Here is a 72,089-nt window from a genome sequence, read left to right on the forward strand (position 1 = left end):
AACGTAAGAAATAGGAAGATCGGTAGGAGAAGGGAGGGAAGAATGAAGGGGGTATAAACAGAAGGGGGAATGAACCATGAGAGACTGTGGACTCTGGGAAACAAACTGAGGGCTTCAGAGGGGGAGGGGTGGGGGAATGGGATAGGCCGGTGATGGGTATTAAGGAGGGCACGTATTGCATGCTGCACTGCGTGTTATATGCAAATAATGAATCATGGAACTTTACATCAGAAACTAAGGATATACTGTATGGTGACTAACATAATAAAAAATTATTATATAAAAAAAAAGAATGCTGTGCTATTTAAGGTGATCTAATTGCAAATTCTGTCAGGAGGGCCTGCCTTTGAATGGTCTTCCAGATGTAGATACAAATAAGACAAAATACTTTTTCCCAGATACCCTAGGATGAGCAACCTGCAAAGGTGAGCAGCAGCAAGTCTTGGAATGGAGAACTGGTCGTCCAACCTGAACAGTGAAGCAAGCTGTCATGGGAAATAGAATTTTCACCTGGAATGTCTACCGATCTTGTAAGCCACGAGTCACACAACAAGGAACAGGATGAAGAGAATCAATTAGCTTTTCTTAAGTTAAAGCATGTACTATCAAGGGTTTGTGTCAACTTTACTTTGCATGAGAGCTCCTTCCTCACTGGATAGTTTCCTGACATGCTTCCTCCTTTGCTTCAGGCCTCAAATGTCACCTCCTCACTGAAGCTCTTCCTGACTCCATTTAAAATTGCAACCCCCTGCCAGCAGAGCCTCCCTTCTCCTTCGCTGCTCTTTTTCCCATAGCACGTATCACTATCTAATATATCTCATTATCTCCTTTATCATAGGTCTCCTCCCACTCTAACATTAGATCCAGATGGGCAAGGATTTGTATCATTTTCTTCATTGCCTTATCCCCAGTACCTAGAATGGTACCTGTAACTCAGTATTTGGTTTCTAGATATTTTTTAAAAAGATATAAAAAGTATCTATTCCTCTAGGCCATACAGGCTAGTGGAGTAAATGTTTAATAAAACCAATAAAATAAGCAGGGTGATGAGGGTGATACGATGGCAAATAAAAGGGGTGGTCAGAGAAGGTCTCTTGGAAGTGGTTTCATTTGAACTGTGGTGTAAAGGATGAAAGGGCCACTTAGATAAAGATGGTAGAAGAGCATTCAAAGGCAACTTCAAACATAATGTCCCGAAGACAGAAAAAGTTGGCTTAAGAATGGAAAATGAAACAACTATACACCAATGAACTGGACAACCTAGAAGAAATGGAAAAATTCTTAGAGACATGCAACTTATCAAGACTGAATAAGGAAGAAATAGATAATCTGAAGAGACCAGCTGCTAGTAAGATTGATTTAGTAATTAAACATCTAAAAAGAAAAGCCCAGGACCAGATGGCTTCGCTGGTGCATTTTACCAAACATTTAAAGAAGAATTAACACCAATCCTTCTCAAACTCTTCCAAAAAGTTAAAGAGGGAATAGTCCCAAACTCATTTTATGAGGCTAGCATTACCCTGATAACAAAACCATAAAAGGACACTAGACAAGAAAACTACAGACCAATATCTCTAATGAATATAGATGTAAAAATTCTCCATAAAAGAGTAGCAAACTGTATTCAACAGCACAGTAAAAGGATCATTCATCATGATCAAGTGGGTTTTATCCCTGGGATGCAAGGATAGTTCAACATGTAAATCAGTGTGATATATCATAGAATAAGAGAAAAGTATCATAGGATGATCTCAATAGTGACAGAAAAAGCATTTGACAAAATTCAACATCCACTCGTGATAAAAACACTGAACAGATGAGGCATAGATGAAACACATCTCAATATAATTAAGGCCATATATAATAAGCCCATAGCTAACATCATACTCAATGCTGAAAGATTAAAAGCTTTTCCCCTAAGATCAGGAATAAGCCAAATGTACCCCTCTCACCACTTCTGTTAAACATAGCAATGGAAGTCCTAGCTAGAGCAATCAGGCAAGAAAAAGAAATAGAAAGCACCAGAATTAGAGAAGAAAAGGTAAAATTGTCTCTATTTGTAGATGGTTTGATTTTATATGTAGAAAATCCTAAAGACTCAATAAAAAAACTGTTGGATCTAATTAATGGACTCAGTAAAGTTGCAGGATACAAAATTAACATGCAAAAATTAATAATGTTTCTAACTATAAATTTTCTGAAAAAGTAATAAAGAAATTTATCCCATTTACCATTACATCAAACCAATAGTATATTTAGGAATAAATTTAACTAGGGAAGTGGAAGATCTTTACACTGAAAACTACAAGACATTGATGAAATAAATGGGGGGGGGGCCTGGGTGGCACAGTTGGTTAAGCATCTGAATCTTGGTTTCAGCTCAGGTCATGGTCTCAGGGTCGTGAGATGGAGCCCTATGTCAGGCACTATGCTCAGTGTGGAGTCTGCCTAAAAAAGACTCTCCCTCTATCTCTCTTAAATGAATAAATAAATCTTGGAAAGAAGGAAGGAAGGGAGGAAGGAAAAAAAAAAAAAAGAAAAAAGAAATGAAAAGAAAGGAAAGGAAGGAAGGAAAAAAAAAAAAAAGAAAAAAGAAATGAAAAGAATGGAAAGGAAAATTGTTTCAAACAGGGATGTAGAGAGAAAGCCAAACAAAGGGCGTTGAGGCTTTCTGACTAATGACTGAAGTCAAGTCCCTTAGGTACAAATGAAATTACAGAAGAATTTAGGGTGGTGCACCACGGGTCTACGTTATAACTTCAGGTGTCTACACTTACTTTCAATAAAAGTAATCCATGGATTCAATGAAGATTCCAAAGGCATTATTTTACAGAAGCAGAAAAAAACACTCCTAAAATTTATATGGAACCACAAAAGACCCTGAGCAGCCAAAGAAATCCTGAAAACAAAGCAAAGGGCATCACACTTCTTATTTCAAGCTATACTATAAAGCTATCATCATCAAAACAATATGGTACTGGCATAAAAATAGACATATAGACTAGAACTGAGAGCCCAGAAATAAACCCAAGCATATATAGTGAACTAATATTTAACAAAGGAGCTAAGATTACTCATTGAAGAAAAGACAGTGTCTTCAACAAATGGTACTGGAATAACTGGATATTCACTATTAAAATACTAAACTGGGGGACACCTCAGTGGCTCAATTGGTTAAGTATCTGACTCTGAATTTCGGCTCAGGTCATGATCTCAAAACAAATAAATAAATAAATATTAAAAATAAAAATAAAACTGAAATTGGACCTATTTCTTACGTCACTCACAAAAAATAACTCAAAGTAATGACTTAAATGCAAGATTTAACCCCTAGAAAAATACATATGAACAAAGTTCCTTGATATGGGTCTGGTAATGATTTTTGGGATATGACACCTAAAGCGCAAGAAACAAAATCAAAAATAAACAAGTGGAATTACATCAAAATAAAAAGCTTCTTCACAGCAAAGGAAGCCATCAATAAACTGGAAAGACAACCTACGGAATGGGAAAAAAATATTTTTAAACCATATATCTGATAAGGGGTTAATATCCAAAACCTATGAAGAACTCCTACAGCTTAGTGGAAAAAAAACCAAATAAGTCAATTTAAAAATGGAGAAAGAACCAGAATAGACATTTCCACAAAGAAGATAGATGAAAGACCAACAGGTACATGAAAAGATGCTCTACAGCGCTAGTTATTAGGAAAATGCAAATTAAAACCACAACGAGATATCACCTCTTGCCAGTTAGAATGGCCATTATCAAAAAGATAAGAGATAACAAATGCTAGCATGAATGTGCACCGTTGGTGGGGTTGTAAATTGGTATAGCCACGATGGAAACCAGTATGAAGGATTCCCCCCAAAATTAAAATAGAGCTAACATCTGATCCAGCAATTCTGCTCTGGGAATATATCCAAAGGTAACAACAATAACAAAAATATATCTGCACCCCCCATCTTCATAGCAGCATTATTTACAATAACCAAGACAGGGGAACAACCCAAGTGTCCATCGATGGATGAATGGATAAAGAAGTTATGGTACATATTTACAGTGGAATAAATGAGCCATAAAAAACAACAACAACAAGGAATTCCTACCATTTGTACACCATGGGTGGACCCTGAAGACATTATGCTAAGTGAAATAAGTCAAACACTCTATCATCTCACTTACATATGGAATCACTTTTTAAAATGTCACCAAAAAAGAGATCAGACTTGTAGTTACCAGAGGCGGGGGGAGGAGGAGGAGAGATTGGAGGAAGGTGGTCAAATGGTACAATCTTCCAATTAGAAGATAAATAAGTACTAGGGATATAGTGTGCAGCATAATGACTACAGCTAACATTGCTGTATGATACATAGGAAAGTCATTAAGAGAGCAAATCCCAAGATTTCTCATCACAAAGAGAACATTTGCTTCCCTTTATTCTTCTTTCTTTCCTTTTATTATACATATATGAGAAGATGGATCTAAGATGAACCTATCACGGTAAATCATTTCACGATATATGTAAACGAGACCATCATGCTGTACGCCTTAAACTTACACAGTGATATATGTTAATTATTTCTCAATCAAACTGGAAAAAATACATAAACCTAATTTAGTTTTCCTTAGGATGAAAAGCTGGGGGAAAAAAGAAAAGAAAGTGATCCAAGGACCCTGGAGGGCTGTGATCTGGAGAAGGGGGGGTTAAAGTTGGAAAGATGGACGGGAGCCGAATCCTGGAAGGCTTTCTTTGCCTATCCCCATTAGCAATCATAGTGTGGGTGACCCAAGTAGCCTTCCGCACCTGCTTTGAACACATTTCTTAGGCTCTCTGAGCTCCTTATTATTCAGGATTCTCAGCAGAAATGAACTCCCCTCCAAACATGTACACACGCATACACACATGCACACACACACCAGCAACAGTTTCAAACATGTTCTGTTGCTTTATGTCCTTGCTCGCATTTATCACTACCAGACATTTTCTTTTGTATATTGTCAGCCCCACTCCCCCTTCCAGAATGCAAGCCCTATGAGGGCAAGCACCTTTTCTGTCTTATTCACCAGTATTCTGAATGTCTAGAACCATGCTTAGTACATGATAGGTGCTCAAAATTACCTGATGAGTTTCTTCAGTCACTGTCCCTGGGAAGCAAACCTGAGACAGAGATTTGTGCTTTGAAAGTTTACAAAGAGTAGTCTTGGGAAAAACACATGTAATAGGGTAAAAGGAGCAGAGCTGGCCAGACGCAGCTGAGATAGAATGGCCCCTTCAGAGATGCTCCCAACGGAGACACAATAGGGCTCAGCCTTGTAGTTCCACACAGACCAGTCACTGCAAGCAGGCTGTCCCCAGGGAGCAGGTAGGCAATAATTTGAGGTAAGGCAGCTCCTTTCAGCCAGAACAAGTCCTGAAGAAGTCTTGGGCTGTGATCCATCAGCAGCTAACACTCAGGGTGACTGGGGAATTGAGACCTCAATTCTTAAAGGGGATATTCAGGCAGCGTATCATGGTACCCACCGCAATCGATGAAGGAACGATGAATGAATGCATTCTTTACCACCTAAACTTAAGTTAAAGCATTTCTAATCTAGTGGACCATGTCCAATACAGTCTTATCAACCCTGTCATGTGGTATACCCCTCTACACTCATTTCAACAATATTTTATGTAAAACACACATATATAACCTTAAAGATATCATATCCTAGATTTTTTTTGGTGGGGGGAGGGGCAGAGAGAGAGAGAGACAACCGTAACAGCCTCCGTACTGACGTGTGGCTCCATCTCACGACCCTGAGATCATGATCTGAGCCAAAATCAAGAGTAGGATACTTAACCAACTGAGCCACCCAGGTGCCCCTCTATCCTAGATTTTTTAAATCTGTTTTTATGTCACAAAATTTTTAGTCTGTTTCTGTTACCTTATTTCATCATAGTTCTTGAAAATAAAGATATTTCTTCTAGAGGCATGTCACAAACATTTACGTGATGATTTTAGAGTCAGGAAATTGAAGCTGTTTAAGGTTTTATCTCGTCAACAGAGCAAGTCATATTAGAGCTAATGAACTCTCCAGGTTTGTTCTGTTTGGTGTCTCCTTATCACCTGGTTATTTCCTGCCTTTGGCCATAACGAAAATTCAAGTGATCCTCCAGTTCCTTTGCTTTCTCTTAGAAACGGATTTGTAAAGATTTTATAATGTTTTTTCTGGTATGCTGAATTGTTGAAAGAAATAATAGTAATACTAAAGTGGGCCAAGTCATCTTCTGGAAAGTATGGCAGGTAGATAGGGAGGTGATAATAAAACAGTCATTTTACTAGAAATGTCCAGGTCTCAGGGAACTAGATCTGGGCAAACAGCTTTGTCTCATGTTTTAGAGAGTTGTTTCCATGCCCACGCTAATTGAAGAATTTAAGACTAAAATGACCCAGCATAATAGTTCTTTTTCTTTTAAACCATCCTTTTAAAAATACCCATATGTAGCAGAGTAGCTGGAAAGCACAAGGAATTATTTTCATGCTCAAGTTGGGAAATCAGTCTGCCTACCATACAAATATGTCTGACATCCTCCTCCACCAGCACCAAAAGGTGCCCAAGACTGGGTTTCCGACTGGACAGAGACCCTGATGTCATTCAAACATGGAATCAGGAAGATGAGAATCACCTGAGCAAGTTACAGGTAAACAGGAAGAGGGCAGTCCTGAGTAAATGCCCTTAGTATGAGGTTTATTTTCCTGAACTATCTGGGCCATGGTACAAGAGCAGCCTGCCCTGATCTTAAACAACAAGAAACAGAGGGGACATGGTGAAATTGACCACCTAGATTTGTAAATTGGGGCATCCACTTCACAAAACAGTATGGAGAGTCCTCAAAAAATAGAAACAGAATGACCGTATGATGCAGCAATTTCCCCACTGGATATATCTCCAACAGAGATGAAATCTCTATCTTGAAGAGACATCTGTACCCCTACGTTCATTTCAGAATCGTTTCCAACAGCCGAAACATGGGAGCAACCTAAGTGCCCATTGACAGATGAATGGATAAAGTATGGCATATACACAATGAAATATTATTCGGCCTTAAAAATCCTGCCACGTACAACAGCCTGAATGAAAACTGTTGGCATTATATTAAGTGAAATAAGTCAGACAAAAGACAAACACTGTATGATCTCACTTATACAGGGAATCTAAGGAAAACAAAGTCATAGAAACAAAGAACAGATGCGTGGTTGCCAGGGGTGGGAAAATGAGTGAAGATGGTCAAAGAGTACCAACTTCCAGTTACAAGAAAAATAAGTTCCGGGGATGTAATGTACCACGTTGTGACTATAGTTAACAATGATGTATTGCATACACAATTTGAAAGTTGCTAAGAGAGTAGATTTTAAAAGGTTTTATCACACACACAAAAATTGTAACTATCAGAGGTGATAGATGTGTTAACTATCCTTTATTGCGGTAATCATTTTGCAATATATACATAATAAAATCGTATGTTGTACATCTTAAACTTACAATGTTGTATCTCAATAAAGCTGGATAAATAAATAAGACTGACCCCCTTAAAATGACTAAGAATAATATGATCAATATTATGAACTGTAGTGACTAGCGGTGGGAGAGGAAATGGCTTACTTATGGCATAAGGAATGTGTTTTTGCCAAATCTACTTTTACTCCGTGGGCAGACATGCACACCAGCTGGCCTGGGTCACAACACAGCACCCTAACAATCTCAGACCAGCTCCCACTTCAGCAATGATCAACTTCATCACGCTCGCCCATCAGTATGCCTGGATATGCACTGAAATGAACCTCGTCCACAATCATTATTAGTAGTTTGCTAAAGTTAGAGGTAAGAGGGAAAGAAAGAAAATGTGATGCAGGAAGGAGGAGGAAGAAATTGGGGGAGTTTTGATGAGTTTAATGACATACAACTTGGAAGCAAAAAGCACTCCCAGTTCTGACCCTACATATAATGGGACTTCTTCCAGACAAGCTTCTTTAGAGAGAGGAAGAAGGTTACCACATGCATTGTATGTGTATAAGGTCCTGGGAAAACTCACTACTCTCTAGAGTACTTTTCAATTCACTGAATAATGTCAGAAGTACCATATTCTGGGCTTTGTGCCTTTGGGATGGTGGTTAAAGAATGGAGAAGTCAGGAAACAGTGAAATTTTTTTTTCTCCCTTACAATTGTCTAGGACCCATCCTGCCTCTCTTTGGTTGCAGGCTGATTTTATGGGTATGTGTTGGCTTCTGAAACAAACAAACAAACACCTTACTGATAAGCTGATACATGTTCACATTCTGCAAGTGAAGAATGACGTGGTGGGAAAAGCCAGAGGCACCAGATGACATGCTCAGGTTATTTAATGGGATAGAGACAAAGCTGGGTCTAGAATGAGGGTCTCCTGACGCTAAGGATGTCACCCACTTTGATCCTTCTGCAATGTTCTATTTCCATAGGGCTGATTTCTGTAGATACGTGAGGGACATAAGATGACAGAACATCAAACTTAGTGCAGTATTTAAATGATTCTCAGTGGTTTGAATCATGGATGCTCAACTTGGTAGAAGTTGGAGGTGGTGTGAAAAAAAACAATAGCACAATGTTATCTCTGGACATTCTACATTTTGTATGTATTACAAACTAGAGAACTGGACAACATCTTGCGGACTGGTGACAGTACAGAGAATCCAAATTTTTTTTCTTAGTAGGTATAAGGAAAATAAATGATCCAACTTCCTCTCTCCTCACCCAAGGACGTATTAGAATCTTCAGGGGGGCATGTTTGGGGTGTTTATTGGAAGCGAGTATGGGTTCAAAACACCAGGCTAACACTTAGTTCTGTCTGATACAGCTAAGGTCATAGGTGGAATGCTCTTAAGTTTCACTTTATTGAGCAAATATTTAACCTCTTTATTTGTAACAGCACATAAAGTGTGTACTGAGAGAGAGAGAGAGAGAGAGAGAGCACAATGAAAAACTATTTCCCCTGCTCAGAAAACAATGAGAAACATTTAGCTTTTCTAAGGAAAATCCGTAGCATCATTTCTCTGTGTGAGGGGTTACAATAATTTTACTAGGACCATTATAGAATAAAATCTGAAGTTCTTACATGGACTTTAGGGTTTGCATTCTGGCTCTTTTTCCTTGCCACCCTCCTTGCTCATTCTGCCCCAGCCATGCTCACGTTCTTTCTACTGCTTGAACGTTTCAAACTCCTACTTGTTCTCAAGCCTTTGCATTTGATGTTCTGTTCTCCTCTTCCCCAGATCTTTGAATTGTCTCCTAAGCTAGGTGTTGGCTTATATAACATTTTCTCAAAGAGGCCTTTCCTGACCAGCTAATCTAACGTGGAGTGCTCCACTCATTTCTCTACTTCCTTTTCTTCAAGATTTTACTACCATGTGAAATATGTATTTGTTGTGTTTGTTGATTACCCTCCCAGTAAGCTTCATGAGGACAGGGACTTGATTTTTATGTCATTGCTATCTTCCCAATCCCAGCATAGTACCAGGCCTATAGTAGCTACTTATTAAAAATGTGTTGAATAACTGATTCACTAATTCAGTTGACATGGGAGTAACTCCCACTCCTTACTCACAAAATATATAGTACAGACCATAGGGATCATAGATATCAGAAGTATTTAATAATAAAATTAGAAAGGAAAGCATCTACTCAGAGTCTTCTCTTTCAGGCTAACACACATTCTCCAAGCCCACTAAAACCCTATGGGATGGGTAGTTCTACTATTCATTCCATTTTACAAATGAGAAAACCGAAGTAGGAGAACTAAAGAAACTTACTCAAAGTTATTTACTTACTAGATGGTGAAGCCCAGATTTGAACCCAGGCAGTATGATTGCTTTTAAGAACCATCTGTTCTTTAAATATTTTGAGGAACCTCCATCTTGTTGTCCACAGTGGCTGCACCAGTTTGCATTCCACCAACAAGCACGAGGGTTCCTTTTTCTCCATGTCCTCACCAACACTTATTATTTCTTGTCTCTTTGGTTCTAGACATTATGACAGATGCAAGGTAACATATCTCATTGTGGTTTTGGTTTGCATTTCCCTGACGATTAGTAACGTTGAACATCTTTTCATGTGTCTGTTGGCCATTGATAGGTCTTCTTTGGAGAGATGTCTGTTCATGTTCTCTGCCCCTTTTTAATTGGATTATTTGTGGGGGGGTTGGGGTATTAAGTTATAGAAGTTCTTTATATATTTTAAATACTTATCAGATATATCATTTGCAGATATCTCTTCCATTTAGTAGGTTGCCTTCTCATCTTGTTGATAGCTTCCTTCACGGAGGAAAAGCTTGTTGTCTTGGTGTAGTCTCAATGGTTTAATTTTGCTTTTGTTTGCCTTGCCTGAGGAGACATATCTAGAAAAATGTTTCTACAGTCAATGTCAAAGAAATTACTGCCTATATTTTCTTCTAGGATTTTTATGGTTTCAAGGCCTCACATTTAGGTCTTTAATCCATTCTGAGTTTGTTTTTGTGTAGGGTGTAAGAAAGTGGTCCAGTTTCATTGTTTGCATGTCGCTGTTTCGTTTTCCCAGCACCATTTGTAAGATGCATGGATAAAGAAGAAAATGAATAGATACACACATACACATACACACACACACACACAATGGAGTATTATTCAGCCATAAAAGAGAATGAAATCTTGCCATTTGCAACAACATGGATGGAGCTAGACAGTATAATGATAAGTGAAATAAGTCAGACAGAGAAAGACAAATACCACAGGATTTCACTCATATGTGGAACTAGGAAAGGAAAGAGAGAGAGAGAGAATGAATGAGCAAGGAAGGAAGGAAGGAAGGGAGGGAGGTAGAGAGAGAAAGAAAGGCAGAAAGGGCAAGCTAGGATGGATGGATGGATGGATGGATGGAAGGAAGGAAGGAAGGAAGGAAGGAAGGAAGGAAGGAAGGAAGGAGGCAGGAGGGAGGGAGAAAAGACAGACAAAAAAACCAGACTCTGAAACAGAGAGAACTGATGGTTGAGGGGGGTGGGGGGGGATATGGGTGAAATAGATAAAAGGAGTGAAGAGCACACTTCCCACCATGAGTTCTGCGTAGCCTACAGAATTGCTGAATATTGCACCCATGAAACTACTATAACACCATATGTTAATTACACATCAATAAAAAGAACTAGTTCTACCCCATGTCCTTATTTGCGCTTCAGTTTCAGTGCTCCTTTAACTTACCCCACTTCTAAAAACAACTGGAGCTTCGTTTGCCCTACTCCAAAGAGTAGACTTTATAGAAAATACTCTAAATCATTCCAGGGGATATCACTCTTTTCTACTCCTTAATGCCAGAAAAACAGAAATATTGCATCTGGGCTGCCTGAAATTGGGGATCATCTGAGCTTGATCACGGAAGCCAAATATTTTTTAAACTTTTGTTTGCCACTGCCGCAATTGCCTCATTTTGTAGTGATCCGGGTCCCTGGGTAAACAAACTCCTTAGGAGGCAAGGAAAAGGACTTGCTGTAAAAGCACAACGAGAATAAAAACAAACAAACAGAATCTAGCTTTTGTTTCTGAACTTGAAGTTTCTGTTTTGATAATGCAAACCAAGCAATCAACTTTACAGTCCTCTGAAAAATCCTTGCAGGTAAAGGCCCCACACTCTTCAAACTTCCAAATCTTTCTTCAGGACTTGGTTATTCCCCTGCCTGGTAAGGAGGTTATTTTCAGAGTGGGCGAAGGAGTCAAGAGATAGGTCATTTGTTTCCTCTTCTTATTAAAGAGTCTGTTACGATCGTGGCTGTGAAACTTTTTTTTTTTTTTTAAGATTTTATTTATTTGAAAGAGAGAGACAGCCAGTGAAAGAGGGAACACAAGCAGGGGGAGTGGGAGAGGAAGAAGCAGGCTCCCAGCCGAGCAGGGAGCCTGATGCAGGGCTTGATCCCAGGACCCTGGGATCATGCCCTGGGCGGAAGGCAGACGTTTAACGACTGAGCCACCCAGGCGCCCCATGAAACATTTTTGAATCCAGATCTTCTACCAGTCTTCTAGAAACGCCAGGTTATGGGTGGGTGGTACATTCATTAAGCTTCCCACTGGAGAAATGAAGCTGTTTCAAAGTCCCTTCAGAGGGAGTTACTCTTCTAAGTGCTGGATTGAAGGTCTGGGAGATTGGATTTTGTGTTTCTCAGAGCAAATAAAAATAAAATTTCAGTCTCCTAACAAAAAGAAATCCTTGAACCACATATCGTTCCCCTTTAAGCAGGCAGTCTGTGTGAAATGTTTTATTGTAAAATAAATCAATAAATGCCTTGAGGCAACCCAAGTAGTGTATATGCTTACAGAATTCCCTCTAGCTTCGAAACCTTTTTTTATATAAATATAATTATCTTTAAAAATCAAACAAAAAGAATCTCTGGTGTACTATTAAACACAGCAACAAGTCCAAAATAAATAACTGAAAGGATGGCCTAATTTCAATAGTCCGTAGAATGAGATAGTGGCTCAAATTCATTTCTAACCAGGATGGTTTTTGTTAACCCACAAAACCCTGGTTAATCTCAGTGGAAATCTCTTTTTAAGTTGGCAAGTCTAATGTGCATGAAGTTTAACTTGAAGATGTTAGTTAAAGACTCTTGGATATAGAGTTGTCTATGTAAGTATTATCATCATATCCCTGCCCACAGATTTGTTCAGACAAACAGGGCTTTTAGATTTGGTCAGATGTAGAGGGAAGGGGTAGAAGGGAGAAAGGAGGAAGAAAGGGAAGAGAGTGGAAATAAATAGAAGAAAGGTGCCCTGTGCAAATGTTTTGGGCTTAAGGGTATAAGGAAACACATACCATACACTTTAGAAGACTATATGTACAGCCTTGTCTATTTCTTTCAGACTGGAAATATCTTCACCATCTTCAAAGTAGTATCCAATTAGTTCTCAAGCTGTTTGGGACTGTCCTTGAATTTTCTAGTAGCTCAGAGCCTTGGCCACAGCAAGTGGCTAAAAGCCTAGATAATTGATCCTATTCTCATTGCCTGAATGAAGTTAATAAAGTCTCTTACTCTAGATCCAGGCAAGCGTTACTACCATTAAAATGCAAACCAGTGTCTGCAACTTGTAATCCACAAAACATTTAGACCCATGTGATATGAATCAATTTTCTAGGGGGGATAAAGTTGCATGATCCATTAAGTTTCAAAATCTTGGGTTTCAACAAAATGCAAATCCAATCACATGACTCTTCATGAAGGAGACATTTATGCCAAGTTTTCCAAATGTTTTTGGGTGGAGAATGTCCATTCTGTCCCATGGAATGCACGTTAGGCCAGATTAGTCTAGACCAGTTCCTACTTCACCTCTTTCATTGAACAAGGTCTATTCTTTTTCAGGGATAACCAGAAGGCTACAAAATGAGAAGACTCACTTTATTTTACTTAAAATCAGATGATTGGAGGAGAAGCAAACGTCTATTTTTTAAATTATTTTAACGTTTTGATAACCGCCCCCCCAAGTTCCAGAAGCTGAAATCATCCACACTGTAGCAGAAAAACCAGACCCTAGAAAGGTATCATGGCATAATATCAGAATAAACTGAGGCTCCAATCTGACCTTACTGACTGTTTACTACATGGCCCCGGCAAGGTCTGATCATCTCTGAGCTTCAAACTTGCCTCTTTAATGTGAGGGTAATGATGCAAATTTCACAACATTTTACGAGGTTTAAATGAAATAGCACGTGGAAAAGCACCTTTCCCAGAGTTGGCCTTGGAGTTGATATACCATTAAAGCAAATCATTTTCCCCCCTCAGCAAACATTCTGCTCTTGAAGCCCAAAGTGAACACTGTAGGAAAACTGATGAAGTAAATAAACTTTATCCTTTAGCTAAAAAAAAAAAAAAAAAAAAACCCAACAACAACAACAACAACAAAAAACAACTTTGAAAAACCCTCTTTGGCATTCCGGTCTGGGTGGAGCAGATACATGGGTTTGATCCCGCTCACAAATGATGAAGCTCCTATGCTGTTCCTCCTGAGACTTCCTTCTGGAAAGGCCTCCTGTCAAGAAACATGGAGATCAATCTTGTCCCAAAGGTCAACATGTTTGTCACCTCCTGTCTAGACTCTTGCAATGCTCGCAACCTGGACCTCCCACAGGGAGCTGTCCAGTGACAGCAGATGACCCAGACATGACAGCACGCCTGCTGGTTAGGTCAGCCCACGGCAAGCACAGACACCCAGGCAGACTCTCAGCCTTGGCTGCTGTTCTATGTCAAGCCCAATTTACGAGCCAGGCTCTCGAATTAAATCAAGAGGCAGTGATGAGCCTGGCTTACTGGAAGACTGTTCTGTCCTATACAGCAGATAACCTGTTGGACATGGTTCTCGGTTCAAATAACTGACCCCACGTGGGTTTCTGGTGAATGGTGTATATTTGCCAGAGCCAAGAGGAATTTGCATGCAGTTCTGCTCCCCCAGACCAGAGACTGAGGTCCAGAACATCTCAAAGGATTAAAGAAGTAAACTGAGCACCAAGAAGTTAAAAAAAAAAAGAGAAGAAAAGAAAATGAGAAAACCAGAAGTAGCTAAAATTAGCGTTCTTGCCCCCATCCCAGCTCTTTCCGCAAGTCACTGTCTTGAATTGCTTAGAATTCAAAATACACTCCCACAAATCCAGAAGGTGCTACACAGAGACAATTTTCCAGTAGGGGTGGTATCACCAACGTTCTCAATCAGCTCCTTTTAGATCTGGTCTGTTCATTTATTTTTTTATTCAAATTCAATTAATTAACACATATTAGTTTCAGAGGTAGATATCAGTGATTCATCAGTCTTATATAATACCCAGTGCTCATTATATCATGTGCCCTTCTTAATGTCCACCACCCAGTTACCCCATTCCCCCACCCCCTCCCCTCCAACAACCCTCAGTTTGTTTCCTAGAGTTAAAATGTCTCTTACAGTTTGTCTCCCTCTCTGATTTCATCTTGTTTAATTTTTTTCCCTCTCTTCCCCTATGATCCTCTGTTTTGTTCTTAAATTCCACATAGGATTGAGATCATATGATACCTGTCTTTCTCTGATTGACTTATTTCGCTTAGCATAATACCCTCTAGTTCTATCCACATCGTTGCAAAGGGCAAGATTTCATTTTTTTGATGGCTGAGTAGTATTCCTGTGTGTGTGTGTGTGTGTGTGTGTGTGTGTATACACACACATACATACCACAACTTCTTCATCCATTCATCTGTCAATGGACATCTGGGCTCCTCACACCAGTCATAATGGCTAAAATTAACAAGTCAGGAAATGACAGATATTGGCGAGGATGTGGGAAAAGGGAGCCCTCTTACACTGTTAGTGGGAATGCAAACTGGTGCAGCCACTGTGAAAAACATACAGAGGTTCCTCCAAGAGTTGAAAATAGAGCTACCCTACTACCCAGCAATTGCACTACTGGGTATTTACCCCAAAGATGCAAACGTAGTGATCTGAAGGGGCACCTGCACCCCAATGTTTATAGCACCAATGTCTACAATAGTCTATTCATTAAAAAAGACACTGGGAAAAAGCTGTGAGAAAGGGCAATCGTGTAACATAACCCTGCCCTGCAGGAGACTCTCCACTTAGGCACCCAGCCTCAGCCTGTGGGGGCAAAGTGGGTATCTTGGAAAAGAAAACTGGTCCTTTCCAGGATCCAACCTCTATCAGCTTGACCAAGAATTAAACGAACTGACCGTTGCATGGGCTTTAGGAATCAGGAGGCTGATTTTTTTTTATCACTTATACATTTGCCAGAAATATATTTACTTTTATTTACATGCACGTGGCTGTGAGCAACAGCAACAACAGAAAAGAAAGTATGTGAAAGGTAAGAGAGAGAACGCAGTAGAATCAGGAAGAGGAGATGAAGGAGGAGTAGAACACCTTCTCCCTGAAAGCCAGGAATAAGAGTGGATAAGCAGGAGGCGGGGGGAGAGTGCCTAACTCTAGACCAGATTACCCCAGTCTGCCACACTGTCTCAGTCAGCATGGACAAATGAGAAAACATGGCTGACCAGAGCTTATCCTCCAAACACAATCTGCACAGAATGCCTAGGGTGCTCAGAGGCCATGGCAGTGACCATCTTAAAGAGATTTTTGTAAACAAAAGCACCCCCAGCGCTTCCTTAATTCAACAACTTCTGATAATCCTTTACCTTTACGTTTTTCCTCTTCTTCTCATGAAATACCCTTCCTCAACTCAGGACCAGATGGAACATTCCACATTACAATCTGTGGGACTATCTGAGATTCCAACCAAAGCTATGCAGTCTCTATGGGAACAGACAATTTTGCTTTGAGGTAGTCCGGGCACACATTTCCCAAGTCAGGATTATTCACAAGAACTTGCACTTTAGTGCCCAGGCTATCTTCTGCCTCTGGGTCCTCCTTGGATAAAACTCAAAAGGATTAGGAGGTTTCTACATCGTTCTCTTTCCGAGCAGTCTGTCATTCCTGGTGCATCACCCTCACTTTCCGAAAATGGCACAAAATCCAGCCAGACTCTTCCAAGAAGGAATTATGTCACTCTTTAATCCTATGCTGCTTCTTAAGTAACCCAAACAAGCTCTTTTCCCAGTGAAGAAGGAATGCACCCTGGTTCTCTTTAGAGGCCAGGAAGAGGACTGTGGGTCTCCTGGCTGGATTGTTCATTGGTACAATCACAGAAACAAACAAGAGTGACTTCTCATGTTTTTCTGAATGAACATTTTGTACTGAGTGACACCCTCTCATTATGACCTCTAAACTGTTGTCTATTCAATATTTCTGCTTCTTCCAACATTCCCTTCTCCTGTGGGTCTCATTCGTTTCTGACTGCTGGATCGTTCTAAGGCAGAGCACCTGGACCACAGACATTAGGAAGAATACAAGAGAAAAATAAAGAGTAACAAACCAGTTGGGCAATCATCTTAAGTGACCAAAGAGCGGATCGGGCTATACAGGCAAGTACAAATTACATGCATACCATGTCTCAGTCCTAGACCTCTACCCTCTGGTCCATCACACTTCAGTAAGCCTTCAGGGCATTAAGGAAGAAGAATCACTTCCTTCCTAAGAAATTGGATTTTCAGAAAATCTCTTTCTTTTTCTCTTCATTTGTGCGGGAGGCAGGGGGCTCTATCTCAGATACAAGAATGATAAGATCTAAGTTCCCCAAGTCAGAGCACTATGGAATTGCATACAGACTGAAAAAAAAAAAAAATCCGTACTTGGGGGGGAAAAAAAAGACAACTTTGTTCCTGAAAGAATTCAAGATACAACTGACAGAAGCTGGACCAAATTATCAACATTGAAGGGATAACCACACAAAAATAAATAGATAGAATGATTCTTCCCCATGTAGACTGAAGCATGGAAGTATATTAAGAAGAAATCGTAAATAAATGGAAAAAAGGAAAGTTTGCACCAGAGGCATCAATGTCTAGGCAGGATATAAACTTAATTTTTGTTGTTCTCTTTTGAAGGCAAATTATTGTATTTTAAAAAAATAATAACTCAATAAACATTTATTGAATACCTAACATATATAAAACCCACAAAAAAATTAATGAAATATACTTCCTAGATACAGGAATTTGATAGGAAGAGTTGAGGAGATTCGACAAAATATAAACTTAGATTGTAATACTTATACATGTAGCTTTCCATTGGCTATTCAAAATATGTCCAGGAGTTACACAGAGGAAATGCTCATTCTTCTGTAATGTGGGAGAAAATGGAGGTTAATAGAAGCTCAATGATCTGCACCAAGATCATACAGGAGTAATAAGGTAAAACCCAGGTTCAAACTAAGTCGTCTGACACCAAATCTGCTACAATTCAAAGTAAAATACTACAAGTGCCAAAAGGGGGGTGTGTACAGAGTGTTTTGGCATTCTTTCTTATTGAGGAGATCAGAGAAGATCTCATGGAGGTATTTGATCTGAACTGTGAAAGGGAGTTTTGACAAACAAAGGGGACATCAAGAAGGCTATAAACTGAAGGAAATCATTTAAAAAGAGCAAAAGGTAAGGAGGCAGAAAGTAGTGCACATTTAAGAAATGGCGAGCAGTCCAGTTTGGCTGGAGCACAGGTTATGTAAAGGAGAGCAGTGGGAGATACGGCTGGAAATTTGGGTTGGAACCAGGTCATGGAGTGCCTTGAATGCCTCGCAAAGGAATATGAACACTTTTGGCCAGCAGTGGAGAATTACTGAAGGTTTTCAAACAGAGAAATGATATAATCAGAATAGAGCTTTCGAAAAGATTAATCTGGCAGGAAGATGTAGAATATTTTGGAAGAGGCTGAGGAGTTATGAGGCCAGGGCAACAATCCAGATAAGAAATAATAGGGGTCTGATCTACAACGGTGGCTGTAGAAATAGAAAATAAGGGATAAATATGAGGAACGCTAAAAATATAGACTCCAAAGGACTCAACTAATTAGATGAGAAAATGCAAATGAAAGAAGGAAGTTGGTCAGAGTAATGGTAAAGGTAATGACAATTATTGAAATAAAAAATAAACAGAAAGAGCATGTTTGTAAAGAAATGAGTTCAGATTTGATTTGATCGTATCCAGTGTTCAGCAGAGATATTTGCCATGAAAATGTGTCGCTGTAAAAACAAAATGCCCTATCCTCCCTGCCATACCCCTACCCCTATACACACACCCAGAAACCATGGTGGTTTGACCAAGAACTTAATTGGGCCCTACAAGTAAGCAGTCAGGTGTTTATACTAAACAACCATTAAGAAGTATGCGGTCAAATAAGAGACTCTTAACTACTGAAACAAACTGGGGGTGGCTGGAGGGGAGGGGAGTGGGGGGACGGGGTAACTGGGTGATGGACACTGGGGAGGGCACGTGATGTAATGAGCACTAGGTCTGGTATACAACTGATGAATCACAAAACTCTACCTCTGAAACTAATAATACACTATATGTTAATGAACTGATTTTAAATAAAAAGAAAAAGGGGGGGGAAGAAAAAAAGTATGGGGTCAAAGTGGAACCATTCCTCATTTCATGTAAAGCCAAGTGTTAGGGCAATACTAGCCACCATTAACAGAAAATCCCTCAAATCTCAGTGGTCTAATATCACAGCATTTATTTTTCACTCATTTAAATTTAGTTGCCACTGGCAAGCGAAAAGCGTATTCCATACAGTCATTCAGAGACTCGGGAGTAACTCAGGAGTAAAGAAGATCTTTCGTCTTTAACAGGGGGTTTCCAAGGTCCCCCTAGCATTGACATCCGGCTGGCAGTAGGGGAACAAGAAAAAGGAAGGAGAATTTCATGAAAGGGTTTTATGACCCAAGCCTTAAAATAGAATGCATCACTTTTACCCACATTTCTTAGGACAGAACTCAATCGTAGGGCCGTAACTTAACCTCTAAGGGAGTCTTGGAAATACGAAAATAACTACGAGCCCTAAAGGATAAGGAAATAAATTTGTTGAACAGATTGTCAGCCTCTCCTTCCAGGCCACGAATTTTAAAGGTAAGGTGCAGGGGCTAAAAGTGAGTCCAAGAAACCACAGTTCTCTCTACAAAAATATAAATTACGATTGCTGTGCAGGGAGAACTGGTCTTAACAAATTATGGGGCAGTTGGCAAAAATGAGTCTCCTCTTCCTGATGAGTTTGGGCCTTATTGCATCTAAGAATTAACATTTCTGTTTATTTTATTTATTATTATGTAATCTTTCTTCTTAAAACCTGGGTGGGGCGTGTGTGTGTTTTCCAACAGTTAGATAGACCCAGAAGAAGAAAAAGGCATACCTGCAATTCACCCCATCAAAGGAACCTGAGCGGAAGAGGAGATGATGCTTCTCCCCACCTTAGGCTCGTCCACTGGGCAAGGAGTGGCTGGGTCAGCAGCGGATCACCCCGTGCATGCCTTTCCCCGTGATTTTCGTTTTCCCTCACCATTGTGGTGTGAGTCCAGACTTGTTGTTCTCAGCCCTAGGAAATGTACTTCTGGGAAACACTGCATCCCACAAAGGATCTGATGGCCTGAGAGGACGGAACCGACTAAAGATGAGTCAAAGTCCCCATGAATAGAAGACCAGGTTTCCTAATGGAAACTGGACATTTGTGCCTTGGAAGGGTAAAGAATTTCCCTGGAGAGAAATAAGGACATGGGGACAAGGAAGTACGCTTAGGAATAGGCTTCATGAGAATAGCTCTTATGAATGTTAACTTTCTGGGTGGTTTTTTCCCCGGTTTTATTGAGATATAATTGACATATAATATTATATGAGTTCAAGGTATACGACATAATGATTTGATATATGTATATACTGTGAAATGATCACCACAGTTAATTAATATATCCATCACCTCACATAGCTACAATCTATTTCTTGTGATGGAAACCTTTACCATCTACTCGCTTAGCAACTCTCAAAATATGATACAGTACTGCTAACTATAGTCAGCAAGCAGTTTAGATCCCCAGAACTTCTATTTTTTATAAGGTGGTTTTGTACTTTTGACCACTTTCATCCTTTCACCCACCTCCAAACCCCTGCTTCTGGAAACCACTAATCCATTCTCTGTTTCTATGAGTTTGGGTTTTATTTTATTTTTTTTAGATTCCACATGTAGGTGAGATCATACAGTATTTGTCTTCCTGTCTGACTTATTTCACTTAAAATAATACCTCCAAAGTTCATCCGTGTTGTCACAAATGGCAGGATTTCCTTCATTTTTATGGCTAAATAATATTCCATTATGCATGTATATGTGTGTGTGTGTATACACACACACACACACAATTTTCTTTATCTGTTTATCCAGCAATGGACAATTATATTGCTTTTTTCTTAACTATGGTAAAAGTTGTATATAATATGTAATCTTAAAATCTTCCATGAATTATGAAACTCCCTATTTTTCCCAACCCTTCTGTACTTTATGTGGTGTGTGGAGGCAAGTTAGAAAAGTTGCCATAGGGGCGCCTGGGTGGCTCAGTCATTAAGCGTCTGCCTTCGGCTCAGGGCGTGATCCCAGAGTTCTGGGATCGAGCCCCACATCAGGCTCCTCCGCTGGGAGCCTGCTTCTTCCTCTCCCACTCCCCCTGCTTGTGTTCCCTCTCTCGCTGGCTGTCTCTATCTCTCTGTCAAATAAATAAAATCTTTAAAAAAAAAAGAAAGAAAGAAAGAAAAGTTGCCATAAAGAGGTATTGAGCCTACCCCCTATGTGGCCCACTGTGCAGGCATTTGTCTGCAGAGACCTTCAACAGGCGGCAAGAGCACCAGCAGAAAGACTGCTCTACCACAGCGTCCCCCAAAGTGAGGAGAAGCCCACAGCAGAATGGAAGGCAGTGGCAGCAGGCCACATGGAGGAGACATCATCAAGCAGAAGATTCAGGGTCAACCACAGGACACTCTCACCACCTCCTGTTACTAAAGTAATCCTTAACTAGAAGAAAAATATTGACACTGGGTTGACTTTCAGTATAAATGGAGTTACAAATTTTAGTAAGACTTCAAGTTTGGAGATAAAGATCTAGAAATCTCTAGTTTTGTCATGGTATAATACAGGAATGTCAAAAATGGATAAAGGAAAGCATTTAAAGTAGGTACAGGAGAGGGAGAGTACGCCAGCACAGACCAGTGGATACTGCTGGGCTCTGCCCAGATTTCCTTGGATCCGTTACAAACAGCCTGCACCTTTGACTCTCCTTGAAGGACAGATGCCCAGAGTCACTGGAGCTGCTTTCTCCATATACTAGAAAAACCGGAAACATCTAGAAGCTAATGGCCCCCCAGAAGGGCATAGGCAACGACTGTCGGGTGTAGGAGTATGAAAGTCCAGCTCCCTTTCCCCGTGTCCCCAAGTGGTGGCAGGGTGCTGCTGTGGAATCAGGCAAATATTAGGAGTTCATCTGAGAGTGAACCCATGCCCCGCTCGATCCTTCCCTGCCCTGCTCTCCCTACTCACTTGCTGGTCCTTCTTGGGAGTGCTCCTTCCATAAACACACGCATCTGAGTTCTCGTCTTCAGGTTGGCCTCTGGTGGCACTGACCTGAGACCCACACATTAAAGAATGCCACCACTACCACCTCTCCAAATGGTAGTAGTTAGAAGATGTAGTGTTTTCGATCGAGAAAGAGAAGCACTACGAAAAGATCACTTGATGTAGCACCTGGGGGATAACGGTTGATTCTAATTCTCCCACTTTTCATAACACATCAACAAGGAAACAGGGGGCAGCAACCCATGCAAATATCTTGGGCACAGTCACTGTCTGCGACCATCAATCATCCTTCCCAGTCCTCAGAAACCACATGGACCTATTCCCACATTGCTGCTAAAACCATAAACAAAAATAGAGGTAGAAGAAATATTTTCATTCTTCTAGGAGGACACAGGATAAATTTGGTGGCTTCAAAGAGTTTAAGTCAGACACAGACGAACTCCATCTCAGAGGGCACCATGGCTGACCCAGTGAGAAGAGGGTACCAGGGATTTCCACCTGTCCTATCCACGACCGCATAGACAGACACGAGTGTAGAACTGAATGCTTGGACCTGAAAGAGATGTCAGGGAAGGTCCATTTTATCCCCACAGTTTAGTATAAAATCCATGACAATAAAATTGCTTGGCTAAAAGCTGAATTACCACTCAAGTTCTAGTCCTTTGGCTGCCTATCTTTCCAGTACACCACACAGCCTTTCAAGTTCTTATTGGTTCTCGTTACTAGGAAGAGTGTTAATATTACTACGTGTCAGGCACTTAGCTAATTCTTTACATTCAGAGTCTTATTTCATATTCTCAAAAAGCTAGAAGATAGATTCCCTTATTTCCATTTTAACAAAGAAATAGATTTAGAAGAGCCTCATCTACAAGCCCAAAGACAAGAGTGGAATCCAAAGCCCACGCTCTTCTTACCACGTGGACAACCTCCTCTCATTCATTGACAGACCACCTGAAGGTCCCCTCTCCTCAGAAGACATGTTTGTAGCTTCTTAACCACCTCACCTCATGATAGGAAGCTTTCCCCAGAAAGGGTCATTTTACACCGTTCTTTCCACATGAACAAAGACATCGCTGAGGCACCGGGAAGAGGGGAGGAACACTGGACAAAAAGTTAAGAGATCTAAATATTAGTCCCAGCAAAGTGTAGAGCCAACCGTGGCAAATGTGTTGGACTTCTGCCTCCAAGTGAATGATGCCTCCCTTAGGAGTATTGCCTCAGAGAACTTCACAATTGTCAGATCAAACAATTCAAGTTATTATTGAAAATCCTCCCTTGAAACAGGCTCTGAGAGATGTACACAGTCCTTTGAGGTGAGCGCTTTTCCAGAATAAAGCCTAGTTCCTTATCCAAAATAAAATAGTCCTAGTTTTTGCTCTTTAGTGTGAGACTGTAGGAAAGAAAATTCATTGCTCTTCAAGTGTGGTTTTCCCACCTCTACGATGAGGAAACAACAATGCCTGGAGGTAGGACTATAAAATGAGAGAATGTTTATAAATGTGATTTTAAAACTGTACAATTCCTTATTCAAATAAGACCAAAGTGGGAAGTCAACCTCGGTCATTTTAAATGGGGCAAAATATCCCCCTTTGTTCATTCCTAGCTGGAAGAGATAAACAGCCGAAGAGGTTATGGTGACATTGACCATTTCTGCTTCTTAATTCCCAGAAATAAAAGCACCACAATCAAAAGTTACTCAACACACCAGGCATTAGGAAAAAGTTACCTCCGACAGAAAACATTATGGTGATGCTGGGGGCTTTTCTTTAATTTTCAATTGCTTTTTTATGTCTTAAGAAAGAAGAGATGTTTTTGAGCCTTTGACATGCAGAAAAAATAAAACCCCTGAGTCTGAAGACCCACAGGCTTCCCTTTTCTGTGAACAGCTCTGAATATGCGCAATGAAGAATTTATGGCCCACGCTCTGAGTCAACTTCTTTGATAAGGGGCCTAAATTTAATTTGCAAACATGTGGCTGTGACCTCCCCAAGCCAATGGCTGGAGCCTTGGAGCAACGTGTGTGGGCCAGCTGTGGAATTTGGCTCAGCTCCTGGTTGAAGTCAACTCCCTTCTCTAAAAATTCTTTAAATACTGGATGAGTTGTGTGTAAGTAGAGGTTTGCAAGGGGAGGAGGTGTGGGGAGTTGTTAACAAAAGACAACAGATGAGCTCATGAAACTTTAACAAGCTGTTGGGGAGAATTCCACGTGTGGGGTTTGAAGGTTGCTCTACAGTCCTCTGGTAATATTGGAAAGGACAAAATTTTCAAATGAGTTTTCTTTTTGGAGAGGGAAGGGTGTGTGTTACATAGGAAAAAGCCTTGTCATTCCAATCACACTGGATGTTCATTCATGAAAGCCCTTAGACTGGCAGACTCGACCAGAGCACCCGTACTCAGGCATGAGCACCGTAACATGGTCACGGTTTACTATAAATTCCAGGGGCTTTTCAAGAGCGTGTGGCTCTTAGATGCCCACTCAGACCTTAAACTTGTACCTAAATGTTCATGAAATATTTGTTCCATGTCCACTTACACAATCCCAAGCAAAGGTAAATGCAACATTTGGAGTTGCTGCTATGATATCAATGACAACTTCTGAGTTGATATTCTGAGTATGACATGTGAGTTCAGGCACAGAATTAATTAGCTGAGAGACCATATTCTATTTCAGTCAAATCTTTTACTTGATTTTTCCCATCAAGGAACAGACTCCCTCAAAACAAGTCCTATTTTATGTGATTCCATTTTACTAACAATGTAGATTTCATGACAGAGCATTAAAAATTTTGCTCATGGCGTACATTATGCATTTGCTCTATGTTTGTGTAAGAGAATATTCCCATGATCAAGTTCTTGAACAGAAAAGCAGAGGGTTAAATTTCTTAGAAAAATATGCCTGTGATCCTTTTGCGTATTTGCCCATCAAATTGTGTCTAAATTCATTAATTCAATTGAAACGGCAAAACACCATTGTGCTTTTTCTTTAAGCATTGTTAGAATAGAATAAATTATTTTAAAATAAAAATTCTCAGAGCAAATAGCTCTTAATCCTTTGCAGAGTTTTATAAAACTTTAAGTGTCTGGATGCGCTTCATCCCATAAAATCTTATGCAGAATGCTCTTAATCTGCCCCATGACCTATTTGATCTTGGGTAGGTGACTTATGTCCCCACATCGGTTTTCTCACCCGTATGAGGAGAAGTATTCCAAATAGTTCTACGTTCCCTTTTAGCCCTAAATGCTCTTGAACAATATGACCCCATGGCCCCAAATCATTCTACAGAAATTTTTTCATAGCCCTTGTATTTAACTGTATTATAGCAAATAATTGAATGTGTTCTAGAGGCCCAGAAGAATTAGTGGAACGTTGAGTAACTAATCTATGTTACAAGTCCATAAGGATAGAGGCAAATAATGCAACTTTTTAAAACTTAATGCAGTAGTACAATAGATTTGTATGTGAAAAGTTAACAAGGAAAAAAGTAAAGATAGAATCATTATCCTTATGGAAGAGAGTGAAAAATTAATGCCCAGATAAACAATTTGAGCAAATAGGTTAGCTCTAGCAGAGCCAACACACAGAAAGGAAATATCGGTGGCCACCTACTACATTGCAGCTAACATGCCAGGTTATTTCTACATATGTTACCTCCACGATTCTCCAGGGCAGGCATTTCCATCTCCATTTGGAACAATGAGATAACCACAATCAGAGATCGTATATGTGACTTCAAATTATTCTGATACTTTCAGGTATGGAATTGAAACAAAAGTGTTTTGGCTGTAAGAGAATATGTTCAAATACTTTTCTATTTCTTAAGTAACAAGAAGTCCAGAATTAAGGAATTTGGGGATTTGTTCAACAGCTCGATGCTGGATCCACTTCTCTATAATTCTTGTCACCTCACCCTCGTGGGTCACAAGATGGCTGCTGGTCTAGATAATTCAGAAGTACTATAAGAACAAAAGATTAGAAATCCTGGGAGTGTATGTATATGTGTGTGGAAGACATTGACACGATTAATGACCTGAAATTATTAAAACCTAGAATTTTCTGGAGAAACATTCATCATTTGTATCATAGCCCAGTTTTATTCAAAAAGGCAACTATGGGAGCCAAAAGTGCGTATAAAGCCACTTGGAAACACAGCCACCACAAGGTAACTCATTTAAGAGGGACAAATAAGCCCCAATCATTCAGGGAAGATCAGCTCACATAAAAAAATAAGAACCTCCTCTTTTTCCCAAGAAAAGTCTTTTTAAAGAAACAAGGAGCTGTGGAATGCTGGGCTCTCTCTTCAACATCTCACAGATGGCATTTGCCACTCATCCACACTGGTAATAGATGTTAATTCTGTGAATTTGTGTTCAGAGTCGGTGAAAAACAACAAAAGTTTACAGCAGTACACCGTATCACCCATGGCTTGCCCTCGCTCTACTAAGGTTCTGCCATCTGCTCCCGCACTGGGTGCTGATGAGCCCGTAGACCCAGGACCTTGCGGCTCCCAGGGCTACATCTCCGCTACTTGCTACTCGATGCTGTTTCTGCAGCCCTAGCAAACAATAGCTTTAAAATCCCTTTACTTTTCTGAAGCCTCCAGGCATCTTTCTCTAGCATCGTCCTTGTTTTGGTCATCTTCTCAACCTCTTTTCTCTTATGAAAATTCCCTCTTTATCTTCTCTATCATTTTTGTTCTTCTTTTATACTAAATTCTTCACTAGCTCATAGCATCTATTTCAGAAGTTATAGACATGTCAGATCTCGGGGGTAGATGTGCTCCTTTACATTCTGCTAAAGTACTTTCCAGATGTCCCTGAGAATTCATATTCCCAGAAAGTCTGGAGGATTAATGCTGGTACAATTCCTGCTAGCCTTTCCACTCCATGTTGTGCAGGCAAGTGAGGCAGAATATGCTTATAGCATATTGTTTCCAAAATGATTTGGTATGCAAAGAGGGTAATTTCAAATATTGAATTGCATCGCGTTCTTATCCCCTTTTGTATGGAGAAAAAAGTGCCATGACTATATATACTTGGAGAAAAAACAATCACCCATAATTCCCACCTATCTTCTGGATTTGCAAACTTTTCATAGGGTCCCTCCTCTTAACGCACTGGGTGAAAAAGAGAGGCCGACAGTACATAACCTGCAGTTGCTAACAACACCATCGCTCTCAGATCATGACCTTAGGAAAAACATCTAGACGTGGTAAAAGAATCATTTTTTAGTGCAGCCTGGCGTGCGAAGAGCAGCAAATTGGATGCAAGGACTGGGCATGAGGGCTCCTGCAAGCTTTCCAGGGGATGAATGCATCACTATGTAACATTAACAATCCAGTAGTTAGATCTGGGGTTTGCGTGTATTTTCCCCTTGCCGTGTCACAGGAGACTTTAGCTACCTAACGGCCCCATCCCGGGCAGGCAGAGCAATAGTCTATGCCCTCGCCAGCAGCCGAGTCCCTGTTGCACATAAGGATACGCTTGAGAAACAGAAGAGATGAGTGGGGTCTCCCCTCACCCGCCCCCAGATACAGGTCTAGTCTCAAACCTAACATTGTCACAGTGTGACCTTCCAAAAATCGTGCTTCCCCTCCAGGTCTGTTCCCCACCTCTGTAAAATGAGAAAGTTCTAATACTCAATATTAGAGTATCCCTGAGATCCCCTTCAACTCCAGAATACTATAGTTCAGCATTACATGCTCTGAAATCTAACCAAACCACCTGCAGAGGGGAGAGGGGAAACAGCAGGCTTGGTCATTTATTTTGGTGCATCTTCTCTTCTGGTTTCCCATAACAATGTCTTTGAACCTCACGTCAACATTTCTATAATAACTACCTCTATGGGTGAGGGGATAGAGCTCTCTTCTCCTTGAATCCCCATCTTTCCTTTCCCCACTTCCCCCACCACCCACTGACATTCATACCTCTTCCCTTGAAAGTGGTCTTTGGGCAGATGGAGGAAAACAAAAGAGCATCTGATTCCAGAAACATATCAAAGTTATGCCAAAAAAAAAGGTGATTGATGTAACACAGAGAGACCACTCTTTTCCTTATAGATGGAGGACCTTGTGAAGGTTGTACATCCTTTCCATGGAACCTAAGGAATGTGCTTTCTCTCCAGCTCAGAGTTCTCCACTCTTTCTCAGTCCGAGGCTCCCTAAATGTCAATTGAGGCCAAAACAAATACCAAACAGTTCCACTTATAAACTCACTAAATCCAAACTCTTAATAAGCACGTTAGGCAGAACCACTTAGAGCACTTTGAAAAAAATACTAGGCATAAATTGAAAGGGAGGTGTATTTTTAATCACTTAATAGGATGTGTATGCCTGTTGTGCAGCACACCATTTCTTAGACCCTGGAATTAGACTATCCATCACCACTCTAGTTTCCTATCACACATTGAGTTTCAAGAGTATTTGGCTTTTTATCACAGCAACTACCAAAAACCCAGCTTTGCTAAGAGATGCCTTCCCTAAAAGCCATGTGGCACTTGATGTTAAAACCATAAATTCGGGGCACCTGGGTGGCTCAGTCGTTAAGCGTCTGCCTTCGGCTCAGGGCGTGATCCCAGAGTTCTGGGATCGAGCCCCACATCAGGCTCCTCAGATGGGGGCCTGCTTCTTCCTCTCCCACTCCCCCTGCCTGTGTTCCCTCTCTCACTGGCTGTCTCTCTGTCAAATAAATAAATAAAATCTTTAAAAATCTTAAAAAATAAACCAACCATAAATTCACATGGTGTGTGAGGTTGAACTGTTTTCCTCAAAAACAAAATATCCACAGTGATAGTGCCCCTTTGAATCCACTGCTGTTTCCCAGGGCACCTTGGCACAGAGTTTGGGATCCACAGCCCTAGCTCCATTCAGAGGGAAAACAGTTGTAATTGGAACCAATCTGGTACTAATTGCCTGAATTCCAGAAAACCCAACAGGAGGAAAGATGGGGAAAGATATGGGAGGACCATAAGCATAACGGAGGAAAATCAGAGAGAGAGGAGGGACTCTTCGTTGACCATCCAACACGGACTCAATGAATGGATAGTTGACCCAAGAGGGAAAAAAGTAAAGTATTCCACTTTCCTATGCCTCAGACATTGTGAACCTAAGAGATTCCATGTGTATCCAGCTGCCTCACTAGATTAAGACACAAGCAAAAGATCGTACTCATTTCAGTGTGCCTCCAAGTACCTAATTCAAAACATATCATTATATTGAATTCCCTTACCCGGAACGCTGAACTTGAATCTAATTGCAGTAGAATGTGCTAATTAATTTGTTCTGATTTATTTTACACCTCTGGAGTTAGGGCTTCTTAGAATTCAATACACAGATTAATGGAGACTATGAATGTATTTCCAAGGCTCTGCTCTGGGACCCATCCCTTCATGCCCCTGCTGGAGAGCCAAGAAGAGCACTGCCTTTACGGTTTATTTTGCATTTCGGACTAAGTACCTAAAGGGAAACCATGGCTGCCAAGGCATGAAGGCCAAAGTGTACACACACTTATTTTACCTCCAAAATGACACGTGAGAGCTTTGACTCTATGGCTTTTTACTGTGTAAGCTATAGCAGCTGAGAGAACTGTTCCATACCTTCTGTTAGCCTTTGATTTCCAAGGTAAATGAAACGCTAGCTCTGCCCGCATCATCTTTTTTTAAGATTTGTTTGTTTGTTTGTTTGAGAGAGTGTGCACAAGTGGGGGGAGAGGTAGAGGGAAAGGAAGAGGGGAAGCAGACTCGGCACCGAGCCGGGAGCCCGTCACGGGGCTCGATCTCATGACCCTGAGAGCACAACAGGAGCCAAAATCAAGAACAGGACACTCAACCGACTGAGGCACCCAGGCTCCCAGAGTCTGCATTATCATTTGTCAGGAAAACGTACGTCAAACCCTGGCTGCCCAGGGAGATCAAAAGGGTGGAGGGTTCTTTAAAAATACTTTTGGTGATGGGCGCCTGGGTGGCTCGGTCTGTTAAGCATCTGACTCTTGATTTTGACTCTGGTCATGATCTCAGGGGTGTGAGAAGGAGCCCCACCTCAGGCTCTGCAGTGGGCATAGAGCCTGCTTAAGATTCTCTCTCTCCCTCTGCCCCATCCCCCTTCCTCCTGTCTAGAAAAAAAGAATGAAATACTTTTGGTGATAAAAAGGTCAGATTAAGGAATGAAATCAAGTGACTGAATGTGGACCAGAATACCTGGTTTATATTCCTTCTGTGTTTGGAGACTTTATTGCTGTTTCAATTTACAAGTTCTTGAGAGAGGGTATTTGTTTTTTCATTGGGGTTTGTTTAATGCGGTCACATCATTTCATCACAGTCCCAGAGTTAATCGTACTTTGCACTTATCTCTCTCACCTTTCATCAGAAAATTGTTGAGCCACTGATAACCTGCGTGGCCAGATTCTTCCCCAGTGGTGGCACACCAAATGCAAGCCAGCCCCCTTAAAAATCAAAGGCATAAAGGAACGCAGACTACTAGAATCGGTCAGTAAAACAGCCCACCGGGAAAGACACCTGCTAATATACTGACTTTACAGGTAAGGAAGGAATGAGACAGAATCTAATCCAGTAAGGAAAACAAGCACTTAGCATGGACCTAGAAACATGCTGCGGGCTTGTGAATGCTATCTCATTCACTCACACTTACAAGAAGAAGAAACTGAGGCCATTAGAACGGATAAAAAATTGCCCTTGTCAAGGGCAGAACCAAGACCTAAACCTTGGTGGGTTCGAACATCAAGTCAACACCCACTCGCCACAGGACTTTCTGACATCAAGCGGGGCCGTTGCCAGTCCAAACTGGAAAAACGGCACTGGGTTTGAGGAAGAACAATGCAAAGGCCCCAATTCTCTTTTCCATGTGAAGTCAGGAAAGACCTTTTAGCATCACCCACCCGTGCCTGGAGACAGCTGGCCATTAGGGGAAGGATATCAGTGACAAGACAGAAGGACACCTCAGAGCTAGTGACAGGTCTCACAGAACGTGAGCTGGCTAGAAATACATTTTTTGGACTTTTTTTTCAATTTAAATACAATTAACATAGAGTGTATTCTTAGTTTCAGAGGTAGAGTTCCATGATTCATCAGGCTTATATAACACCCAACCTGAGCACCCCTGCTTCCCACAAATCTGACCAGCCCACCCTCCACTAGTCATTTCCATCATAAGCACGTGCACAGCTCTTCCCCTCCTGATTTTCAAGATTTGTTACCGTGACCTTATTAACTTTTTTCCGTGGCTAAAATTTGGCCTGATCAGCTTCATAGTTCCTTCCAATCTTCAATCTGTTGGAACTAAAAATGTTTAAAGTTGAACAAAGCAGCTATTGGTCTTTAAAACGTGCCTTGGACACAACAGTCCTGCATGCCAAGTGCACAGAAACTTTTTCAAGTGTGAATGTTTAATGACAGAGAAGGAGCAATTAAACAGAGAACACAGCTCAGTAAATAGCTTTCATTTGAACCTACATGGCTCCAGAGGAGACACAACCTAAGACAAGCCCCCAAAACTCAAAGCCTATTGTCTTAGGCTGGGGTACCCTAGAGGCAGAGTCAAAAACACGGATTTAGGCACCAGAGATTTATTGAGGGTTTTTTAATGAAAGGGTAAGGAAGGAGAAGCAGCCTTGGTAGCAAGAGGGCTGCGGGAGGGGACCCCTCTGGGCTGCAGATCATATTGAAAAGCTGTCCTCCCTTAAGGAAAGGGGCCAGGCTTTGGTCTGCCGCAATCAGTCAGCCACTCGCTGCTGGAGGCACTAGGGAGGAGGCTGGCAGGGAGGGAGGCTGGCAACCTTCCAGGCATCTCTATGAAGGCAGCTCCATCAGCTAAGGGCAATTTTCTGGGGGAAGTTAGCAGGTTTACGTTGTGAACAGCAGGGGACGGGATGCACCAGCTGAGAAAGAGGATCTGGTTGGACACCAAGAGCATCTACTAAAGCATCACGAAGTGTGGTTTTCTGGAAACTTAGGCATGCATATTCTTGCTCCCCACCACAGACCCACTAAGTCAGAAACACTGCGAGCGGTGGTCTATGTTTTAACACGCCTTGTGGGTGATTCTGATGCTACTCAAAAGTAGCATCAGAATCACCTGATGACAACATAAATCACCTGATGACAACATAAATCACCTGATGACAACATAAAAATTTTACCTAACAGTACCTATCACAACACTGGTCACTAACAGACTTAAGTCAGTGCAAGTCATGTTGGAACCAGGCACCCCCTGAAAAATATTTTGATTCAGGTGTCTACCAAAGATAACCAGATAGATAGATAGATAGATACATGCCCAGGTTCAATGAGCCAAATACATTTCCACTTTTATTTTCTCTACTTTTCCCCCAATTTTCTGGATTCTTTCCATGATTGTGAAATCTCTTCCCTGGAGTGTTTTTAGAAAGCCTTAATTAGTCTCATACATTCACAGGTCATCAAGTCTCCCTGCCCCCAAAGGAGGGGTTTATGGCCCAATAAGGGTTTTGTGTAGCATTACATCCTCCTTCTTTCTGGAATAAAACTTATGAATACTAAGTTGATACTTTGCGGTCATTCTGCTCGGAGTAGATCTATTATTTTCTTAACCAAGCAAGGGTAAAAAAATTAGGCAACACATAATCAAATGTCTCTGTTGCAAGAACTTATGATTTCAGACTATTAGAGTCATCATTTCTCTCTCATTTGGAAGACTTTTTCCCCCCACAAACTTGCCTTTTCACTATTCAAAACCTATATTCAAGTACTATCTTAAATACTGTAAAGTATTGTAAACACTGTTTTAAAGACTCTGCTTTGGGGGGCTGATATCTCTTTTATTATTTCTATTGTTATCGTGAGCTTTCAAACAGAGAGGGAAGTCTAGAACATAACATCTGTAAATTCATCACATAGATTTTAATTATTAATGTTTTGTCATATTTTCTGCAGAGTTTTCCTTTTAAAAGGAAAACCTTTGCAGACACCGCCAAAGCTCACTTGACCTGGCTGGAAGGCATGTGGGTGTCAAGAGCATTAGCACTTTGTTGCCCTATACAGATAATTTTGCGCTATTTTTTTGTTATTATATTTTGCAATAAAAGTGTTTTAAAAGATATAATCTTTTATCTCATTATGTTATCCTATAAAATGGTAAAATCTAATGAGACAAATAAGCTAAAACAATTCAAGTGACAAAAGAGAAACTTTTCAAAATAAATGTTTCAAAATGAAAGCCAAAGTTATGGACATAAATTTTCTTAGTGACTATAAAGATAAAACATGCTTATTTTGTAAAAGAGTAGAAAGATGGGTTTACGATTTAAGAAAAAGGCAATGAAGGCTTCTTAAAATTATAGGGGCACCTGGGTGGTTCAGCCGGTTAAACATCAGACTCTTCATTTCAGCTCAAGTCATGATCTCGGAGCCCCGCGTCGGGCTGCATGCTAGGCGTGGAGCCTGCCTAAGATTCTCTCTTTCCCTCTCCCTCGCCCTCTCCCCCCCTCACTGTCTCTCTAAAAAAGAAAAAAAAAAAGGAATTATAAAAATCCAAAAAGTCTAAAGAAAATATAAAAATTAAGAGCATCAAAAGTATCTAAATATCGCAAACGTCTGTTTGACAATGAACATAAATCAAATAAGCAATAGACTGGGAAACAAGATTCTCAACGTATCAGAAAAATAATTAAAATATAGAATATATAAGAATTTCTTACAAGGCAATATAAAAAAGCTAGACAATGCTCCCTTCATCCCCCCAAAAATGTGTCTGAGAAAAAAATGCTAATGACCAAAAATTAATACAGGACTACTCTTCGAAAAAAAAAAAAAAAGCAGATTGCTTGAGGTATGAAATAGCAATGCATTTAAGTTAAAGAGTCAAAAAATATCAAGGTACCTTTGGTATATGTATATACACGTAAATATAGGTATGTGTGTATATAGATTACAACATATTATATTAGTTTTCTATTGCTACATAACAAATTACCCCAAACTTAGGAGCATAAGACAAAAAAATATTTATTCACTCACACAGATTTTGATGGGCAAGAATCCAGGACTGATCTCGCTGAGCCGTTGTGGCTCAGAATCTCTTCCATGATTGCAATAAAGATGTCACTCAAGGGCGCAGTTGTTTCAAAAGTCAATTGGAGAATGCTCTTTCGAGCTCGCTGGCTGTTGGCAGACCTCAGGTCTTCACTGTTAGTAGGAGACCTCAGTTTCTTGCCATATAGGCCTTTCCATAGGACTGCTAACAACGTAGCCACTTACATCCCTCAGAGCAAGTGAAGCGAGAGAGAGAGAGAGAGAGAGAGGGATAGAGAGATACCCAACACAGAAGCCACAGTCTTTAATAGCCTAATTTCAAAAGAGTCATACTATCACTTCTGCCAAACTCTATTAGCTAGCAAGAGGTCAGGAGGTCCAACCCACGCTCCAGGAGAAGGAATTATGTCCGGACATGAGTACCAGGAGGTGGGGATTATGGGAAACCATCTTAGAGTCTAGCTGTCACAATTATATATAAATTTAAATGCACTTACAAATTATGCATGGCCTTTATATATTATCAGATGGTATGCATACGTGTATATTTTTAAAATATATGGTGTATGTATATTTTAGCTGAATTTTTTTCAAGCCTAGGATGGTTTTAAATGTTTATGCAGGGTTTTTTCCAAGAGTATCCACAGGAATGACAGCTTCAATTTGGCAACTGATTGGTTTATATTTACTATTGTAAAGATGTGGTTGTATATAGACCAATAGAATACTATTCAAGAATGAATGAAAGAATGAAATGAATGAAATCTTGCCATTTGCAGCAACATAAATGGACCTGGAGGGTATTATAAGTGAAATAAGTTAGACAGAGAAAGACAAATTCTGTAAGACCTTGCTTGTGTGCAGAATCTTAAAAAAAAATGGAAAAAAAAAAAAGCAAGCTCATAGATATTTTGTATGGTGACTAATATAATAGAAAATATTATTATAATAAAAAAAAGAAAGAAACAGATTGGTGGCTGTCATAAGGGTGTAGGTGGCATGCAGGTGGGGCGATGTAGGGGGCAAAATAGGTGATGGGGGTCAAAAAGTAAAATTTCCAGTTATAAAATAGATCATGGGGATGTAATGTACAGCATGGTGACTACAGTTACTAATAGCATACTAAATATTTGAAAGTTGCTCAGAAAGTGGATTTTTAAAGTCCTCATCCCATGAAAAAAAATGTGTAACTATGGATGGTGACAGATGTTAAGTAGGCTTCTTGTAAATGTATTCAACTATCAAATCATGACGTTGTGCAGCTAGAGCTAATGCTACGTATCAGTTATCCTTCATAAAAAATAAAAATGAAATTCTTTCAGTACTCAGCTTTACAAATATGATTATGTTTTTCCCCCAAATCCCAAGAAATAGTTATGAAAAAAGGACAGCATTTTTTAAATGTTTTCTTCAGAAAAAAAATATTAATAAGTAATATTCTACGTAATTTAAAACCTAAAAGTAGACCCTAACTACATTTCTGCGTGTCTCCTACTTTCTTCTCAGACTAGATGACTTCATTCAAGGATTGGGCAAGGCGACAGGTGACAGGGATGGGAGATAAGAGATGGAATAGCCTAACCTCATCATCATTGTTGGCTTGGTCATATTTTCATGGGAAATTAAGTTACTAAGCATCCTCCACTAAAATTATATCCGCACTTATTGATTTGGGACCGCTGAGTAGAATTATATCATTCATCTTTTATAAATGGTGAAATTCTAAATGTGTCTGGGTTAAAAAAATTTGTTAACATAGCTTATTTGCAGTATTTTACAACACTCTCATATATAGGCATATCCTGGGACTCCATATATTTCTGCCCTTATTGCCAACATTATAACCTGGGCCATGGAGATTGTGGGGGTTTTTTTTGTTTTTTTTTTTTTTACTTCCCTTGTCTAACACCAAATACAATGCTTATCTCTGGGTGTATTATCTCTGTTTCTTTCTTGAAAATGACAATTGGTTTTGCTTATACCTTTATGCATTCTTTCTAAGATCTCCTAGATTTTGGGCCTGGTGCCCAGAAGGTACTCAATTAATGTTTATTGAATGAATTAGTGGATTGATGAATGTCTACTCCAGATTTACATGCATTCTTCTATCCAGGTCCTGATCCAGATCATGGTACTTTGAACCTATCTAATCTTGATAGTCAGCAGGCCTAGAGTTCCACTAGAATCCCAGTTTTTGAAACAAATTTATCTAAACCTTAGTTTCTGTATTTATAAAATTGGGAAATACAACTTCCCTACCAAACATCGTTAAAATATGAAAATACTGAAATGTATATGAAAAAATTTTGTAAACAGTAATATTTATTAAAGTATTATTACAGTATTATGGTCATCAATCACACCTGATACAATTTATAATGCATTATAATAAACTCCAAGAATTTTTGGCCACAGTGGAAGCTCATTGCAAGAAGTATCTATCTAACAAATATACAATGACCTGAGGCTTGGCAATATCCTTGCCAGTTCAAACTACAGAATACTTGCGTTGTAATATATTTATAAAGCCACTCGATTTGTAGTAATGTAAGCAGGATTAAATCTCAGAAACCTTCTATGTACTAGTTTGAAACAGTCAAGGTAAAAAGAAAAGGGGACGGCACCAGACATGGCATCCAAACAATGGACAAGCGTTTGGAAGTATTACATCCTTTAATGTGGGATGTATCCAGCTGTGGATAAGACATTCCAGGCAGAACGGAGGAGTGACCCTCAGTCATTGGCTGCTTGCGATGCCTCCCTTAACAAGCTACTTTATACTTCAGTTTCACCACCTGTGAAAGCTATCAGATTAGATTCGGGTTTCTGAAGTACATTTGTGGAACTCTAAGAACTCAAGGACCACTCCAGAGGGTCAGAGCAGGGTTAAGGTACATCAGGGACCCTGGTGCTCGCTTCATTCTGATTCCCATTTTGGGAGAGCACATAAATCTTTATTTGAAAAGGGACCCATTTTTTTTGTTGTTGTTGTTCCTTGTGCCACAAACACCTCAAACTTCATGTCCAAAATCGAACTCGGCATTTTCTTCTCTTCTCCATCAAATAACTATTCCCCTATCCCAACGATCTATGGGGCATCCTTGGTGAGAAAACTCAATTCATCCTAACTCCTCCCTTTTCCTCACCAGATATCCCCCCTAACATCTGATCAATGACCGAGTCTTACCTAGAAGGAATTGAGGATATGGATAGCAGAACAGAAAAAAAAAATCAAGGTTATAGTTAATCGTATTGATCGAAGTTATAAAAATGGAAGTTACAATTAATTATAGTTGATGAAAATCTTGAGAAGAATAATCACGTCCTGAACTGGTAATTGCTCTTCACAATAAGATAAGGAGGGAAGCATTATATTGACATTTTGACCACAGAAATACAAAAAAAAAAAAAAAAAAGGAAAGCACTTCTAGAAAACTATTATGATATGTCTCTGTGCTCTACTTCTTGATATGATCAATTATAACTTCTCTTGTTAGTGTTTATCAACGTACTCTAAGATACACAACTGTTAACCATAAATAATTTTGGTTTTTTTCTATTTGATTTCCAAGGAATACAATTTTTGGACTTGAAGTCCAAAGCTATGACGATCACAAAGCTTCTTTGTATGGACAATTGGCTCATAGAATATTTTCAAATCGGAAGTTTTATTCATTTGCATAATCTGTAGAAATATTTATGATAAACTAAAGAGTATGTTTTTTTAAGGAAAGTCAGATTTTTTTTCACTGTAAATGAATTCATCAACCGTGCTGGTAATTATAAACCCATGCCACTGCAAATGAATTTATGAGCCTTGTGATAACGAATCTTCCATTGTAATGTATTATGTATATTCTCTTGTTAAATACAAAGCATTAAAAAAAAAAAGGGCATTTTTCCTGGCTCTGTCTTATAGCTGCACAAAATAAAAATCCTCAGATCTCATCCAAAAAGAGGACTAAGTTTGAGTCCGTCTATAAACATGCACAACAGCTTAAACATAAGCATGGAGTCATGACTTGTGGACAAAAGCCTGTTTGGAGGAAAGAATATAAACTTCATGCCTTATTTTTTCATACTGTTTCCTTTATCTAAATGTACTTCCTCTAACATTTCCATCTGGCAAACTGAATCAGCCATTCGTGTGTGTGTGTGTGTGTGTGTGTGTGTGTGTCTTCAAACTGTCTCCAGTCTTACTATGTCTCTCCATGAAGGACTTACTGCTATCTCTTTTAGGTTCACCTAGTACTTAGAACAGTTTTTGGGCACCTGGGTGGTTCAGTCAGTTAAGCAACTGCCTTCCGCTCAGGTCGTGAGCCCAGGGTGCTGGGATCAAGCCCAGCATCAGGCTCCCTGCTCAGCGGGGAGTCCGCTTCTCCCTCTCTCTCTGCCCCTCGCCCCTGCTCATGCTCTCTCGCCTTCTTCCCCTCTCTCTCTCTCAAATAAATGAATAAAATCTTAAAAAAAAAAAAAAAACACATTTTCAACTATGGTACTTGGAACGTTATATATGGTATTTACTTATATGTCTTTCTATCAAACTAGTCCATAAGGCTTTTACGGAGGATTCCATGTCTTATTATCTGTGTAACTTCAGGGTCAAGTAGAGAAACTTGCGTATAGAAGACGGTCAGCCAATAGTCACTGAACTGAATTAAAGAAAATTAGATAATTACAGTGGAGTCTATTATAGAGAGCTTTGAAAGTCAGGCAGAGGAATTTGGACTTGATGGGGTAGGCTTTGGGGAGCTATTATAGGAGTAAAATTCTGTAGTATACTAATTAATCTCCCAAACTCCTCCATGAGATCTTATCAACTTGAGATAGACACACACACACACACACACACACACACACACACACGGTGATTAAAACCAGTTACTATGTTTATGTTCTAAACACTAGGATCCTTGATAAAGCTGGAATGGCTAATTCAGCTCAGATCTGCGGCCAAAAATATTCATGCTAGCCCTCAATCTCTGAAGTGAAGTTACCTCCCAGGTTATAAGAGGAGATGACAGAATCTTCGGAGGGGTGAGGGAAGGAGACACATGGCCAGAAATCTATGCCCCAGTGTGTTTACCATGGGAGAGGCCAGAGAGAAAGAGAGAGAAGAAAGAATGTCATTTACAGACAGACATGTCTAAGAAAGAGCAAGAGCCAAGAAGCAGGGCCACACAGGAGGGAAGGCTTTTAATAGATTATCCGTTCCCAATAAAGAAACTTGGTCCAGTAGATGTTTCCAATTCTCTATCCAATTAGGTTATTATCCCATAGAGAGGGCTAAGTGAGGAATGTTGTCTTCCCTCAGAAAACTACCACCTCCTAGAAGGCAGAGGAAAACATCTTCATGAAAAGAAAAGGAGAAGGGGAACAAGGCTTACCTGCTGATAGTGCCATCACCCCAGCGGGAGAAAGTTCTAGAGCAGAAAGCCAAACTTTTTACGCTAATGGAAGGTTTCTATGTTTCCCAATATGGTAGCCACTAAGCCTGAACAGCTACTAAATACTTGTTAAGACGTTAGATTACATGAGAAGCCAAATGTTTAACTTTCTTTAATTTTAATTAATTTAAATTTAAATAGCCACCGAGGGCTAATAGTAACATCCTTATTGAACAGTGTGGTTCTCTAAGAAGAGCTTTCAAATTATTCCGACAATGGTAAGCAGAACTGAGTTAAAGCAGAGGCATTTAGGAGGTGAATAGATGAATAGAATCTACCATTCACTTGGCACTTCTGTGTGCTGTTGCTCACTGTTTAACATGAAGTAACTAATTTAATTCTCACAACACCGCAGTGAGGTCAATGACTTCATCATGCCCCTCTTTCACAGACAAGGAAACAGTTGGTGAATGGCAAAAGTGAGATTTGAACCCTGGAAGTCTGGCTTTGCTTGGGAGGGATACCGCATCGAATGTGGCAGTAATGCAAATATCAGAGGAACAGAGCAGGGGGAAAGTCAAGATTTTGAAAGAATTAATAGGACATAGCAAATGAGAAAAAATGATGAGCCTAAAATCATACCATCGCCAGTGACATTTTTCACTCCCTATTAGGCTCACAGCAAGATTAAGGTGACATTATGGTCTATTTTCACATCTGAAAAAAGCTTTGAGAACAAAGTCCCATTAGAGAACCAAGTCACTCTATTTCTAGAGAAGTAATAGATAACAATCTAATGATAGCACAATAGATAAGACTATTACAAACCGAAGAAAGAGAACATGGAAACAGTGCTCTGTAGAAATCACCAGTAAGTAATGAGATCATTACCCAGCAGTATTTCAAGGCTTACAATAGCAAGGTTTCTCTTCATTTATTATGTAGAATTAAAGGATAAATCTCCAAGTTTTAAAATGAAAGAAGACCCTAGACATGATCTTGTCCAGTCCCTCGCAGAATAGGTTTAAAAAATTGTACTGAAAAGGCGATTTTTAAGACAACTTGAGCATAGACGGGGCATTAGATAAAATTAAAGAATCATTAGTAACTTTATTATGTATAAAAAATGGTATTGCTATCATGTGTTTTCTTAAGTTATAGGTATTAGAGTTACATACTGAATTCTTAGAGATGAAATGATATGATGCCTAGAATAAGAGAGACATGGGGCAGAGGGGAGTAACCGTTGAAATAATAGTGGCAAAATGTTGACAATTGATTAAGCCAGATGTTAGAAATATGGACGATCATTAAATGGTCTCCCTCTTTTGTGTGTGTTTGAAAATCTGTATAACAATGCTTGTAATTACAACCTAAAAAGCCCGAAAGAGCTTTTAAATGGCACATAAACATACGAAAAAACATTCCACTTCTTCTGCAATGAGAGAAGTAGAAATGCTGACTTACAGGGCACCTGGGTGGCTCAGTCGGTTAAGCATCTGTCTTTGGCTCAGGTCATGATCCCTGGGTCCTGGGATCAAGCCCTGCATCTCCCCTCTCAGCAGGGAGCCAGCTTTACCCTCTCCCTCTGCCCCTCCCCCCAGCTCATGCTCATTCTCTGTCTCTCTCTCTCTCAAATAAATAAAACCTTAAAAAAAAAAAAAGAAATATTGACTTACTATTTAGGATCTACATGGTTGGCAAATACTCAAAAACTTGGCAACACAGTCTTTCAGCAGGACTCTGGGGAAGTGGATATCTTACACATTAACAATAGTACCGAAGGTTGAATTGTGCCTGCCAGAACTCATGTTCAAGGGGCGCCTGGGTGGCACAGCGGTTAGGCATCTGCCTTCGGCTCAGGGCGTGATCCCAGCGTTATGGGACCGAGCTCCACATCAGGCTCCTCCGCTATGAGCCTGCTTCTTCATCTCCCACTCCCCCTGCTGTGTCCTTCTCTCGCTGGCTGTCTCTATCTCTGTTGAATAAATAAATAAAATCTTAAAAAAAAAAAAGAAGTCACGTTCAAGTCCTAAAGCCAGTACTTGCAAGTGTGACCTTCTTTGGTCTTTGCAGATGTAATTAAATAACATGAGGTCACACTGTTCTTTTAAGAAAAAGGAAATTTGCACACACACACACACACACACACAGGGGAAAGTACACCAATGAAGACAAAGGCAGAGGTTGGAGTGACGCGCCCACAAGCCAAGGAACGCCAAGGATGGCCAGCAACCACCGGAAGCTAAAATACGGCAAAGAAGAAGCCCCTCTCAGGATCTTTAGAGACAGCAAGACCCCACTAACACCTTGATGCCAAACTTCTACAAAATTGACGAGGAACTTCTGGGATAATCATGCAAGGAGCTCCACAGACTTACTGCCCAATGAAACAAAAATAACTGATCAGGGGCGCCTGGGTGGCTCAGTCAGTTAAGCATCTGCCTTTGGCTCAGGTCATTGATCCCGGGGTCCTGGGATCGAGCTCCACATAGGGCTCCCTGCTCAGCAGGGAACCTGCTTCTCCCTCTCCCACTCCCCCTGCTTGTGCTCTCTCTCTCTCTCTCTCTCTCTGCCAAATAAATAAATAAAATCTTGAAAAAAAAACAAAAACAAAAACCTGATCAATGTGTTTCAAAAACAACAGTCTCTGGAAATTGTCCTAAGGGCATACAGCAAATGAAGAAACACTTATTCAAGAAAAACTACTACAATTTGGTAAAAACTAGGAAAGTCTGTGCCATTTAAGACACGACCTACTCCCTCTCTTTTCCTCCAACCCCCAACTCAGTTTGACACTCTCAGTGGGTGTGGCCAAGAATGTGGGTTCCCTCTCCCACGGCTGCCAATAGGGAGATGCAGTATCTCACCCAAGGGGCAGGTCATGCGCATTTCTCATTCCCTCCAAATCTGAATTCAGTCAAAGCAACTAAAGTCCCAGTGAATGCAGCCAAAATGTCAGTAGTGTAGAGACTGCTTTTAGGCAAATAGGCTTGAGTAATGGAATGCAGAAAGGGCCCATGGTGGCCCCCTGGCTGAATACAGACAGGCCCCTTGGGTAACCACCTCAAAATATCCATAGGCCCTAACTGACCAGCAGACTACTTACAACCAGACAAAGATACCAAAAAAGGGAGAATTCCATACATTGCCATACCTTCCCATCTACCCCCCGCCCTTTTTTTTTTTTTTTTAAGATTTTATTTATTTATTTGACAGAGAGAAAGACAGCCAGGGAGAGAAGGAGCACAAGCAGGGGGAGTGGGAGAGGAAGAAGCAGGCTTCCAGCAGAGGAGCCTGATGTGGGGCTCGATCCCAGAATGCCGGGATCACGCCGTGAGCCAAAGGCAGACGCTTAACGACTGCGCCACCCAGGCGCCCCCCATCTTCCCCCTTTAAAAATAGCCCCCACCCACTTCCTCCTTGCGGACAGCCTCGCCTCTGTTGACCCGCTCACCATTCCCTTGTGGTGTATTCAATAAACTTCGATCTCCTTTGTTCTGCCTCCGGTGAATCCTTTCACCTCCTGTGCACAGACTTCCACTGATCATTGCCCCACATTTGGGGGCACCCATCTGATCAAGAGACACCCCATTTAGATCATAAGTAGATCACTTCTTCTACCTAATACCCGAGACATAGAGACCACACATGCAACAGGCCAAGAAAACCAGGGCCTCAATCATCCTCTCACCAGCTTATTGCAGGTGCCAAATGAGACGAAGCAAGCCAAGAAGACCAGAGTATGCCACCTTGTCCAGGTCCCAAAATAGTGGCTCAAAGATTTTACACCCGTTCAAAAAAAGTGATTCATAATAAGGAAATTCTAAATTCCCCCCCAAGGATGTCCACTTTTGCCACTTATATTCAACATAGTATTAGAAGTCCTAGCTAGAGCAATTACACTCCTTTCTAAACTGAAAAGAACTAAAAATCATCTCTATTCATAGAAACATGATCTTATATGTAGAAAATCTTAAATGTCACACACACACACACACACACACACACACACAAAACCAGTTAGAATAAATGAATTCAGCAAAGTAGGATATAAAATCAACACACATAAAAAATCAGTTATGTTTCTATACATTAACAATGAATTACCCAAATAGCAAATTATGAAACAATTCTATTCACAATAGCATCAAAAAGAATACATTTTAGAATAAACTTAAACAAGCAGGTGAAAGACTTATACACTGGAAACTATAAAACATTGCTGAAAGAAGATAAAGACGACCTGGGGCCCCTGGGTGACTCAGTCAGTTAAGCATCTGACTCTTAATTTTGGCTCAGGTCATGATCTCAGGCTCTGCAGATGTTAGTCCAGAGTCTTCTTAAGATTCTCTTCCTATCCCTCTGCCCATTCCCCCCCATTTGTACGCATGCATATGTGCTCTCATAAATGAATGAATGAATGGATAACAAATAAAGGGAAAGACATCCCATGTTCATAGACTAGAAGACTTAACATTGTTAAGAATTCAATATTACCCAAAGCTATCTATAGGTTTAATGCAATCCCAGTCAAAATTCCAGTGGCATCTTTTTTTGCAGAAATGGAAAAATCCATTCTAAATTCATATGAAACCTCAAGGGACTTCAAATAGCTAAAACAATCATGAAAAAGAAGAACAAAGTTAAAAGTTTCATACTTCCTGATTTCAAAACTTATCACAAAACTGCAGTAATCAAAACAGTGTGGTAATTCCATAAACACAGACACACCGACCACTAGAATAAAATAGATTGCCCAGAAATAAACTCTCACATCTGTGATCAAGTGACTTTTGTCAAGGGTGCTAGGCTATTCAATGGGGGAAAAGATAGTCTTCTCAACAAATGAAGCTTTGAAAATTGGATATCCACACGCAAAAGAATGAACCCTTACTTTGAACCATACAGAAAACTCAATTCAAAATTGATCAAAGAACTAAATGTAAAATCTAAAACTATAAAACTCTTAGAAGAAAACAGAGGAAAAACTTCGTGACATTGGATTTGGCAATAATTTCTTGAAGACGACTACAAAAGCATTGGCAACAAAAGAAAAATAGGTAAACTGAACTACATGAAATTAAAATCTGCATCAAAGGACACAATTAACAGAGTGAAAATGCAACCCACAGAATGGGGGGGGCAGTTTGCAAATCCTATGTCTGATAAGGAGTAATATCCAGTATATGTAAAGAACTCCTACAATTCAACAACAAAAAACAAGCAACCCAATTTGAAACTGAACAAGAGACTTGAATAGACATTTATCCATTGATGATATACAAATGGCCAACAGGCATGTAAAAACATGCTTAACATCTCTCATTAGGGAAATGCAAATCAAAACTACAGTGAGATACCACCTCACAAATGCTAGAATAGCTACTGTTAAATAATAAAAATAATATGTGTAATTGACAGATTGAAAGTCATAGACGATTCAACAATAAGAGCTGGAGATTTCAATACTCCATCTTCGATAATGGATAGAACATTACAATTAGTAAACATCAATTTAATAACTAAATCAAGCAAGGATCATTCATAGATAATAAAACCATTGGGTGATATTTGTCGGAAAAGAAAATACTTACATGGTCTCTAAGAATGACCCCTGTACTTATTAACTAAAAAGGGAAAAAGTTACTTTGTGCAATGGAGAAATCTGGTGGGCACCAAGTCAATCAGCTGGTCACACTTAACAATACCAACAGTGAGGCAAATTTGTATTTGTGCTTCCTAATGGGATGCAATAAGAAGTATGTAATGTCATCTATGGAGCATTCTTGTGCCAAAAATGATTTGCTTGAATCTGCTACTCAGAAAACAATCGGGTTAATTTCAAATTGAGGTACCATCTACAAAATTACTAGCTTAAACTCCTTACAATTATCAATATTACAAGGGATGAAATACTACTCTAGATTAAAAGAAGTGAAAGGGGCAGGACAACTAAATGCAATGTATGATGTTTGTTTAGATTCAAAGTGGGGAGGAAAATGCTCTAAAGGACATATATGGAGCAATTGGGAAAATGTGAATAATAGTAATATTTCTGTTTCGATGTAAAATATTTTGACAGATAAGTCAGATAGTTATGTAGTTACAGAGAAGAATGTCCTTGTTTCTAGGTGATACATGGCAGCATGTCATGTCATGTCTGCAACTCATTTTCCAATGGTTGAGGGAAAAAGTTATAAAGACATAAATACACATATGGGTAGATAATGATATATAGAGAAATGAAACCAATGTGCGGAAAATGTTATCTATTGGTGAACCTAGAGAATTATAGGAGTGTTTGCTGTATTTTTCTGAGGGGCTGAAATTTTTCCAAATAAAAGTTAGAAGTGGGACGCCTGGGTGGCTCAGTCGATTAAGCATCTGCCTTTGGCTCAGGTCATGATCCCAGGGTCCTGAGATCCAGCCCCATCTCAGGCTCCCTGCTCAGCGGAGAGTCTGCTTCTCCCTCTCCCTCTGCCTCTGTCCCACCCCCAGCTTGTGCTCTCTCTTGCTCTCTCTCTTTCTCAAATAATTGGATAAAATCTTAAAAAAAAAAAAAAAAGTTAGAAGTAGGGACAGGAAGAATTGAAAGCTGAGAAAAGTCGTGACTTTTCCTGAGGCCCCAGGGTAAGGGGAAGCATTAACATAAATTCTTCTGCTTTTCAGCCGGGGAATGAAGATACTGTACCAGTAACCCCCTTAAACATCCCCATTTTACAGTTCTTTTTATCTTCCATGGGGCATTCTACATCAGGGTTTTCCACAACAAAATGGCAGAATCAAGTCAAATGGCAAATTTGCATTCTTGGTGATGTTTTCAGTGCAAGCCCAGAAACTATAGTTTAAATTTCAAGCCAGTCCGTAAACTGTCAGGCTCAAATATTTTGAATACCAGTAAGATAAGTGTTTATCTTTCAACCCAACGCCTATAACAAAATGTCTCTTTTCATGCCAACTACTGAGGTTTCCAGACAGGAATGAGTGCCCACACAAATAAAGCATGGAGAAATAAAAGGTTTTCCTTAGCGTTGAAATTGTATAAATATGTAAGAATATACATTGAACAGCAACATGTGAACTCCTTCTGGAGACAAGTCCTATCTTATCTCTCGGATCCCAGCACAGACTCTGTTACTAAACACTGTCAGACGTACAGTAAAAATCGCGTTTCACTATTATTTGATAATGAATCCTATAATATTCAGAGTAGAGAAGCTAACGTTCTGTCTGTGGAACTCAGGTTGACCTGTAATATATGCCACCATATTTTTATGTCCTCATGAGCCGTTTTTCCCACGTTTACAAAATACACCAGCTTGCCTCTGCCTATATTTACACGTAACGTTGATTTTCTAGAACATGGTTGGCAACCTTCTTGTGGATAATACACATGAATTGGTTGTTTCTCTTCCTCAGGTCTGCCTGACCACTGTTTTTCAACTATTCAGCCATCCTGACTTCCACTTGCCATGACCACTCCCTCTGTTAATCATCGTTATCCATTCGTCATGTTAGGGCACACCCCTTTCTCTCTTTTACTGAAACCTACCCCTCTTCTTCCTGCTAATCTCTGTAACCATGTTTTCTTTCTTCCACAGCTGCCTCCAGCCTCTTCTCTGTGTTTTGTTTGTTTTCTGCCCTGCCTACTTTGGTCTTTCCTTCTCCTATTCTTTCACGCAACAGAACCACTCTTTCTTCACGTCAGTGAGATCGGATGAACTTGACCTCACCTTATGTGCGTGCAAACCCATCTCCATACATACACACCCTATTGCTTTCTGTCTCCTTGTCGATAAGCTAAATTATGTTCTCTACTACAAATCTGTATGTTGAAGTCTTAACCCATAGTACCTCAGAATGTGACTATAATTGGAGACTGGATCTTTAAAGAGGTAATTAAATTAAATGAGGTAATTAGGGTGGACCCTAATCCAGTATGACAGGTAATTTTTTAAGAAGAGATTAGGAGACATACCCAGGGAGAAAATGGCCATCTACAAGCCAATTAGAGAAGCCTCAGAAGACACTAACCCTGCCGACACCTTGATCCCAGACTCCCAGCCTCCAGAACTAAGAGAAAATAAATGTACGTGCTATGCACAGTCTTGGGGTGGTTTATTACAGCAGTCCTAGCAAACTAATACACTCTCCAATCCTAGCCCACAATAATCTCTCTATGCCGTCAATGTATGGCTGACTTGGCTCGTGCTACTCTGTCTATGCACTGTTCGATTCTAACCCCACTTTTTTGTTATAGTCCTAGAGCTCTGTGCTGAGAATCATGAGTCCCAAACCCATGGGACTGGGTACAAGACCCAATATACGTGTAAGCAGCTGTCTATCCAGTACCATTGGCTGGGCACCGGAAATTCTATCTCCGCACCCCACCCCCAATATTCTCCTCTAGCTCTATTGCATCTTTCCTGTTAAAACATTGAAGACTGAGTTTCTCTTTTTTTCTTTTTAAGATTTTATTTATTTATTTGAGAGATAGCATGTGCCAACAGAGGGTGGGGGGAAGAGCAGAGGGAGAAGGACAAGCAGACTCCATGCTGAGCACAGAGCCCAACATGGGGCTCGATCCAATGAGACTGAGATCATGACCTGAGCCAAAATCAAGAGTCGAAAGCCCAAATGACTGAGCCACCCAGGCGCCCCTGAAGACTAAGTTTCAGTGCAAACATTACCTAATAAAAGAGCAAATCTTTTGGGACATTTTAGCTTGTCCAGAATTAGTCTATCCTAAGGTCAGCATAATATAGCTTGTGAGCCAAATCCAGCTGGCTGTTTTTTGAAAAATAGTTTTGTTAGAACACAGCCACACTCATTCACGTACAATCTATTGCTATTTTGCGCTACAATGGCAGCGGGAAGTAGCTGCAAAAGAAACCACATAGCCCGTAAAGCCCAACATATTTACTATCTACTCCTTTACAGAAAAAGTTTGTAGACCCCTGATCTAGACAACTGTAAGCTCCTCTGGTCGGCAGGTAGGACCTGTGTTTGGGAATGAATGGGTGACTCCTCGGTGATATTTCCCTACGAGTGAACTTCTCCATGAGCGGAGCAGTAATGGATCCACTGCAATCGTTACATTTTGTCCCAACTTTGGTGAACTTTTCATCTTCCTAACATAAAGTATCTCAGAAAGATACTTATTTCTGCCTTTTAACCTTATCTGTCATGACACCCTCCTTCTGCAAAATCAGAATAAAAGCTGTCCTGTTGCCATACTCTGGACTTTCCAACCTTCCTGTGTCCGCAGCGTTTCCTCTGCAGGGTTATTTATCCTTAGGTCCCATCTTGCTCAGTTCCTCACCAGAATTCTCCCGACTCTACTTTGAAATCCCGTAACACATTCCTTTTAGCTTGCAAAGTGCTGACCCCCATTCTCATGTATGTGTGCTTCTCTCAGTTACTGGATTGTGAGCTCTTGAGGGATGGGGACAAATGTCTTCTTCCAATTTTGAGTCTTCTAAAAGGGCTTCATTGCTTTTCATATAGTAACTGTGCCATAAAGGACTCTTCAATTGTTAACCACACTTCTGCATGGTGACTCACAAAATGCATGCTTCTGATTGCCCAGATGGTAGCCTGGAAGTGTGATACATACTACAAACTCAAGTTGAAAGAGTGGGAAAGTAATTTAATAAAGTAATATTTTTTAGTATGGCCAATCAGAAGATAATAATAAGGCCTATGTTTTAGGAAAGGAAATGACCTTTTTTTCTGACTTAACTTTTAAAATAGGGTACATGATCCCTCATTTGGAAATAGAGTCTAGAAAACCTGTAAAGCTTTTGTGAACTTTTGTGTCCTACCTGTCTTGGTTTGGGTTGTCCAGAAGAAGACCCTGAGGCAAGGTGGTTTATTGGGGGAAGTAACAGGAAAACAGCAAGGGAATTGGAAAGTGAAGCAAGGAAGGACTCGGAAGTAGCTAATAAAGGGTGTGAACTTGAGGCAGGTAGCACACTGCATGACTGAACCTTAATTCTGCTGCAACAACTCCGGGAACCAGTGTGAAGATGCTTCCGTTATCCCATCCAATGGACCAAGGAAGCCAGGGCATCTCTACACCAACTCCACTCAGTGGTTGAGGGCTGCTCCGGCAGGTAGGTTTCTTTCCAGGCACTCTGAGCCCACTGAATGGAAAGCATAATCCAATGGCAAAAAGGAAGAAAAGCCCTCAGGTCATTAATTAGGTACAGGCACTGACAGTCGAAGAGAGTTGTGCCTTGCAGTGACAACAGCAAGCATCAACATCCTCTTCTGGTCTAACTTTGAGTGTTTCATGAATGCTCATTCATTCATTGAACAAGTAACTACTGGGGCCTCTGTCTGTGTCTCAGTCACAGGTCTGGGTGTTAGGGAAGAGTGGTGAGCAAAGGCAGACATTATAGCCACACTGATCCAGCCTACATTCAAGTGGAGAAAGAGGATAAGAAACATGTAAACCACCAAATAAGATTATTACAGACTGGAATAGATCATTGAAAGGCAAGAAACAGGCTGTTATAATAAAGAATAATTGGAGTATGAGCAAACTTGGTGTGGTCAGAAGAGACAGATTCCAAAATAAGAGGGCTATAACAGGCTAAATTAGCATTAATTTTCTAGTTTCAAAGAAAACTAGCACAGATCCTTTCTCTCTAGGTAAATGGGAGTTTACAGAGACTCAGGATCCTTCGGTATTATCATCAGAAGTTGGGCTGCTCTAACAAAAATACCCTAGAGTGGGTGGCTTAAACAATGAGCATTTATTTCTCATGGTTCTGGAGGCTGGGAAGTCTAAGATCAAGGCACTGGCAGGTTTGGTGTCTGGTGAGATCCTGCTTCCTGGTTGACAGGCAGCCATCTTTTCATTGTGTCCTCACATGGCGGGGGGGCTGAGGGAGCCTCTAGGGTCTCATCTAGGGGCACTAATCCCATGCATGAGAACTCCACCCTCATGACCTAAGAACTTCCAAGAGGCCTCACCTCCAAATACCATCCCCTTGGGGATCAGATTTCAACATACGAATTTTGGTGAGGGTATAAACTCTTAGTGTAGAAGAAAAACAATCACCAAAATGAGGGTAGTCATATAAAGGGGATATTAAGTGGCAAGATAGGGGATAAAGCTCCAGTGAAAAGGTATCATTATCCATCCAGCACAACCAGTTTCCTATAGACCTCCAAAATCTTTTCTCTTCAAAAATCTTTTGAGTGGGCCACAATCATCCTAATTTTAGGTGAGAGGTAGTCCTACACTTTTGAATATTTTACAACCCAGGACCAACTCTCAAAAAAGTGTGAAAGCTGATCCCAACTGAATTAGATCAAATTAAACCTGACATCCTAAAATACTGAAGCACTATATGGTAGTTGAACACCTATCATCGAATTAAATCAGGATTCTGAAAGTCTACACAACAACACAGAACTTTAAATAGGTAACTATTGTGGCCTGAAAGATACATCTTCAGTGGCCAAGCAGTGACTCGAAAGCCAGATGAAACACTACTAACCAACAGATTATTAAGAACAATTTCGGCCTTAAAACAAATTGTAGCTGACTTATTGAATAAGCATATTCCTCCTTTGTTCTTGCTGCAAAGGAACCTCAGTGATGTTCTCCTCTTGCCTGAATAAGAACCAAAATGTATGACCAAGATGGCTCAAAGTGTGCTGAAAGCGTCAAGATGGCTTCTTTCTCAAAAACACATTTCAGCACCTGTGGTTAAAAACACAATTTTTTTCCTGCAGCCTCACGGTGTTCTTTATTTTTTCCAGTAGGACAGTTAGAAGGTTAGAGGTCTGTTCTCACTATGTGATCAGGTACAAGGTTCGGCTCTGCCTTTGTCGGCCCCCATGCACAAATCTGGGGATCCCAGCACTTCAGTGTGGTGAAACACAACACAGAGCAAAGGAGAAGACCCAGGGATGAAACTCAACTCAACCACCATTAAATTAAGTAGCCTTAGGCTCGTCACTCAATCTCTCTTAAGCTTCCTCTGTAAAATATAAGTAATAATGCAAATGTTGTAGGAACTAAGTAAATTTGCCTAGTTCCTTGTCTAGGGCAAAAAGTTACGCTATTAATATTGTTCAATAAATATTGAGACTGAAGGATAACTAGTTTGGACAAATAGTTGCATTCATAGCGAAAAGAATTCTAACCATACTTTGTTTTCTTACTGCTATAAGAAAGGGAAAGTTATTCCATTTTTATATGAGTAGCGATCTATCTATCTCATCTGTCTTCACATAGACCCACCGGAGTCAGCGCGTCTTCAGTGCTGCTTATTGATTCTTGCATTTGCTGTCTGCTTGGATATTACATGCCCGTGTGTGTAACCAGCCTCTAAGCTGATCTCCAATGACTCCTGTGTCCTCGTGTTCATGCCCTTGTGGAGCCCCCTCCCATGTTGACTAGGACTGACCCGGATAGCCAATAGGATACTGTGGAAATGACAATGTGACAAGGCTGGTTCATAAAAGACGTCACAGGTTCAGCCTTGCTCTGTCTTGGATTACTTGTTCCAGAGCAAGCCAGCTGCCATGGCAGGAGGCTACTCAGCCGCCCCCCTGGGGAGGTCCACATGCTGAGAAACTGAGGCCCTCTAAGCAGGATTAACTTGCCAGCAATGCAAGTGAAATTACCTTGAAAGCAGATTCTCCCGTCCTAGTCAAGCCTTCTGATAAGTACATCCCTGACCATCTTCCTGACTGAAATCTAAGCCAGAGTTAGCGAAGCCGCTCCTGAATTCCTAACCCCAAAAAACCAGAAGATAAAAATTTTTTTCTTATTAAGCCACAAACTTTTGAGATAAACTGCCACTCACTCAACAATAGAGAACTAGTAAACCACACAAAAATTTTATTTCTTCAACCAACAAAATCAATGGTTGTTTTCCATTAGTAGTGAGTGATGTGTACCATTGACGCAAAGCAATTCATAATATAGCTGGTATTTGAAATGACGTACAAGTCACGTAAGAGGGACAAGATTGTAATTGCTCCATCCTGTTCCTCAGGGCTTTGTCAGAAGGCAGAAAGTACTGATCTTTCATCATCACCAAATAGAGGCTTTCCAAACAGTTATGGTCCTATTAATAATACTGACATAACTTTACTATGATTTGACACAAAATTGTGCCTCCAACTGTCTTTAGGAGTAACACGGAGACCAGTTAAAACACCAGATAAATCACTCACCGTCTGCATGTCGTTGTAATAATTACTTAACACTTCCGGATCTCCCATTCCTCTTCTACAAAATGTAATTCAATTCACATCATACAGAACTATTGTGAAAGCCAGGATATAACTCATGACACAAATTATATGTTCCATGAGTAGAAGCAAATACCATCATTACCTCCAAAACCAACATAAGAGTTCTTGTGTTAGATAATGCCTTTGCTTTTGAAACTTGCAAAGATTAAATAGATTGATAATACTCACTGTAAGTGAGGCTTGAGAAATGGGCCTTGTTTACCCACTGTGGCTGGGAATATAACTGGTATAACATTTCTGAGGGAATATGTGTCAAAAGCCGTAAGAGATGATGCCCTTTCACTTAGCAATTCTTTTTTTTTATAATAATTTATTATGTTACGTTAGTCACCATACAGTACATCCTCAGTTTTTGATGTAATGTTCCATGATTATTTGCGTATAACACCCACTTAGCAATTCTGTAACTAAAAATGTACCCTAAGGAAGTGGTTGGAAAAGTGCCCCCTAATGTATGTAAAAGATGGACAGTCACAGGAATGTCCAGTGATTGTCCACGGTCATGAAAATTGGCACAACTGAAATTTCCACAGGATTCATTCGACCAAAACTGAACCTAACTCAAAAGAGAAGCCCTACATAGACTGGCCAGCGATCCAAGACATACGTGACCTGACTTACAAGATGTATTGGACACAGAGACTTCTGGTTAGAGTTTGGTGAGCTGAATATGTGTTTTTCGTCTTTACCCCTCAAAGATCCATTAAAATAGTTTAAAAACGAAAAGTGTAGGGACACCTGGTTGGCTCAGTCGGTAGAACGTGCAACTCTTGCTCTCGAGGTTCTAAGTTCGAGCCCCATGCTAGGTGTAGAGAATACTTAAAATCTTTTTTTTTTTTTCAGAAGGGTTTTTAATTCTTTTTTCAAGATTATACATTTTACTGAACAACATGAATAAAAAGAGGTAATGGCCATAACTCTCTCTGTTAGGTTTTGACACGAGGAGCTTTATAAAGTTAAATACAATTGAATATAAAAATGCTATATTGTGGGGTGCCTGAGTGGCTCAGTCGTTAAGCGTCTACCTTTGGCTCAGGGCGTGATCCCGGCATTCTGGGTTCGAGCCCCACATCAGGCTCCTCCACTGGAAGCCTGCTTCTTCCTCTCCCGCTCCCCCTGCTTGTGTTTCCTCTCTCTCTGACTGTCTCTATCTCTGTCAAGTGCCCTCCTTAAACCCCATCACCCATAAATAAATAAAATCTTTTTTAAAAAATGCTATATTGTAGTCAACACTAAGGAAAGGAGAAAAACCATTTTTTATGTGATTAAGAATTTTCTATATTCGCAAGTTACCAAAGACATTATCAAGATATTTCCATTTTGAGAGAAAAGCATCCCCCAAATATCTGTTCATTTGGGACTGTCATTTGTAGAATTAAATGAATTTTAAATCACTTGATGTAATAATAAAGGAATGTACATATTAAGAAAAGTTTAGATCTGAATCTCGTTTTCATACAAGAAAAAGCCTTTTCTGTAACTGCATCTTGTTTAAAACACCATTTAATACATTTGCACTTTATTTATTGTCTTTTTTTTTCTTGCTTCTTTAAAAAAATTTTATTTAAATTCCAGTTAGTTAACATATACTGTAATACTGGTTTCAGGAGAATTGGTTTCAGAAGATTCATCACTTAACATACAACACCCAGTGCTCGTCATGACAAGTGCCCTCCTTAAACCCCATCACCCATCTAGCCCATCCCCCACCCCCGCCATCAATTCCCAGTTTGTTCTCTAATGTTAAGAGTCTCCTATGGTTTAGCGTCCCCCTCTAAAAAAAATAAAATCTAAAAAAACAAAAAAAAAAAGGAAAAGGGTCCCATAACAGAAAGAAAAATTAGGTGATAACATAAATGAATGAGGAATTTCCACAAATTTCTGGTAAATAGAAGTATGATGTTGAAAGTAGACTATAATATACATGAAAACTTTGAGGAGGAAAAAACCTCTGGAAAGTTTCTGGACTCAGAGATGAAAGATCCAATAAAGGAGCGCCTGGGTGGCGCAGTCGTTAAGTGTCTGCCTTCGGCTCAGGGCGTGATCCCAGCATTCTGGGATCGAGCCCCACATCAGGCTCCTCTGCTAGGAGCCTGCTTCTTCCTCTCCCACTCCCCCTGCCTGTGTTCCCTCTCTTGCTGGCTGTCTCTATCTCTATCAAATAAATAGATAAAAACTTAAAAAAAAAAAAAAGGTCCAATAAAGTATGGAAGTAAGAAGTAGACATCAAAACAAGGGGGGGTACGGGGCTGCTGGCATGACTCAGCTGGTAAGTATCCGACTCTTGGTTTCAGCTTAGGTCATGACCTCGGGGTCCTGGGACAAGCCTGAGTCAGGCTCCCTGCTCAGTGGGGAGTCTGAGAATTCTCTCCATTTGCCCCCCCCCACCCCCGCTCTCATGCTCTCTCTCTCTCAAATAAGAAATCTTGAAAAAAAAAAAAAATCAAGGGAAGTACTTTAAGATCTGTATGCACCGTAGTAGGCTCTCTACTCACAAACGACAGTCTTAGCACAGACATCCAAGAATTTCTTCTTCTAGTCAGGATAGACATTGAGGATGAGTTAGCACCCTCTGAAAACGTCCTCTTCGTTCGCACACTGGCAGCTTACTCTCCCCGTGAAGTAGCTAGGAACTTCTTAACCCAAAGAGAAGTCCCTTGTGTTGGCAGCCACCCTGGCTGCTTACAGGTCTTTCTTAAATAAAAGACTAACTAGATTTTCAAGAAAAAAAAATGCATCATCAAAGAGGATAAAGAGAAATAAACAGGGGAGGAAAAAAAATTCCAGTTGAACAGATATTTCAGGGAAGAAAAGAGAGCTTTTAAAGTCCCTAACTGATATCCTCTAAGAGACTCAACGAGTTATCACCTTCGTGGAATGACAGCATATCATAATAGGAAGGAAACATCACAGAACATGAAAGAATTCTTCAATATTAAAACGATGGTTGCAAGTACTAGAAGACTTTCTGACTTTTTGTTCAAAACCCAAAAGCAGTCAAAAAGATAGATTAAAATTTTGACTATATGAAAACTTTTAAATATTTGCATGAAAAAAAGCACCATAAGCAAAGTGAAAAGAAAAATTGTAAACTGGAAGAAAATATTTACAACATATACCACAAACAAGAACTCATCTCCCTGTTATCTCAACCACTTTTCACTATCAAGAAGAAAAAGACCAAAAAACCCAATAGAAAAATGGGATAAAGAGACAGCTCCTAGAAAAAGAAAGGTAGGGGCACCTGGGTGGCTCAGTCGGTTAAGCGACTGCCTTCGGGTCAGGTCATGATCCCAGGGTCCTGGGATCAAGCCCCACATCGGGCTCCCTGCTCAGCAGAGAGCCTGCTTCTCCCTCTGCCTCTACCTGTTGCTCTGCCTACTTGTGCTCTCTTTGTCAAGTAAATACATTTTTTAAATCTTTAAAAAAAAAAAAAAAGGCAAATGACCTTGACACCTATGATAAGAACCTCAATTTCACTATAATTAAAGAAACACAAATTAAAACAACACTGAGTTGTCATGTCTTTTGTCATTCTTATGGAAATGGTGAAAACTTAGAAAGTTAGCAACACAATTGGCAAAACTGAAGAGAAACAAACACTTCTGTACATTCCTGATAAGAACAGAAAGTGATACAGTCCTATGGAGAAATATTTTATAAAATTATAATAAAATTATATATGCATTCACACTTGAACTCACTAATCTCACTTCTAGAATTCCACCTGAAGAGACACAAACCCAAATACAAACCATAAATGCTCAAAACAGTGATTCATTGTAGTATTTGCGACGACAACAAAAAATATTGGAATGAATCCGTTAGCCAAAGATGGCAGGAACAACTATGGCGCACCCACCCAACGGAGAATGAGCTCTAAGAACAGATACAGAATGATTTCTAGGTTGTAAGACTTAGTGAATAAGCAGGGTACAGAGCAGTATATATGTGTGAAAATGAATAAAGGAAATTTCATTCCAAATGGAGAAAGGGAAGAGCTCTCACACCTGTGGCAGGGGACATTGGACAATATTCAGCGGGAAGAGGGAGGATTTCTTGTCAACCTGTCCTCACTGCAGCCAGTGAGAAGCGCCACCACTCAGAACCCTCATTTTCCTCCAACGCACTTTGGTTCAGAGCAACCCCTCCCAACCTCCTCCTTTCCTCCATAAAAGGACGCTCTCCTCCTTTGTTCTTGGACCTTGTCTATGGTTTGCCATAGTTTGCGTGTCCCAAATTGCAATTCCTCTGCTATTCTCAGCTAAATTCATTTGCGTCCCAGTAACCTTCGCTGTTCAATATTAAGGTTGACCTAGGTTACGCTACCTTTTACGCAGATAACACACTACCTCTATACGAGGGAGAATGGCCATGTACGCATGCGTGCACGTGGGTTTGATTAATTTTGTCAAAGCGGTCAACAATACAGTGACTACTAAAACTATTACCTCAAGGGGGTAGGTGGTAATGGGGTAGAAAGACTTGGGAGGGAAGAAAGTCTTCTCTGAGTAAAGATTTTTATGTGTGAGCCATGTTTATCAGTCGTGGTTTAGTCAGGAGACAAAAGCACACCAGTTATCTGAACAGAGGGAATTTAATATAAACAACTGTTAACTAGGTATAAAGTTGTTAACTAGATGGCCGAAAGAATAAAAAGAGAGCATCAACGTACAAGGAAGACAGTGACCGCAGGAAGCAGTGACCACCTTTAGGGTTACAAGATAATGAGCAGATGTTGGAAGCATGAAGATTTAGAAATCATTAAAATTTATGGGGCGCCTGGGTGGCACAGCGGTTAAGCGTCTGCCTTAGGCTCAGGGCGTGATCCCAGTGTTATGGGATCGAGCCCCATATCAGGCTCCTCCGCTCTGAGCCTGCTTCTTCCTCTCCCACTCCCCCTGCTTGTGTTCCCTCTCTAGCTGGCTGTCTCTATCTCTGTCGAATAAATAAATAAAACCTTTATTAAAAAAATCCAAAATGTATATATAAAAAAAAAAATCATTAAAATTTAGAAGAGCTTTGCTAAGCTGAAACTCAGACCTTTGAGGAGCAGTCACTGTGTTGGCAGTGCAGGGGTCACAGAGTTCAAAGGAAGACCCTGTAGGCCAGACCTCTGGGGAGAGCGGGATCTGCAAGTATTCGGAAAAACTGCAAAACCGAATCTAGCTGATTCTATGGGGAGGGACCGAAGCTGCAGGACTGAGAAAGTATGGCTCGGGTGGAATGCACGGGGAAAGAAAAGAGACAAAGAGCCTCTCAGGGAAGACACAGAGAATAAGTTCCTTTTTCTTCTTTCAGCCTTACAGGCTCCCTCTCCCACCCCCTTTGGAAGATCATGGGGGGGGGGGGGGGGGGGGCTCAGTCAGTGAAGTGGCTGCCTTCAGCTCAGGTTATGATCTCGGGGTCCTGGGACTGAACCCCATGGGGGGCTCCCTACTCAGCAGGGAGTCTGCTTTTCTCTCTCCGTCCGCCCCTTCCCCCTGCTCATGCACACAGGCACTCTCACTCAAATAAATAAAATGTAAAAAAAATTAAAAAAATAAAAACCAGAGCAGGGAACTAACTGGAAAAACAGAACTGTGGTTTGCAGTGTCCCAGCCCTGGCATCACACAGCAGGGTACAGGCGGCTGAGAGACAATAGCTTAATAACCAATGCACCCTATAAATGTCTTCTATATTTGAAAAATTAAAGTAAATCAAAAAGAGAAAAGCAAACCACAACACTGAGCACCACCAGAAACAAATGAAGCTAAGTGTATAAAATCAATAAAACCACACAGGGAGAAGAATTATATTAAGTATAGGAAACTGTTTATTCTTACGGTGATACATTCCAAGGACAAAAAGAACTGCAAAGATATGCGAAAATGCACTCTGTAGGTTTACTGTTGGTGGTAATATTGTACTTTAGAAATGATTTTATGTATATTATAGGACAAAGCAAACCAGTACATTAAGGGTGTTAAGAACAAAGATTCTCAGTGTTAAATACAAATGTAAAGTGTACATTCTCAGTGGAAAAAATGTACCAATATTTTAAAAAAACGTGGTGTGTGTTTGTTTTTTCTTAAACCTTATAAGGTTAAATTTGAACTGAAAATAGTATGGAGTTTTTTAAAGATTTTTCCTAGCTCTTCTTGTAGGAAGGGCCTAGCACCAATGATACCTAGCAATGAACAAACCTGGTACTCAGCTCTCGGTTTCTAAATACCATACACCACAGAAAGGCTCGTTGGAGAAATGCTTGATTCCATCTCTGGGGCACAGAAAGTCCTAGTCAATGTGGGACATGTTGTGTCAAAATGTAAGAAAGGGTCCAAAGACCAATTGAGTCATGACGAAAGGATGCAGGGAGTTAGCTTGAATCAGTTCCCGTGGTCAGATTTGGAAGAGTTTGGCAATAGTAATTATAATTGATTATAATATTTTTAATTTTAAAAAAATCATTGTATACACAGCAAAAAAATAAGATTTTTAAAATCTCTTCTCTGCAAAAGAAGGTCTATTAATAAATGTACAAGGAATTACAGAAGTAGAAAATCACCATTTTGCAACTTCTGATGTAATAAGGGACAGGTAAACATAATCAATCAGTGCTAAAACCATCAGGTGAAAGATCTTTGGAATGCCTAATCAAGCCAGAGATAACATGCTGATTACAAAGGAGAAAATGTGCCATTTCAATGGGGAGATGTGAAGGGCAGATCTTTTTTTTTTTTTTTTTTTAAGATTTTATTTATTTATGTGACAGAGAGACAGCCAGCGAGAGAGGGAACACAGCAGAGGGAGTGGGAGAGGAAGAAGCAGGCTCACAGCGGAGGAGCCTGATGTGGGACTCGATCCCGAAACGCCAGGATCACGCCCTGAGCCGAAGGCAGACGCTTTTAACGACTGCGCTACCCAGGCGCCCCGTGAAGGGCAGATCTTAATAAAATGAGCACATTTAGCAATACTCTTACCAGGACAGCCTGACACAATGTGGCTTCTTGTGTGACACAATTTGAAGTGTACAACCTAACTTACGAAATTTTCATGGCATAATATTTAACATGAATATGATCGATTCTCTGGATCTAAATGAGAGGAAATACAGAGGATGGGGCAGCATGCAAAATGATACCGTGAGGGTGAATCAGACACATATAGAATATGGGACACCCTACAAAAAAAAAGTTGGTAGCATTGTAGGGGTGGGAAGGTCAATTCTAGGTTAAAAAGAGTCAATCATAACAACCAAATGTAGTACATGAACCTATTTTATGTTTTCCTAAATGTGAAAAATAGTCTTTAGACAACTAAAGAAATTGAATATGAGCTGAATATTATATGATGTTATTGAATAGTTATTAATATTCTTAGTTGTGATAATGGTATCGTGGTATAGAAACAAATACCCTTTTCTTATGAGAACATTTAAGGATAAATGGTTATTATATCTGCCATTTCTAAAACATTTAGGGGTAAATGGTTATTACAACTGCAATTTATTTTCAAATGGTCCATAGCAAAGACATACATGTAAATATGAAGAAAGGGGCAAAGGTGGCAAAAAGTTGATATTTGTTGAAATTAGGTAGTTATTTGAATGTTTGTTAAATTATTCTTTCAACTCTTGAAGATGTTTTAAATTTTTTTATTATGTTAGACTAGGAAATTTATCATTACAGAAAAGAGCACAGTTGTGAAAACTTAGAAACATTAGATTATGGTGCAAGCAAAACCCAAGAAATTAGAGTGGAAGAGAGAGAGAAAATATAAAGACCCAAGGGATCAGACCAAGAGTTTTAAGATCTGACTTGTAGATACAGCAGAAACAGAGAAATGAAAAATGCTGAGGAAGAAATTGTCAAAGAAATAATGAGAAAATTTTCACAAAGTTGAAAAATATGTCTTCAAATTGAACGGTTCCAATGATTGCTAAGTGGAAGGAATGAAAAGAGATCAACCATCCAGACTTATCCTGGTGGCATTTCAGACCTCCAAAGACCAAGAGAAAAGCCTAAAAGCTTCTGTAGAAAGGAACAACAATCAAACCAACATTAGTCCTATGAGAGCAACAATGAATTCCAGAAGACCATGGAATAAGTCTTCTAAGTCCAAAGGGAAGATAATTTCAAATATAAAATTCTACAACCAGCCAGGCTATCAGTTCAAGTACTAATGCAATGTACAATCATTCCCAGGTCTGCAACTCAAACATTTACTGCCCATTTACTCTGCCTTAGGAAGTACCTGAATATGTTCCACAGTAAAATAAGAAAAATATCAAAAAGAGAGGAAGATGTAAAATATAAGGAGTATAGTGAAAAAATAAATTTCAGGTTGATTGCTATGAATCAGGCCTAGAAAGCAATCAGTAAATTAAAACAGGAAGTCACAGACCTCTGAGATAAGTGTCTTTAAAGAGATTAATTATAAGCGATAAACAAATTAGTACAAGATGGAAAAGACACACGAAGATTAGTAAAAGAGAAAGGGAGAGGACAAAGACCATATAACTTGACTCCCACACAGAAGAATAACCAAAAACTGAGAATAATAATGCAATTTCTTTCACAGTAGCATCAAAAAAATAGAAATAATCATAAAGTGCAATACCTACATAGTGACAACTATAAATATTATAAAGAGAAATCAAAGAATATCAATATATAAATGAAAAGTTAACCCATGGTCATGGATTATAAGACTCACTATTTCTAAGATGGCGATTCTCCCCAAACTGATCTACAAACTCAAGGTGACCCCTATTGAAATCCCAGCAGGCTTCTTTGTAGAAATTGAAAAGCTGATCCCAAAATTTATACAGTATTGCAAAAGCCCAAAACAGTTTTGAAAAAGAACAACAATGTTGGGGGAATTATAGTATCAGATTTCAAAACTTATTATATCGCTATGGAAATCAAAACAGCATGGTATTGGCGGAAACATACATAGATCAATTGAACAGAATAGAAACCAAACATAAACCCTTACACTTGTGGTCAATTGATACTCTACGTAGGTGCCAACACAATTCAACTGGGAAAACATGGTCTGTCTTTAACAATCTGTGCTGGGACAACTGGTATCTGAGCAGTGAAGTATTGACTCAGTGAACTTAGGTTGTCCAAACCTTGCACGCTCCAAAGACCTTAGGGTTGGCCCTTGACCAACTTCTGGAAAATGAACTCTGAGGGATTCTTTGGAATACCACAGCTGATAGGAGTATGTTTGTGTATCTGAAACCTTAGGTTGTACCAGAGAGTTTAAACTAACAGTGATTGCTGGTGAACATCAGGTTTTATATGCCTGAGCTATGCTGTATCCGTTGACCTCTTGACGACTGGAGACTAAGAACCTAAGGTCAGCCATGTAGATGTTCCATGCCTATGTGAGCTGACCCCCAATAAAACTCTGAACGTAGCTGCGCTTCTGTGGTTGGCAACACTTCCCATGTTTTGTCACACATTGCTGCTGGGCAAATTGAAGCCCCTCCATGCAGAACTAGATGACACTGAGAGACTACACTTGGTTTTCCTGAGATGTGCTTCAAGCATCCTTTTCCTCTGCTGATTTTAGTTTGTAATTAATTTTTCTGCAATAAATTATGACCACAAATATAATAGTTTTTCTGCATCCTGTGAGTCCTGAATCCATCAAAACTGAGGGTGGTCTTGGGGCCCTTCACAAACAAAAACAAAAAGAAAAAAAGGAAAGGAAAGAGAAAGAACTTAGACTTTGCCTTATACTCACAAAAAAATTAACTCAAAATGAATAACAGACCTAAATGTAAAAGGTTAAAGTATTAAACATTAGATGAATGTTGGAGAAAATCTTCATGACCTTGGTTCAGGCAAAGATTTCTTAAATATAACGCCAAAATAATGATCTTTAGGAGAAAAAAGTTGATAAATTGAACTTCATCAAATTTTAAAACTTTAGCTTTTCAAAAGGCACCATTAATAAAAAAACAATCCACAAATTGTTTTATATGAAGATATAAAAATAGGACAGAAGATATGAAAATGTCTTAAATCATATGTCTAATAAAGAAGCTTGTATCTAGAATAGGAAAAAAAAAAACTCTTACAGCTCAATAACAAGAAAACAACCCAATTTAAAAATGGGCACTTGGGTGGCTCAGTTGGTTAAGCGTCCAGCTCTTGCTTTCGGCTCAGGTCATGAACTCAGGGTCATGAGATCCAGGAGCCCTGTGTTGGACTCTGCACTAAGTGGAGAGTCTGCTTGAGATTCTCTCTCTCTCCCTCTCCCCCTTCCCCTCCCCACACCCAATAAATAAATAAATAAATAAATAAATAAATAAATAAATAAAACTCTTAAAAATGGGCAAAATATTTGAACAGATAGAAGATGAAAAGATGCTCATCATTAGCCATTAGGAATATTCAAATTAAAGCCATAATGAGACACCACTGCACACCCACTAGAACGGCTTTAATCCAAAAGAACGGCATTACCAAGTACTGAGGATGTAGAGAAATTGCAGTTCTCGTGCATTGCTAGTGCGCATGTAAGATGGAAAACAGTGGCTCTTTCTTTCAAAAGTTAAGTATATACTTATATGACCCAGTGATTCCACTCAAGTCTCCACCCAGAAGAAATAAAAACATATACCCACACAAACACTTGCATGCAAATGTTACAGCCATGTTACTCATAACAGCCCAAAGCTGGAAACCATTCAAATGTCCCTCCGCTCGTGCTGAATTTGCTGAAAAATCATTGAAGGTACACTTATAATGGGTGAACTTTATGGTATATAAGTTATATCCCAGTAAGTCTTTTAAAAAAAGTTCCAGGAAAAACGACTTGCATAGGAGGATGTCCTGGACGGTAGATGAAGAAATAAAATGAGGCAGGATTTTGATTCATTGGTGGAGCGTATGAAAGGAGAAACTTCCCCTTGAGTGGAACGGGATTTATATATATTGAAATATAGAAAAGGAATGGCAGTCAGAGCATTTTTGTTCAAATTAACGATTGTACATACCACAGAAATACAAACATTTTTGTATGTTAATTTTTAGAATAAACTTATTGATACAGTATAGAGGACTTTAACCACGGTTACAAAAATATATACAAAAGTTCTCTCTCTTATGGTGGTTAAACTGTGGCACAGCTGACCAGAGTTGCAGAGTTGAGGGAAGTTCAAGAAAAGGCTCATCTTTGGGGGGAGGGGGAGGAGGGGGATGATGATGGGAGCTTGGAGTTACAGTTCAAAGTTGATCAAGCCAGAGATGGTGGTTTAGTTCTAATGGTGGAAATTACGACGGTAACTAATAATAAAACTAAAAATAAAACTAAAAACTAAAAATAATAAAACTAAAAACTAAAGTTTGACAAACCATCAAAAAATCAGGAGAAAAGACATGCTGGGATGGCAGAAGTGAACTTTCCCCTCATAGATTATATAAGATCCCAGAGAGTGACCAGTCCCTGAAATTGCCTTAGTTCCTGTGCCTGGCAAGCTAAATTATTGGGGTTCTAGGGTTCTGTAGACGCCTCTGCTTCTTTAATATAACTGTCCTGTCACTTTTTCACTTAGACCCACTTTTAAATTTTGCATTCCATTCCATCAAGGGGGCATGCACTAAAGGACGACGGGAAAGTGGGCATGTTATAGTCAGTGACCTAATTATATGAAGTCCATCTAATAAGAAGTCTCAGTATAAGGAAGTTCTCCTGACTGCAGCTATAAAAACATTGTCCAATCTTAAGATCGTATCAGTAATTAATGTGATATTTTGACCTCCGTTTGCATTAAACCTTGTTGCTAATTCTCAATTCAAAAACAGTGGGAAAGAGGGATGTTATTTATTTAGTTCCCATAAAGATCACATACTACCTCTACTGTGCTCCCACTTTTGAAAAAATTGTGTGAGACCACGCACGTGCGTGCACACACACGTGCACACATACACACAGGCTAGAAATGGATATGGTCACGTGCCATCAGTAATTATTAATAGTGTCATGGGTGGGGTGTATTTTCTTCCTTTACTCTCATGGGTTTCTTGAATTATTTTCCAAAAAATCTGCATTACTTTTTAAATGAGAAAAATATATATATTTATTTGGGTTTTGGACATGTAAAAATCTCAGGCCTTCTATGAGGAAAAGGTAAATTTGCCGAAGAAGGGACAGAGAGCAGGGGCATTTGCTCATCAGCAACCAACTTAACTGCAATTCTAAAACATTCTTGTAAGTATTAGGTAAGACCTCATTTGGGGGCCAAAACCATCTTACATGCTCAGAATGCTTATACCCAGCAAACCCGAGGCCTGGATTAATTCCACGTACTTCTTTAGCCACAGTCAGAAACTTGCTGATAACGTTTTAGTAGCAAACTCCTGAAAAACTTTAGAGAGGATAATCACCCTTCAATTCATTATTTGGAGATCTATAAAAAGAACTAGGAATAGCACATAATACAAGATGAGTTTAGTCTACCCTGCTGCTAAGTAAGGTTGCTTTCTCTTTTCATTGACCAACAGCATGGCTTGCACCCAACCAGCCACTGCTTGGGGCCAGAGTGAGAAAATATTCTCTTCCTAATTTATGTTCCATTGACTTTTTACAGTGGCAGGTATTGATCTCCCTTTGTGCCATCAGATCGGCTGCTGCCGTCCGATTCGGGGCCAGGATCATGACTGTAGGTGATCAGCCTTTAATGGGCAGGAGAAATGGAGGTAGAAGATGATTTATGTTGCTTTTGTAGAGCCTTTTATTACAGACACAGATGTTGGGAACCTTCCCAGCTAAAATCAGGCATAGAGTGGGGCAGGTGAGCTGCCCTGCTTTCCCAGAGTGCCACAACCATAAAACAAACAGAACATTCCAGGAATGACTCATTTGATTAGAGGAGCCAAAAACAGCCCTGCAAGCAAAAGAAGAAAAGAACAAGGATCATTTTTCAATAGGGTTACTGATGGACTCTAGGCATGGACAAAGAAAGGATGGAGGAATGATTGTCTGCTTATTATATAAAATTATATAGACTCAAGGATCATTAATATCTTTGCTGGAGAGCTGATAGCAACAGTGACTGGGCTTGGCTTGGCTTAGGCAATGTCCCTCTGTTACATACATTCCTTTATTGTTTTCTCCAAGAAAAAAAAAAGACTGCTGACTTCATTGTTAGAGCAGAACCATATATGTCAAATCCCATGCAATGCATTTTAAGAGACTGACAACATGATTCTGTTGAGCTGGAATGCTGTTGCATCAGATAGCTGGCTATAGGACGTATGCAGCCACTTGAGCCCTAGAGATCGTAGAGTCAAGTTAACTCCTTGTGGTCTTGGGATTTCTAGAGGGAACTCTCACTGCATTGTTACACAAATGTGGAAGCAGAGAGAGAGAACATGACATTTTAGAAGCTGTGCCTTCCTGAAGAACAGGAGTGATAAGGGGAAATTTAGGTTTCTCTGATTTCCATCTGGAACATGAGAGAAATATGGAGGACACCAATAATAATGGGTCAGGAAGATAGAGGTCTTAAAAGCTTTAAGTGACTTCCTGAGTGGTTCCCACCTGCCGCTCAAGGTGACAACCGTGACTCTAGGCCCATCCCTTCCCCAAATGTTCTGAACTGGACCGAGCAGTTGTTTCAAAGACAATGGTCATTAACATGTCAAACAATTAAATGAAAGGTTTTAATTCCATGTAGAGAAAGTAAGTTCTTGGAGAGCAGGAACTGTTTTATCTTTCCTTTGGATAATACCAGGACCTGGCTACACAAATAATAGATCCTATTGAACTCTTTGATGATTAAATCACTAGTCTTAACCTGAGAATAAGGTCACTCTGGGACTTAAAAGGTAAACAAGATTTTCTCAATCCACCAATCCCCCCACTGTGGAAGGTCCACTGTCTTTACTAATATTTGTATAAAAGTCCAGGAGATTCATACTCCCAGAGTCCCCTCTGATGTTAATTTCATGCCCCTGCTGGATTTTTATTTCCCCAACCCCAAAGCAGCAAAACACGTTAAGGCCTTCCGCAGGAAAGGATTTCATTCTATATCACACAACCAACTAAAATCCCATATTATACTTCCCTGTTCTTCAAATTCTTTGTTATCCCGAGTCCAGAGATTTCTCACTTTTTGCCACCCCAGTTAACCTGTCTTATCCCTGATGGTGCCTTCTCCTAACCCTCCCCCACCTCTTCCAACTCACCCCCTCAGGCGCCCCCTACTCCAAACTCCCAGGTCTTTCCACTCATAGGACATATCTGCTCTCGGGGCCCTACTGCTCAACAGCTTCAAGCCCACCTTGACACCTACCCATTTAGGTGCTCGGCTTAATGTGGTATTTGAATCCTTTTTAGCAGCACAAACGGATTGGGAGAGACCTGAGATTCGTTTTTTTAACAATTCTCAAGGGGGGCATTGCTGCCCCCTTGCGGGAGGAAGCAGTAATGGAACTGTGGTTTCTCCAGTATCACTCTTCCAGATCCTGAAGACATGTCAAACCCATAAAACTCAAAACACAGTTGGAATCTCTAGAACGACTCCATCTTTAATTCAGAACTTTACGCGGTTTGCTAAAGTGCTTCTAAACTTTGAAATCAACATCCAGTCGATAAAAAGGAAACAACGGTCATGTGCTAATACTGGCTGTGTGGCCATTTACTTTAAAATAGACTGTATGGTGTCCAGAGGCATCTGTTTAGTATTTGAATAACACTTATCAGGAATACCAACTTCCAGAGGATTTTAGGAAGAACTTCAAATATGATTCTCAAAATCAACACCAGACAGGTTACGAGTGTAAGGATTGTTAGACGTCATTTTTCTCTGATAAAATAAATGTAAGTAAAGGGAATTTAGGACACAGCATGGGCTAGACAGAGGGTTAGGGCCTCACCACTCTTTCCTGAACCAGGAAAATAACATCAGCAGCCCCAGTGTCCTAATCCTTGGGACAATCGAGGGCTCTGTTTGTCCTCTGTCATTCCCACTTCACAGAGGATTATCATCTGACCCACCTGGGGAGTGAGCAGGTAGCCACCACAGTGATGCCCTAGCAGCCTCACAGAGAGCCTGTCGTTTAAGATGCTTCTAGAAATGCCAAAAATCAGAGACATAAGGACCCTTCTGTGCTTACAAGAACAGGTAGCGGGGCTATTTCGGTGTCTCCTTGCTAACAATAATGAGAACATTTAGCAGAATTTGGTTTAAGGCTATTTTCAATATGAAATATCACCAGTAGAAATATTATAGGGGGAATATAAGGATTTTTGTGGAATTTTAGCAAAATGGACCAGAATATTGCTGAATGGTCAAATTAGCTGAGAGCAGTTCCCCACACAGAGCTGTCCTGTTTCTAAATAGAAAACAGGGGCAGCATTGGTCAGGACAGACTGGCCCTCAGTGTGAGGACTCCCTGACAGCTTGAAGGAGTTTCAGACACTTGCCTAGCTTCATGCAGCCAGTTAGGGCTGGCGTGCGGCTGAAAGCCCATGTCCTTCTAAACCTCAGCTTCCTGGGATTTCTAAGATCTTGAGCATTTTTTTTTTCCACCTCTTTTCAGAGGTTGTTTTGCGTTGGTTTGGTCTGGAGAAGAAGTACAGTGTTCTCATTATAGCAGCATCTTTAAGCTACGATCCTCGGCCTTCAGGATGCACAAAAATCAGTTCAAGAGATTTATAAAAATGCAAGTATGATTCCCAAACTTTACTCCCTGTAGTTCACTGTATTGGAAGTGGAACCTAGAAATCTGCATTTTTTTCTCCCACTTTCAGGGGGCTTGGATGTAAATGGCTTGGAACTATAGCTGAATAAATTACCTTCTGGAATGTTCACTTGGGTTTCATTACAGGTAAGGAGAGTCATTCTGATAGAGAAATCTAATGAGAATGCTTTGGAGCACTTGCCCCAAAAAAGAGGTTAGGTATTAATCTTCAGAGAATGAAGGGACCCTTCAATGCATGAAGCCCTTAGAAGCACTAATGGAATCTGGGCTATGTTATTTATTGAATAGTATATGTATCTACTTTCCTCCCAGTATCTATTTATTCTTGATAGTATTGTTCTGCTTAGGGTGTTGCTTTTCTAAATCCAAACATTAAAATCCATATATTCCTTCCTTACAGTCATTTGGGTAGGAGATTTTATATAAAGGTTTAAATCTCACTGTGAGCTTCAAGAAGGGGTTCTCAAATAGGAGCATATATAGAAGTCAACCGAGGAAAAAGAGAGATGCTTCCAGGTGCCATGTCTCCTCTATTAAGGCTACAAAAATAACTGGCCTAAGGGAGCCAGGAGTGCACTCCATGCCCCGGGACAGGAAGAACAAACTTCATATGGGGTCATGCAGTCCCCAAGCCCTGCATTCCACCCAACGAGCCATTAAATGACGCCTGGTAGCGGAGTGTCCTCTTGCATGATAAGCACCAGAAACTGTGGACAGAAATGCAGATTCCCGGGACACCCCGTAGATCTACTGAATCACAACCCCCAGAAAACAGGCCCCAAATATGTATTTTAACAAACATTGCTCACGACTTTTTTATTGCTACTAAAGATAGACTACAACCCCCGAGGACAATTTTTGTAATTAGATTCATGCCATGCACAAAAATCTCTCGCCTGAGTGCCTGCCATTGTACCTGGTGTCTTTTTAAAAGAGAGTCTTGGTACAGCCAAGTGACATTCGAGCAGAAAGAAACAAGAGTACAAAGATGGGGTGTTGGGGAGAAATGCAAACATACTCCAGGAGGCCGAGTCAGGAAGATGTAAAGTAAACAAGTGATTAGTATCTACCCTAAGGGGCTGTGGAAAAAGCCCTGTTTAAAAAAAAGATAATTATGGTGTCAAAAGGTGCCAAATGGGTTTCATTTTATGTATTCTCATACCATATATGTTTAAAGATATAAATGATGCCATTAAAATATAGATTCATGACAAGCAGAAGGAGTCGACGTGCTGTCTGGCGTGCGGAACCTAACCACGGGGCTATTTAACAGGAACACGATTGCTAATCACCACGTATAAAAAAGCAGAAGGATAAATAAATGGTTTGCTCTGCTGAGGGCCACGAACCAGAGCACGGAAATCCTCTTTTGAACCAGGCAAGATTTCCCACGAGGGAGGAGTTTGCAAAGCACAATTTAGGCTGCTATGACTGGAAAGAAAGTCTAGTGATCAGAGCGGAGAGGGCGGAAACAGGAATCGCAGGTTGGTCTCTCCGGTGGAGCGCCTCCGTGTGTATTGTAAGCAGTAGCACCATTGACAACTGCACAGATCATGGATGCTTGTAGAATGCTCCAGTTGAAAGGGAAATTTTTATTTTATTTTTTTATTTGAGAGACAGAGAGAACACAAGCAGCGGGAGCAGCAGAGGGAGAGGGAGAAGCAAGCTCCCCACTGGGTGGAGAGCCCCATGCAGGACTCGATCCCAGAACCCTGGGATCATGACCTGAGCCGAAGGCAGACACTCAACTGACTGAGCCACCCAGGCACCCCTGAAATGGAACTTAGATCATCAGGTTGAACTACCTAATTTTATAGGTGAGACACCAAGGCAAATAATTTAGTCTCCCTGGGCTTTGATATCATACCAACTCATTTGTGCCAAGGCAAGACGGCAGCCCACGCGAGGCTTCTCATTCAGTGACCTTTCTTCTACACGAGTTCCCAAAATGTGACTGCTCTAAGTCATGACAGAATAGAATTTTCTGTAACATCAGCCTCCAAATCTTAAAATCAGATTATAGAAGTCATTCTCAATTTAAACCTCAATTATTTATTGAATAACTCCTATGTGTAAAATATTTCTTAGATGTTGGAATTAATCCTTTCCTCTAAAAAAAAAACAAAAAACAAAACAAAACCAACCTAGCAAAGAGGTTTCATGGGAGCATGGTTATTGGGTGTCTTCTATTCTGTACGGGCTGAACGGTTATCGTGGGTTAGGGTAGTAATGGATTCTGATACCAGTACACTGACACTCGCGCTTGTTGTCCACCGAGATTTTCACAAGAACTGGAAAATACATTTCTCAAGGATCTCCCTTAGCAACAAGCCCAAAGAGTTAACAAACGGCACGTTTTAAGGTGGAGTGGCTCTGTCAGCCATTACCAGTAGTACTGAATAAAGACAGTTCAGAGACAGAGGAGGCACACATTTACCTAGATGTGCCTTCAGAGAGGAAAAGGGGTCCATTTTCGCTCCAGAGAATTCTTCTCCAAAGTCCACCCAACAGGATAATAGTTTTCAAGCTGTATAGAGCCCAAGAGTTCCCAGAAAAGTGCTTCTGAATGGATGGCGGGGGGGGGGGGCGAGCAGGACCTACAGACATGGGGTGTGGGAAAAGCAAACCTTGGATCAACTGAAATAGTACCTCATAAACTGGGGTCCCCTATAAGCTCTCATTTCCCCCTCCCCCCACCACCACCACCACAAGTCTCTGCTGCTACTAAAAACATCTGAAAACCTCACACTAAGTCAGCACATACATCCAAAATCCTAATTTCATAGAATGGCATATAGAACACTCTGGAACAACCAAAAACCTTGGTTTACAACTATATTTATTTCAAAGAGATTGGCCTGCCTTCTCGGTATCGGAATCCGTCTTAGATCAGAAGCATTTCTAGAACTCTCTCAAGGAGATCAAAACAAAAGAAACATTTTAAATAATTGGTTTCCGTGGGGTATATACATAAACGTGAAAGCCCTTGATAGCTCTCAGACGTCTTTTATTTCTCTTCTTAAAAAACTCAATAACTTCCTGAATTCTGGTCTCTTGAAACCTGTCTTAATTATACCCTCACTAGTAAGTTGGCTACACAATGGTAATCACAGATGTCTGTAATCCTTGTCTAGTGAAAACGTCAAAGAAAACTCGGCATGATCTCTATTAGCACCACGTAGTTAAAGGTCCTGATAACTCTGGGAGGGTCTCTGGGGGGATTTTAACCAGGGCCTCTTTGGACACGCAGCTAGCTGAATAGATTGGCTCTGGCTCAAACTGAACACAACTTCATCACCATCGAATGGATTAACGGAACAGTCATCAGGAATAAAATGCTATGGGGATCTGAGAAGTTAAATGCATGGTAATAGTCATCCCAGTAAAACTGTTCTGGCAACGACTAATGCATCACCTCGACTTAATAATGCCTCCGTCATGCTAGGAAAGCAACAGAAATGGGGCCAAGACACATATGAGAAGCTACTCGAAGCCTTTGTGAACCACAGCCTTCTTGGGTCGTATCTGACAAGTTCGTCCAGCAAGTATTTACTGCACATGTACCAAGTGCAGGGTGCGAGGGAGGTAAGGGCCCCTCTCCGGCTGTTCATGAAGCGGTAAGAGGCTTTATTTCTCTGCCTTGCTTCTATCCACCCCCCACCCCCCACAGAGCCCGG

This window comes from Ursus maritimus, unplaced genomic scaffold (assembly GCF_017311325.1).
Source record: "Ursus maritimus isolate PB19 unplaced genomic scaffold, ASM1731132v1 scaffold_34, whole genome shotgun sequence".
Classification (NCBI taxonomy): Eukaryota; Metazoa; Chordata; class Mammalia; order Carnivora; family Ursidae; genus Ursus; species Ursus maritimus.